The sequence below is a fragment of the Homo sapiens genome, chromosome 4 (assembly GCF_000001405.40).
Source record: "Homo sapiens chromosome 4, GRCh38.p14 Primary Assembly".
Lineage (NCBI taxonomy): Eukaryota > Metazoa > Chordata > Mammalia > Primates > Hominidae > Homo > Homo sapiens.
Window position 1 is genome coordinate 73,950,006 of NC_000004.12, and position 70,866 is coordinate 74,020,871.

Genomic DNA, 70,866 nt, shown 5'->3' on the forward strand with positions numbered 1-70,866 from the left:
GAGTTGGCACAGATCTCACCACGTCTGAGGGCAGTTTCTGACACGGACATCTTTTCCCTGTGGTTTTTGACAATCTCCTGGTGAAACACAAGCATATCCTCTTTCCCACATTAAGTAGAATCAGAGACAATATTTAAAGGTTTGGGGAAATCCTCTAAGGCAGTAATTACAGCAATTAACTCTGCCTTTTGAGCAGAGGTATAAGAGGTAGAAATAAGCTTGTCTGTAGGACCTACATAACCAGCATTGCCATTACTGGAGCCATCAGTGAACACTGTAACAGCCTCAGGAATAGGCTGATCTATGGTTAATCGAGGGACCACCCAATACGTCATTTTTATAAAATCAAACAATTTGTTCTTTGGATAATGATTGTCAATAACACCAATGAAATCAGCCAAGTGAATTTGCCACAGTACGGAATGTTGAAAGGCGGCTTGAACTTCGAGCCAATTTAAAGGAACTACAATTAAATTCCATTCAAATCTGGAAATTTTAAGTATTATACACCATGCCTGTCCAATTAGAGTAGCCTTTTGGTCCAGATAAACAGACAAAGTTTTTGACACAGAATGAGGAAGAAAACACCACTCCACTAAGTCATTATGTTGAACTATTCGTCCTGTAGGGGAGTGTAATGAAGCGAAAACCAGAAGCTGAAAAGGCTGAAACGGCTGTACTCTAGATAACTGGGTGGTCTGGATTCTTTCCTCTACGAATTTCAGTTCTAGTGAAGCCTCAGGGGTCAATGTCCTGAGACGGCAGAGATTGGAATCTCCCCACAGTATAGAAAACAAGTTAGACAGCTCACAGGTTGGAATGCCTGAAGTAGGTCTTAAATAATTAATGTTACCCAAAATTTTTTGGGAGTCATTTAAAGTTTTTAAAGATTCTCTCCTACTTTGAACTTTATGAGGTTTAGTACATTGTTTATTGACCACCATTCCTAAATATTGAACAGGAGTGATCTGTTGAATTTTATCCTGAGGGATGTGTAATCCAGCTTCTGTAACATGGCAGCTCAAAATTTGATAACAGTCAATTAATTTTTTATCAGTGGGGGCAGCAATTAAAATATTATCAATATAATGAAGAATATAGGCCTGGGGAAATTGGGCTCGAACTGGTGAGAGCACTTGTCCAACATAAAGCTGGTAGATTGTAGGGCTATTCAGCATTCCCTGAGGAAGTATTTTACATTGATAATTAACTGCAGGCTCCTGATTATTGATAGATGGTACAGTAAAAGCAAATTTTTCACAATCTGATTTACATAAAGCAATATGAAAAGCAATCTTTAAGATCAATAACTGTGAGAGACCAATTTTTAGGTATTAAAGCGGGGGCAGGCATGCTGGGTTGGATGGCCCCCATAGGTTTAATTACAGCATTAATGGCCCTTAAATCGGTTACCATCTGCCACTTGCCTGATTTCTTTTTTACTAGAAACACAGGAGAATTTCAAGGGGGAAGAGAAGGGTCCACATTTTAAAGTTGTAACTGTTCAGAAACCAAGTGAGTTAAATCTTCCAGTTTTTCTTTAGAAAGCGGCAACTGCTGAATCCAAACAGGTGTGTCAGATTTCCATTGTAAAGGGATAGGATCAGGAGGCATGGCAGCGGCTGCCACTAAAAAGGATAACCTAAACCTGCCCTGTTTTCTTTTACAGTAACTGGAAGGGATTTAGTAATCCCTTCATGCTTTGGACTGAGACCAAGCCCAGGAACAAACCCCATGTTTTCCATCGTATGCTGACTGGGAGCACTATAAGAGTTATGTGGAATATTAATTTCAGCCCCAGTATCAACTAGGCCCTCAAACTTTTTTACTTGAATGTGTATGGTGTAGGTGGGCCATTGTTTAGAAATTACATTAATCCAATAAGCGGCTTTTTCACCATCAGAGCCCATCCTAGGGCCACGTGTCTTACCTCCTTTGTTTAAAATGATATTAGGTAATAAAAGCAATTGAGCTTGTTTAACAGTAGTAAAAGAAGCAGAAGGTTGGCCTGGGGCACGTAATTTATTGTAAGCTCTCATACACAACTTTGTTGCTTGTTTTGTGGTAAGAGCATCAAAGCCTAATTGGGCATAAGTATTAGAGAAACTATCGGAGCCTGTGAGTTGAGCCTGAGTAATTAGAATGCCATTAGTCCGATTTAGCTGAGCCTGCAAATGGGCCTCTTCTGACCACCAGGCTGAGATGGGGTTAGAATAGCTTTTGCCAAAAGGTCTGAGTCTAAAGGAAGTAAAACGACCTCAGTACAAAAAGTTTGTACCATTTTAACATAAGAAGAAGTAGGGCCATACTGAGTACCAGCATCCTTAAATTATTTTAAAAAGGTAAGATTGAGAGGTACATAATGATGCAGACTGGTTGAGGAACCGAAACAACAGTAGGTTGAGGGGCTGCAGTGGATGGGGAGGGCCTGGAGAATTATAGGTAAATTGTAGTTTGGTTCTGGAGCCATTAGCTGATGTGGGAGGTTTGAAGAGAGAAGAATTAGCATATCTATGGTTCCAGGCTGTGTGAGTCGCAGCCGCAGGAGCTTCAAGTACCAGCTCTTCCTGAAAAGAAAATAAGTAAGGGGTAATGTTAAGCCAAAGTCACCAGAGTTAGACATTGAATTGTCAGCATCATTAGGTAGGGGAGGAGTAGTTGAAGGGAGAGGCTGATCAGATGATGAAGGCTGTGCAGGAGAGGAAGGTTGAGAAGGTATTAGGATGGCACTTACCAAGGCCCTATCACCCCAAACAGTGACAGGAACATAATTCCCTGTCGAGACCAGTTCTCAGAATGTTGAACCAACATGATCCCATAGTTTTACATATACAGTTCCTTTTTCAGGAAACCAAGGACAGTATTTTCCCACTGCCCTGAATAGAGTGACCATATTTTCCATGGGCACTCAAACCCTTTTCTGTTTTAACTGGAGTGTAATATAGAAGAGATAAGTATAATTTTTATACTCTGTGTGACCCATAGTTAAACTGGACCATACACAGACTACTCACCAGTCGTCAGGGAGTCAAACAAGCATCTCTGTGGACCAAACCAATGACATTTCTCCACACCTGCCAAAGGGAATCGGGTTCCCACATGCATTTAGGAAAAAAGAAAGACCATGTTGGGTGTCAGATATCAGGGGAACCTGCCCCTGATAATTCAATGTGAGTCCTTTTCTATTTTCCTTAGGTGTTGGCCAGTCTGAGAAATGAAGGGAAAGAATACAAAAGAGAGAAATTTTAAAGCTGGGTGTCTGGGGGAGACACCACATGTCTGCAGGTTCCATGATGCCCCCCAAGCCGCATAACCAGCAAGTTTTTATTAGTGATTTTCAAAAGGGGAGGGAGTGTATGAATAGGGTGTGGGTCACAGAGATCACATGCTTCACAAGGTAATAAAATATCACAAGGCAAATGGAGGCAGGGCGAGATCGCAGGACCAGGGCAAAATTAAAATTGCTAATGAAGTTTTGGGCATGCATTGTCATTGATAACATCTTATCAGGAGACAGGGTTAGAGAGCAGACAACCGGTCTGACCAAAATTTATTAGGTGTGAATTTCCTAGTCTTAATAAGCCTAGGAGTGCTATGGGAGATTGGGACTTATTTCATCCCTTATTTACAACTGTAAAAGACAAACGTCCCTGCAGTGACCATTTTAGAGGCCTACCCCTAGGAACGCATTCTCTTTCTCAGTGCTGTTCCTTGCTGAGAAAAAGAATTCAGTGATATTTCTCCTATTTGCTTTTGAAAGAAAAGAAATATGTCTCTGTTCCACCTGGCTCTCAGGCAGCCAGACCTAACGGTTATCTCCCTTGTTCCCTGAACATCACTGTTACCCTGTTCTTAAGGTGCCCAGATTTCATATTGTTCAAACACACATGCTCTGCAAACAATTTGTGCAGTTAACGCAATCATCACAGGGTCCTGAGGTGACATACATCCTCAGCTTATGAAGATGATGGGATTAAGAGATTAAAGTAAAAACAGGCATAGGAAATTATAAGAGTATTGATTGGAGAAGTAATAAATGTCCATGAAGTCTTCACAATTTATGTTCAGAGATTGCAGTAAAGACAGGTGTAAGAAATTATAAAAGTATTAATTTGGGGAACTAATAAATGTCCATGAAATCTTCACAATTTATTTTCTGCCATGGGTTCAGCCAGTCCCTCTGTTTGGGGTCCCTGACTTCCCACAAGAGTTACACTGGTATTTTGATAGGGGCTGCATTGAATCTTTAGATTTATTTAAGCAGTATGGTCATTTTAACAATATTAAGTTCTCTGATTCATGTGCATGTCTTTCCATTTGTTTGTGTCATCTTCAATATCTTTCATCAGCATTTTGCAGTTTTCCTTGTAGAGATCTTTCACTTCCTTGTTAAATTTATTAGAGGGTAGTTTAATTTTTTGTAGGTATTGTAAATGGGATTGCCTTCTTGATTTCATTCTTGGTTAGATAAATATTGGTGTATAGAAAGGCTACTGATTTTTGTATTTGATCTTGTATCTTGAAAGTTTACTGAGTTCATTTATCAAATCTAAGGTTTTGTTGATAGAGTCATTAGGTTTTTCTCCATATAACATATCATTAGCAAAGTGGGACAATTTGCCTTCCTCTTTTCCAATTTTTTTGGCTTTTGTTTCTCTTACCTGATTGCCTCTGGCTAGGACTTGTATTACTATGTTGCAAAGAAGTGGTGAAAGTGGGCATCTTTGTCTTGCTTTAAATCATAGAGAAAAGGCTTTCCATTTTTTCCCATTCAGTATGATGTTAGCTGTAGGTTTACTATATATGGCCTTTATTATTTTGATGTATGTTTCCTTTATTCCTGTTTGTTGAGAGTTTTTATTATGACGAGATAGTGCATTTTATCAAATGATTTTTTTCTACATTTATTGAGGCAATCATATGGTTTTTGTACTTCAGACTGTTGATGTAATATATCACATTTATTGATTTGCATATATTGAACCATCCTTGCATCCATGATACCAATCGAACCTGATTATGATGTATTATCTTTTTGATATAATGTTTTATTTGGTTTGCTAGTATTTTGTTGAGGATTTGATGTCTACATTCTTTAGGGATATTGGCCTGTAGTTTTCTTTTGTTGTTGTATCCTTGTCTAGTTTTTTTTTTTTTTTTTTTGAGACGGAGTCTCGCTCTGTCCCCCAGGCTGGAGTGCAGTGGCGCAATCTCGGCTCACTGCAACTCCACCTCCCGGGTTCACGCCATTCTTCTGCCTCAGCCTCCCGAGTAGCTGGGACTACAGGCGCCTGCCACCATGCCCGGCTAATTTTTTGTATTTTTAGTAGAGACGGGGTTTCACCATGTTAGCCAGGATGGTCTCGATCTCCTGACCTCGTGATCCACCCGTCTCGGCCTCCCAAAGTGCTGGGATTACAGGCATGAGCCACCGCGCCCGGCCCCTTGTCTAGTTTTGACCTTAGGGTAATGCTGGCAGCTTAGAATGAGTTGGGGAGAATGCCCTCCCCTTCAAATTTTTGGAATAGTTTCAGGAGAACTGGTGTTAGTTCTTTGTACATTTGGTAGAATTTTTTTTTTTTTTTAGATGGAGTCTCGCTTTGTCACCCAGGCTGGAGTGCAGTGGCATGATCTTGGCTCACTGCAAGCTCTGCCTCCTGGGTTCATGCCATTCTCCTGCCTCAGCCTCCTGAGTAGCTGGGACTACAGTCACCCGCCACCACGCCTGGCTAATTTTTTTGTATTTTTAGTGGAGACAAGGTTTCACCATGTTAGCCAGGATGGTCTCAATCTCCTGACCTTGTGATCTGCCCGCCTCAGCCTCCCAAAGTGCTGGGATTACAGGCATGAGCCACCATGCCCGGCTGGTAGAATGTTTTTATGATTTTATCTGGTTCTGGGCTTTTCTTTGTTGGAAGACTTTTTGTTACAGATTCAATCTAGCTACTCATTATTGGTCTGTTCATATTTTCTATTTCTCCCTAATTCAATCTTTGTACATTGTATATTTTCAGTAATTTTGCCATTTCCTATAGGTTTTCCAGTTTGTTAATGTATAGTGGTTCATAATGATCTTTTGTATTTCTGTGGTATCACCTGTAATGTCTCTTTATTTGCTTATTATTTTGTTTATTCTGATTTTGTCTTCTCTCTTCTTGGATAATCAAGCTAGTGGTTCATAAATTTTGTTTATCTTTTTGAATAACCAACATTTTTGTTGATCCTTTGCACTTTTGTCTCTATTTCATTTAGTTCTTTTCTGATATTTATTATTTACTTTCCTATGTTAATTTTGGGGTTGGTTTATTCTTGCTTCTCTAGTTCCTTGAGGCAAGTTGTTAAATTGTTAGTTTGTAATCTTTCTCCTTTTTTATTTTTTTTATTTTAACTTTTATTTTAAGTTCAGGGGTACATGTGCAGGTTTGTTATATAGGTAAACTTGTGTCATGGGAGTTTGTTGTAGAGATTACTCCATCAACCAGATATTAAGCCTAGTAACCATTAGTTACTTTTTCTGATCTTTTTCTCCTCCCACCCTAACTCCATCTTCCAATAGGCCATAGTGTGTCTTAGTTCCTTATATGTGTCCATGCGTTCTTATCATTTAGCTCCCACTTGTAAGTGAGAACATGCGGTTTTTGATTTTCTTTTATGTATATATATATATACTTTTTAGTATACTTTAAGTTCTAGGGTACATGTGCACAACTTGCAGGTTTGTTACATATGTATACCTGTGCCATGTTGGTGTGCTGCACCCATTAACTCATCATTTACATTACGTATATCTCCTAATGCTATCCCTCCCCCCTCCCCCCACCCCACAACGGGCCCCAGAGTGTGATGTTCCCCTTCCTGTGTCCAACTGTTCTCATTGTTCAATTCCCACCTATGAGTGAGAACATGCAGTGTTTGGTTTTTTTGTCCTTGCAATAGTTTGCTGAGAATGATGGTTTCCAGCTTCATCCATGTCCCTACAAAGGACATGAACTCATCATTTTTTATGGCTGCATAGTATTCCATGGTGTATATTTGCCACATTTTCTTAATCCAGTCTATCATTGTTGCACATTTGGGTTGGTTCCAACTCTTTGCTATTGTGAATAGTGCCGCAATAAACATAGGTGTGCATGTGTCTTTATAGCAGCATGATTTAAAATCCTTTGGGTATATACCCAGTAATGGGATGGTTGGGTCAAATGGTATTTCTAGTTCTAGATCCCTGAGGAATTGCCACACTGACTTCCACAATGGTTGAACTAGTTTACATTCCCACCAACAGTGTAAAAGTGTTCCTATTTCTCCACATCCTCTCCAGCACCTGTTGTTTCCTGACTTTTTAATGATTGCCATACTAACTGGTGTGAGATGCTATCTTATTGTGGTTTTGATTTGCATTTCTCTGACGGCCAGTGATGATGAGAATTTTTTCATGTGTCTTTTGGCTGCATAAATGTCTTCTTTTGAGAAGTGTCTGTTCGTATCCTTCGCCCACTTTTTGATGGGGTTGTTTTTTTCTTGTAAATTTGTTTGAGTTCATTGTAGATTCTGGATATTAGCCCTTTGTCAGATGAATAGACTGTAAACATTTTCTCCCATTCTGTATGTTGCCTGTTCACTCTGATGGTAGTTTCTTTTACTATGCAGGAACTCTTTAGTTTAGTTAGATCCCATTTGTCTACTTTGGCTTTTGTTGCCATTGCTTTTGGTGTTTTAGACATGAAGTCCTTGGCCATGCCTATGTCCTGAATGGTACTGCCTAGGTTTTCTTCTAGGGTTTTTATGGTTTTAGGTCTGGCAGAGACACAACAAAAAAGAGAATTTTAGACCAATATCCCTGATGAACATCGATGCAAAAATCCTCAATAAAATACTGGCAAACCAAACCCAGCAGCACATCAAAAAGCTTATCCACCATGATCAAGTGGGCTTCATCCCTGGGATGCAAGGCTGGTTCAACATATGCAAATCAGTATACATAATCCATCACATAAACAGAACCAAAGACAAAAACCGCATGATTATCTCAATAGATGCAGAAAAGGCCTTTGACGAAATTCAACAGCCCTTCATGCTAAAAACTCTCAATACATTAGGTATTGATCGAAGTATCTCAAAATAATAAGAGGTATTTTTGACAAACCCACGGCCTATATCATACTGAATGGGCAAAAACTGGAAGCATTCCCTTTGAAAACTGGCACAAGACAGGGATGCCCTCTCTCACCACTCCTATTCAACATAATGTTGGAAGTTCTGGCCAGGGCAATCAGGCAGGAGAAAGAAATAAAGGGTATTCAATTAGGAAAAGAGGAAGTCAAATTGTCCCTGTTGGCAGATGACATGATTGTATATCTAGAAAACCCCATTGTCTCAGCCCAAAATCTCCTTAAGCCGATAAGCAACTTCAGCAAAGTCTCAGGATACAAAATCAATGTGCAAAAATCACAAGCATTCTTATATACCAATAACAGACAGACAGCCAAATCATGAGTGGACTCCCATTCACAATTGCTTCAAAGAGAATAAAATACCCAGGAATCCAACTTACAAGGGATGTGAAGGACCTCTTCAAGGAGAACCACAAACCGGTGCTCAACAAAATAAAAAGGACACAAACAAATGGAAGAACATTCCATGCTCATGGATAGGAAGAATCAATATCGTGAAAATGGTCATACTGCCCAAGGTCATTTATAGATTCAATGCCATCCCCATGAAACTACCAATGACTTTCTTCACAGAATTGGAAAAAACTACTTTAAAGTTCATATGGAACCAAAAAAGAGCCCACTTTGCCAAGTCAATCCTAAGCCAAAAGAACAAAGCTGGAGGCATCATGCTACCTGACTTCAAACTATACTACAAGGCTACAGTAACCAAAACAGCATGGTACTGGTACCAAAACAGAGATACAGACCAATGGAACAGAACAGAGCCCTTAGAAATAATACCACACATCTACAACTATCTGATCTTTGACAAACCTAACAAAAACAAGAAATGGGGAAAGGATTCCCTATTTAACAAATGGTGCTGGGAAAACTGGCTAGCCTTATGTAGGAAGCTGAAACTGGATCCCTTCTTTACACCTTATACAAAAATTAATTCAAGATGGATTAAAGACTTAAATGTTAGACCTAAAACCATAAAAACCCTAGAAGCGGTTTTTGATTTTCTGTTCCTGCATTGGTTTGCCAAGGATAATGGCCTTCAGTTCCATCCATACTTCTGCAAAGTACATAAGCTTGTTCTTTATTATGGCTGCATAGTATTCCATAGTGTATATGTACAATATTTTCTTTATCCAGTCTACCATTGATGGTCATTTAGGTTGATTCCATGTCTTTGCTATTGTGAATAGCACTGCAATGAACATATGTGTGCATGTGTCTTTTTAATAGAATGATTTACCTTCCCTTGAGTATATACCCAGTAATGTGATTGCTGGGTTACATGGCATTTTTTCTAATACTCTGTTGAACAGGTGTAGTGAGAGAGGGCATCCTCATCTTGTGCCGATTTAGAAGGGGAATGCTTCCAGCTTTTGCCCATTCAATGTGACATTGGCTGTGGGTTTGTCATATATGGCTCTTATTATTTTGAGGTATGCTCCTTCAGTACCTAGTTTATTAAGGGTTTTTAATATGAATGGGTATTGAATTTTATCAAATGCCTTTTCTGCATCTATTGAGAAAATCACGTGGTGTTTGTCTTTAGTTCAGTTTATGTGATGAATCATTTTTATTGATTTGCATATGTTGAACCAACCTTGCATCCCAGGGATAAAGCCTACTTAATTGTGGTGGATAAACTTTTTGATGTGCTGCTGGATTTGGTTTGCCAGTATTTTGTTGAGAATTTTTGCATTGATATTCATCAAGGATATTGACCTGAAATTTTCTTTTTTTGTTGTATGTCTGCCAGGTTTTGGTATCAGAATGATGCTGGTCTCATAAAATGGATTAAAGAGAAGTCTCTCCTCCTCAGTTTTTTGGAATTGTTTCAGTAGGAATGGTACCAGCTCTTGTTTGTACATCTGATATAATCAGTTGTGAATATGTCTGGCTCTGGGCTTTTTTTGGTTGATAGGCTATTTATTACTGCCTCGATTTCAGAGCCTATTAATTGATCTATTCAGGGATTCAATTTCTTTCTGGTTCATACCAGGGAGGGTGTATGTGTCCAGTGATTTATCTATTTTTTCTAGATTTTCTAGTTTACCTACATAAAGGTGTTCATAATATTATCTGATGGTTGTTTGTCTTTCTGGGGGTCAGCGGTAAAATCCCCCTTGTTGTTTCTAGATGTGTTTATTTTAATCTTCTCTTCTTTCTTCTTGATTGGTTTAGCTAGTCTTCTATCTATATGATTAATTTTTTCAAAAACCAGTTCCTGAATTTGTTGATACTCTGAATGGTTTTTCATGTCTCAACCCCCTTCAGTTCAGCTCTGATTTTGGTTAATTTCTTATCTTTTGCCAACTTTGGGATTGATTTGCTTTTGATTCTCTAGTTCTTTTAGTTGTGATGTTACATTTTTAAATGGATATTTTTCTAACTTTTTGATGTAGACATTTAGTACTATAAATTTCCCTCTTAGCACTGCTTTGGCTGTGTCTCAGAAATTTTGGTATGTTGTATCTTTGTTCTTATTAGCTTCAATAAATGTTTCCTTTCTGCTTTAATTTTATAACTTACCTGAGAGTCATTCAGGAGCAGATTATTGCATTTTCATGTAAAAGTATAATTTTGAGTGAATTTCTTAGTCTTCAGTTCTAATTGGATTGCATTGTTTATATGGTTTGGCTATGTTGTCACCCAATTCTCATCTTGAACTGTAGTCCTTGTAATCCCCACGTGTCATGGAGGGACTCAATGGGAGATAATTGAATCATGGGGGTGGGCTTTTCCTATACTGTTCTCGTAATAGTGAATAAACCTCATGACATCTGATGGTTTTATAAAGGGCAGTTCCCCTGCACACAAGCTCTTGCCTGCTGCCATGTAAGATGTGCCTGTGCTCCTCCTTTGCATTCTGCTATGATTGTGAGGCCTCTCCAGCCATGTGGAACTGTGAGTCCATTAAACCTCTTTTTCTTTATAGCCAGTCTTGGGTACATCTTTTTTTTTTTTTTTTTTTTTTTTTTTTTTTTTTTTTTTTTTTTTTGAGACGGAGTCTTGCTCTGTCACCCAGGCTTTAGTGCAGTGGCATGATCTTGGCTCAATATAACCTCCACCTCCTGGGTTCAAGCAATTCTCCTGCCTCAGCCTCCTGAGTAGCTGGGATTACAAGCATGCACCACCACACCTGGCAAATTTTTTTATTTTTAGAAGAGATGGGGTTTTCTCATGTTGGCCAGGCTGGTCTTGAACTCCTGACCTCAAGTGATATGCCCACCTTGGCCTCCCAAAGTGCTGGGATTACAAGTGTAAGCCACTGCGCCTGGCCTGGTATGTCTTTATTAGCAGAGTGAGAATAGACTAATACTGTAAATTATAACTGTGAGTGGGGCACTGCTGTAAAGATACCTGAAAATGTGGAAGCAACTTTGGAACTGGGTAACAGGCAGAGGTTGGAACAGTTTTGAGGACTCAGAAGAAGACAGGAAAATGTGGGAAAGTTTGGAAATTCCTACAGACTTGGCTCAGAATACAGGAAGATGTGGGAAAGTTTGGAACTTCCAAGAGACTTGTTGAATGGCTTTGACCAAAATGCTGGTAGTGATATGGACAATAAAGTCCAGGCTGAGGTGGTCTCAGATGGAGATAAGGAACTAGGGAAGTATGACAAAGGAGACTATTGTTGTACAAAGAGACTGGCGACATTTTGCTCCTATCCTAGAGATTTGTGGAATTTTGAATTTGAGAGAGATGATTTAAGATATCTAGTAGAAGAAATTTCTAAGTGGCAAAGTGTTCAAGAGGAAGCAGAGCATAAAAGTTTGAAAAATTTGCAGCCTGACAATGCAATAGAAATGAAAGACCCGTTTTCTGAGGAGAAATTCAAGCCAGCTGCAGAAATTTGCATAAGTAACGATAAGCCAAATGCTAATCACCAAAACAATGGGGAAAGTGTCTCCAGGGCGTGGCAGAGACCTTCACAGCAGCCCCTTCCATCACAGGCCTGGAGATCTAGGAGGGGAAAATGGTTTCTTGAGCCACGTCTGGGTGCCCCCCACCCTGTGCTGTGTGAAGCCTAGGGATTTGGTTCCCTGTGACAGCCAATCTAGCTGTGGCTAAAAGGGGCCAAGGTATAGTTTGGGCCATGGCTTCAGAGGGTGCAAGCCCCAAGCCTTGGCAACTTTCATGTGGTGTTAGGCCTCTGGTGTACAGAAGTCAAGAATTGAGGTTCGGGAACCTCTACCTAGATTTCAGAGGATGTATGGAAATGTCTGGATGTTCAGGCAGAAATTTGCTGCAGGGGCAGGGCCTGCATGAAGAACCTGTGCTATGGCAGTATGGAAGGGAAGTGTGGGGTTGGAGCAACCACACAGAATCCCCACTGGGGCACTACCTATGGGAGCTGTCAGAAGAAGGCCACTGTCCTCTAGACCCCAGAATGGTAGATCCACTGACAGCATGTGCTGTGTGCCTGGAAAAGCCACAGAAACTCAACACCAGCCCATGAAATCAGTGGGAGGGGAGCTGTACCCTGCAAAGCCACAGGGTCAGAGCTGTCCAAGACCATGGGAAGCCACCTCTTGCATCAGTATGACCTAGATGTGAGACTTGGAGTCAAGGAGATTATTTTGGAACTTCAAGGTGTAATGACTGCCCTATTGGATTTCAAACTTGTGTGGAGCCTGCAGCTCCTTTATTATGGCCAATTTATCTCATTTCTTGTGATAGTAAATAAGTCTCATGAGATCTGATAGTTTCATAAAGGGAAGTTCACCTGCATACACACTCTTACCTGCTGCCATGTAAGACGTGCCTTTGCTCCTCCTTTGCACTCAATCATGATTGTGTGGCCTCTCCAGCCACGTGGAACTGTGAATCCATTAAACCTCTTTTTCTTTATAAATTACCCAGTCTTGGGTATGTCTTTATTAGCAGCATGAGAACAGACTAATACAGCAGTGGTCCAAGAGATAGTTTGTTTTGATTCCAGTTCTTTTGCATTTGCTAGGGAGTGATTTACTTCCAATTATGTGACTGATTTTAGAGTATGTGCCATGTGGCAATAAGAAGAATGCATATTCTGTTATTTTGAGGTGGAGAATTCTGTAGATGTCTACTAGGTCCGTTTGATCCAGTACTGAGTTTAGGTCCTGAATATCTTTGTTAATTTTCTGTCTCTAATACTGTCAGTGGAGTGTTGAAGTCTCACACTATTATTTTGTGGGAGTCTATGTTTCTTTGTAGATCTCTAAGAATTGCTTTATGAGTCTGGGTCCTCTTGTGTTGGGTGCATATTTATTTAGGACAGTTATATCTTCTTGTTGAATTTAACCCTTTACTATTATGTAATGCACTTCTTTGTCTTTTTTGATCTTTGTTGGTCTGTTTTGTCAGAAATTAGGATTTCTATCCCTGCTTTTTTCTGTTTTCTGTTTGCTTGGTAGATTTTTCTCCATTTCTTGATTTTGTGACTCTCTGTGTCACTGCATGTGAGATGGTTTTCTTGAAGACAGTATACCAACGGGTCTTGGTTCTTTATCCAGCTCACCACTGTGCACCTTTTAGTTGGGGAATTTAACTCATTTACATTCAAGTTTAGTGTTGATATGTGTGGATTTGATCATGTCATCATGTTTTCAGCTTGTTATTTTTCAGACTTGTTTATGCTCAGCACAGTTCTTGATGTGGCTGCTTTATAGTGTCACCGGTTTGTGTACTCCAGTGTGTTTTTGTAATGGCTAGTAATGGTCTTTTCTTTCCACATTTAGTGCTTCCTTCACATGCTCTTGTAAGGGGGGTCTGGTGGTAATGAATTCCCTCAGAATTTGCTTGTCTGAAAAGAATTTTATTTCTCCTTCACTTACGAAGCTCAGTTTAGCCAGGTATAAAATTCTGGGTTAAAATTTCTTTTCTTTGAAAATGTTGAATATTGACCCTCAGTCTCTTTTGGCTTGTATGGTTTCTGCTGACATGTCCACTGTTAGTCTGATGGACTTCCCTTTGTAGGTGATCTGACCTTTCTCTCTAGCTGCTTTGAACATTTTTTGTTTCATTTTGACTTTGAAGAATCTGATGACTATGTGTCTTGGGGATCATCTTTTTGTGAAGTATCTTACTGAGGTTCTTTGCACTTCATGAATTTGACTGTTGTCTTCTCTAGCTATGTTGGGGATGTTCTTATGGATTATATCCAGAAATATATTTTTCAAGTTGGTTCTATTCTCTCCATCTCTTTAAGGGACACCAATGAGTTCACAGATTGGGTCTCTTTACATAATCCCATATTTCTCAGAGATTTTGTTTGTTCCTTTTCATTATTTTTTCTCTATTCTTTTCTGACTATCTTATTTCAGAAAGTGAGCCTTCAAGCCATGAGATTCTTTCCTCTCCTTGGTCTATTATGCTATTAATACTTATGCTTGCATTATGAAATTCTTGTAGTGAGTTTTCAGCTCTATCAGATTGGTTACATTCTTTTCTGTACTGGCCATTTGGTTTGTCAGCTTCTCCATTGCTTTATCATGATTTGTAGCTTTCTTGAATTGTGTTTCAGCATATTCCTATAACTCAGTGATCTTTCTTCTTAACCATATTCTGAGTTCTATTTCTGTTGTTTAAGCCATTTCAGCCCTGTTCAGAACCCTTGCTGGAGAGGTGATATGGTTGCTTAGAGGAAGGAAGGCACTCTGGCTTTTTGAATTTTCAGAGTTCTTGCACTGATTCTTTCTCATATTTGTGGGCTTATCTTCCGGTGATGTTGGCTTAAGTGCAGGGCACTGGCGAGCACAGTTCTGTGTGCCTTCTCTATGCCCTGCAAGCAGGAGTGATTTCTCAGGGCAGAGAAGGATCTATTGTTCTCTGCGTGGTGTTAGTGCAAGAACAGGCAACTGGTGGGGCTGGGACTGGCTGTCTCTGTCCCCGGCAAGACTCAGTCTGTGATGGTGGTTACCATTGGGAGGGGTGAGGACCGCATGTATTCCTGTGCGCTGGCAGGACAAGGAAAGCAAAATCTGCCACCTGCAGGCAGACACCAGCAAAGCAATGTGGGGAGTAGCAATGGATGTGGGGGAAGCTTCAGTATGGGGAGGGAGAATGCAGGCTGGTGTGTGGCTGTAGGGGCTGCTCTGCTGGATCTCTTCACCAGTCAGGCATGAGTCTGCCAGTGCAGAAGCTATGGGGTGGGCCTCCAGGGTATGCAAGGTTTCCCTGCAAGCAGCTATGGTCAGTCAGGGCCCTGGGAGAGGTCAGCAGACCAAGAGGTGCTCAGATTGGACCAGCCCTATCTGATGGGCAAGACTGCCCCATAGAGTTCAGGACTTGACAGTTCCACTAGGGCTAAAGTCTCCTATAGGAGCAAGTCAAGCCTAGGGATGGTCATCACTGGCTGTACTCTGCTACAGATGCTCCCGCACCAAACCTTCTGGGCTCCACATCAGCTGGCTTGCTGCCCCTACCACTTCCCTAAGCAGCTCTCCCTGCCAACTCAAGTGTCTGTGATGGTAAAGAGGTCTCCTCCTACTGGTTTCCAGACACCTGTGGGGAAAGCAGGTTGCTCCTTACCAGTTCAACTCACCCATTCTCCTGGAGCCATTGGGAGCTAGGAAGGAGTCTGGGTGTGCTGTAGCCCCATGTAGGGTTCCCCGCTTTCTCCCCCTTCAGCTCAGCTTCTGTGTCTTCTATCCACCCATACTCTGTGCCTTCTCTCTGCAGATTTGTTAGGAGCATGCTAGTCATCTCAGTTCCTCAGTTGGAGCTGCTTGACCCAGCTGCATCTAGTCAGCCCTCTTGCCCTCCCAAATTCTCCTTTTTAATATAGGCATTTATTGCTATAATCTTGCTTCTTAGCACTGCTTTTTCTATATACCACAGGTTTTGGTATGTTGTGTTTCCATCTTCACTTTTTTCATGGAATTTTTAAATTTTCAAATTTTCATTTTAACTCTTTTCTTTACCCTGTGGTCATTTAGGAGCATGTTGTTTAATTTCCATGTGTTTGTATTATTTCCAGTGTTCTTCTTGGTATTGATTTTTAATTCTATTCCATTTCCATCTATGAAGATATTTGATATGATTTTGACTTTTAACAATTTGCTGAGACGTATTTTGTGACCTAATGTATGCTCTATTCTGGAGAATGTTCCATTGCTGATAAAAAGAATGTATTTTGCTGCTATTGTAAAGGTCTCTTAGGGTCAGTTGACCTAAATACAGTTTAAGTCCAACATTTATTTTTTGATTCTCCATCTAGATGATCCATCTAATGCCGATATGAGGTGGTAAAGACCCCACTATTATGTTTCCGTCCTCTCTTTAGGCCTAGTAGTATTTGAATCTGGGTGCTCTAGTGTTGGGTGTATATATATTTAGAATTGTTATATTCTTTCACTGGATTAATTCCTTTGTCATATAATGATTTTCTTCATCTTTTTTTTCTGTTCTCGACTAAAACTCCATGTTACATAAACATAGCTACTTCTGCTCACTTTTTGTTTCCACTTGTGTGGAATATGCTTTTTCATCTCTTCATTTTAGTCTGTATGTGTCTTTACCAGTAAGGACAGTTTCTTGTAAGTAGCATATAGTTGGATCATGCTTTTAATTTCATTCAGCCATTCTATATCTTTTAAGAGAAAAATTTAATCCACTTATGTTCAAGGTTATTATTGATATGTGAGGACCTGTCATATTGTTAATTGTTTTCTCATTGTTTATACATTCTTTGATCCTTTATTTATCTCTTATACATTGTTGTTGATGATTTGTTTGGGAAGCATAGGAGACCCAGGGTCACACCATTTTAAAATCAACTCCACCTTAAAATTAGCAAGGCAAATTCTTTGTCGGACATGACCAATGGTCATAAGATGTTTATGACTGATGAAGGAGGTTAATAATGCTGTAAGGACAAACTTCTACAACAAGAAAATGTCCAGGTGCCCTGATACTAGCAAGGCACATTCTTTGCCAGTCATGACCCATGGTCATAAGATGTTTATAACTGATGAAATAGCTTAATAATTTATGTGAGGACAAACCCCTACACCAACAAAATGTCCACATGCCCTGACACATAAAAATATAATGCTTTTAACTTGCTGTTGTAAATGTTTTGTGACTGAATATTGTCCTGCAACCATATTCATATTCCATCATATCTTTCTTTTATTGTTCGTAAATGAAGATTGAGTCATCATTTCAACACTCAGAATGAAGAATAAGTATAATACATAGAGTTTAGAAGTGCAGTAATTGAAATAATCCACAGTATTACTGTGAGATGTCAGGTCTCCATGAGTCTTGTTTACTTTCTTTTTTCTCTCTAATTTTAAAGGGATCTAAAAAACCACAGATGTACTTAGGTGAATGGATATAGAATTCACATCTATGACAGTATTGCCTGTCAAGGAGATCAAATCCATTCAGTTAATCTGCCATTTCTCAATGTTAAGAGGGAGCGAAAATATTTTTAAAAAGTTTTAGTTTACATGATGGCCAAAATGGCTGACTGGAAGCAGTTAGTGTGCACTACTTTCACAAAGAGAAGAAAAAGTGGTGAATAAATACTACATCTTCAATTGAAACACCCAGGTGGGCACAAACCCAGGGATTCATCAAACAAACAACTCAACCCAAGGAGAACACAGAGGAGCAAGAATAGATTAATGCCTACCTGACAGTGGCATGGAGCCAGAGGAGGCTCCCCGACCACTGGGAAATGGTGAGAGAATGAGAAACCCTGGGACACACACTTGGTCCATAGATCTTTGCAAGCCCTGGTCTCAGGAGATGCCCTTGTGAGCTCATCCCACAAAAACCTTCAGACTGATATGCAAAGCTATGGGAGTCTCAGCAGAGCCACTGCTGAGGCATAGCCAAAGTCCCAAAAGCCTTTGATCCCCAGGCATTCCAGCATTAGTGGCTTCAGCTCTGGCAAAGGGGGAAGTTAGTCTCCTTTACACACATCCAGGAAAGGAGCCAAATCCAGGGGGTTGAGCAGCAACTGTCTACAGGCTTCACTTACACTGCACCTCACAGGATGAGACCCATTGGTCTAGGACTCCAGCCTCCCACCACTGGGGTTATGAGGCTAGTAGCAGCTCTGCACTTCCCCAGGACAGATCTCCAGGGCAAGGGGGCAGCAACTTTCCTGCCTTGCAGCCCTCACTGTTGTTGCCTTCAGGCTCTGGAGAGCCTACAGTGACTAGGGACTGGCACAAACCCCCAGCACAGCACAGCTGTCCCACAGAAAAATGGCCAGACTCTTTTTTTTATGTGGATCCCACATTTCTCCTCAGTGGATGGGAGCTCCCAACCTGGGACTCCAACCACTTCCCATCAGGGCTCTCAGGTTGGTAGCAGCTCTGCATTTCCATGACACAGAGCCCCTAAAGGGAGTGGTAGGCTGCCATCTTTGCTTTCTCACAGCCCTCACTATTGTTGCCTTCAGGCTCTGGAGAGTATGTGGTGACGAGGGACTAACATGTAACCCTAGCACAGTGCAGCTGCTTCATCAAAAAGTGGCCAGACTGTTTTACATGCAGGTTCTCATCCCAACTTCTCCTTAGTTGGTGAGGCCTCCTAACCTTGGACTCCAGCACAACCACCCTGCCCCCACTTGAACACTTCAGTTGGGGGCAGCTCAGCATTTCTCTGAGGAGGAAATCTCAGAGTCAACCCACAACCTCTTGGCCATTGCAGCTGCAGTAGTACTGCCCTAACCACCTTTCGGCTGAGGAAGGAACAAAGGGCCTAGTCACTTCACTGGCACCCAAGCACTCCACAGCCACCATACAGAGAGGAGTTCAGTCTACCTTCCCTGTGAGCCCCCAGCACCCACTCTTCAGCAGGCAGGGCCCCTGCTCAGGTCCACAGTTTAGATGCCCCACAAACAGCTGAGAATACCCACTGGTAGTGGCTCTGAATTTCCTGGGAAGGGGCTCCAAGAGGCAATCAATGTTCCTTTCTGCCACTGTCACAACAATGTTCTGTCTCTTCTGTTCACAGGCTGGGGAAGAAACTGAGCCTGAGGGCTTCACCCAAGCTTACAGCACACCATAGTCACTATACAGAGAGGAAGCCAGTCTCTCCTCCCTGTAAACCCTCAACCCCCAAGTCCCCAACTAGGAGGGGTCCTCAGCTCAGGCTACCAGTGCAGCCACCTCAACCCCTGGCTGAACATTCCCAGGAACTGTGGCTATATGGTTCTCAGAGGTAGAGTTCCCAGAGGCTACTGAAAACCCCTCTACCACTGCCACTGCAGTGGTACTGCCCTTTCTGCCCTTGCCCTGGGGAATGAGCAAAGACCCTTAGTGCTTCAACTGCACCTTGAGCAAGCATTAATTGCCCTATGGAGAGGTTACTGGTCTGTCTGCCCTCTTTCCCCGCCACTCACTTGTCACAAGGTATGCCTCCCTGGCTTGGGCTCACAGGACAGCTGCCGCAACCCAAGTTGATCACACTGACTGATAGCAGCTCCACACCTCTCAAGATGGAGCCCCAAAAGATAAGTGAAAGACTCTCTATCACAACCACTGCAAAGTTCCTTTCCCCTGTTACCTCTAAGCTTGGGAGGGAACATAAAGCCTGACATTGCCCCAGAGCTGAGATACACAGCCCAGCAGTGTTAAATTGACATCTTCAGCCAGCACTGAAGTGAGAGAGGAACTCTTACTTTCAGAGTGCTGAGAAGGAGCATGGCTATAGTCATGAAGAAATACAGAGAAGCCATGTGACTGAGCAAAAGCTTGCCTACTGGCCATTACACTTAAGTACCACCTACTGGATTGCAGCCCAAAATTTCAACACCAAAAATAATTTGTTAATATACCCTTCTGTGATATCAATGACAAGAATTCAGCTAAAAATAAGGACCCTGCAAAAAGCTTTGGCCCTCTGAAAGCATCTAAAAAAGAAGTCTACTGGTGGTCTTCAATTTATACCACAGTTAAAGGTAAACCCATCCACACAGATGAGAAAGAACAAATAAAAGAACTCTAGCAAATCACAAAGCCAGAGTGTCTTATTCCCTGAAAATGGCTATACTAGTTTCTGAGCAAGGATTCTTAACTGGGCTGAAATAGCTGAAATGACAAAAATAGAATTCAGATTATGGATAGGAATGAAGATCATCGAGATTTGGGAGACCATTAAATAATTCAATACAAAAAATCTAACAATCACAATAAAATAATACAGGAGCTAATAGATTAAATCATATTTTTAAAAAACATCTGATAGAGCTGAAAAATACACTACAAGAATTTTGTAATACAGTCACAAGTATTAGCAGCAGAATAGATCAAGTGGAGGAAAAAAATCTCAGAGCTTGCAGGTTGACTCTGAAATAACTCAGTCAGCCAGAAATAAAGCAAAAACAATAAAAAAGAATGAACAAAATATCAGAGCAACATAGAATAATATGAAGAGACCAAATCTATGACTTATTGGTGTCCCTGAAAGAGCCAGAGAGAAAGCAAGCAACTTGGAAAACACATAATCTTGAGATTCTCTAGTATCAAAATAAAAGAAAAAAATGTCAAAGGCAGATAGAGAGAAAGGTACGGTCACCTACAAAGAGAACTCCATCAGGCTAACAGTGGACCTTTCAGCAGAAACTCTACAAGCCAGAAGAGATTGGGAACCTATATTCAACATTCTTAAAGAAAAAATTTCCAACCAAGAATTTCATATCCAACTAAAATAATCTTCATAAGTGAAGGAGAAATAGAATCCTTTTCAGAGAAGCAATGTTGAGGAAATTCATTACCACCAGGCCTGCCTTAGAAGAGGTCCTGAAAGATGCTCTAAATATGGAAAGAAAATACTCTTACTAGCCACTACAAAAACACACTTAAGTACACAGACCAGTGACACTATAAAGCAAGCACACAAGTCTGCAAAATAACCAGCTGAAAACATGGTGACAGGATCAAATCCATACATATTAACACTAACTTTGAATGTAAATGAGCTAAATGCCCCAATTAAAAGGCCCAGAATGGCAAACTGGTTAAAAAACCAAGATGTATTGGTATGCTGTCTTCAAGAGACACATCTCACATGCAGTGACACACATAGGTGCAAAATAAAGGCATGAAGAAAAATCTACCAAGCAAATTGAAAACAGAAAAAAGCAGGGATAGTAATCCTAATTTCAGACAAAATAGAATTTCAACCAACAAGAATTAAAAAGACAAAGAAGGGTATACATAATGGTAAAAGATTCAATTCAACAAGAACATGTAACTGTCCTAAATACGTATGCACCCAACACAAGACCACCCAGATTGATAAAGTTCTTGGAGACCCAAAAGGTGACCTATATTGTCACACAATAATAGTGGGAGACTTCAACAATCCACTTACAGTTTTAGAACATTGAGGAAGAAAATCGACAAACATATTTAGGAGCTGAACTCAATTCTTGACCAAAGAGACTAAATAGACATCTATAAAACTCTTCACCCAAAACAACAGAATATATATTCTTTTCATTGCCACATGGCACATACTCTAAAATCAACTACACAATCAGACATAAAACAATCCTCAAATATTTTAAAAAATTGAAATAATACCAACCACATTTCTCAGCCAATGGCACAGTAAAAATAGAAATCAATACAAAGAAAGTCACTCTAAATCAGAAAATTACATGGAAATTAAACAATCTGCTCCTGAATGACTTTGGAGTAAATAATGAAACTGAAGCAGAAATCAAGAAGTTCTTTAATAGTAATGAAAACAAAAATAAAACATACCAGAATATCTGGGGCACAGCTAAGGCAGTATTAAGAGGGAAATTTATAGCAGTAAATGCCTACATCAAAAAGTTAGAAAGATCTCAAATTAGCAACCTAACATTGCAGCTAGAAGAAATACAGAGGCGAGAGCAAATCAACCCCAGAGCTAGCAGAAGACAAGAAATAACCAAAATTAAAGCTGACCTGAAAGAAACTGAGACACAGAAAACCATACAATAGATCAAGAAATCTAGAAGTTGTTTTTTTGAAAACTAATAAAATAGATACACCACTAGGTAGAGTAATAAAGAAGAAAAGATAGGAGACCCAAATAAACACAATTAGAGTTAACAAAGGGTACATTACCACTGACCCTGCAGAAATACAGAAAGAAAAATCAAACACTGCTATGAACACCTCTATGCATACAAACTAGAAAATCTAGAAGAAATGGATAAATTCCTGGACACATACACCCTCCCAAGACTAAACCAGGAAAGATTTTAATCCCTAAACAGGCCAATAATAAGTTTCAAAATCAAATCAGTAATAAAAAGTCAACCAATCAAAAAAAGTCAGGACCCAACAGACTCACAGCAGAATTCTACCATGTGTATAAAGAAGAGCTGTTACCATTTCTACCAAAATTATTCGAAAAATACTGAGGGAGGAGCTCCTCTCTAGCTCATTCTATGAGGCCAGCATCATTTGGATACCAAAACCTGACAGAGACACAACAAAAAAAGAAACTTCAGGCCAATATCCTTGATGAACATTGATACAGAAATCCTCAACAAAATACTGGCAAACCAAATCCAGCACACATCAAAAAGCTTATACACCATGATCAAGTAGGCTTTATCCTTGGGATAAAGGATGGGTCAACATATGAAAATCAATAAATGTGATTCATCACATGAACAGAACTAAAGATAAAACCCACATGATTATTCCAATAGATGCAAAAACAGCTTTTGATAAAATTCAATATCTTTTCATGCTAAAAACCCTCAATAAAATAGACATTGAAGGAATATACTTTAAAATAATAATAGCCATCTGTGACAAACCCACAGTCAGCATCACACTGAATGAGCAAAAGCTGGAAGCATTCTCCTTTAAAACAAACACAAGGATGCCCTGTCTTACCACATGTAGTTAACATAGTATTGACCAGAGCAATCAGGCAACAGAAAGAATAAAAGGCATCCAAATAGGAAGAAAGAAAGTTAAACTATCCCTGTTTGTAGATGCCATGAGTCTATATCTAAAAAACTTCATCATCTCGGCACAAAAGCTCCTTCAGCTGATAAACAACTTCAGTAAAATCTCAGGATACAAAATCAATTGCACAAATTATTAACATTCCTGTACATCAACAACAGTCAAACTGAGAGCCAAATCAGGAGTGCAATCCCATTCACAATTGCCACAAAAGAATAAAATACCTAGGAATACTATTAGATCTCTACACTTAGAATTATAAAACTCTGCTCAAAGAAATCAGAGATGGCACAAATGGAAAAAGTTTCCATGCTTATTGTTAGAAAGAATCAATATTGTTAAAATGGCTGAACTGCTCAAAGCAATGTGCAGATTCAATGTTATTTCTATCAAACTACAGATGACTTACTTCATAGAACTAGGAAAAAATATTTTAAAATTTATATGAAAGCTACAAAGAGTCTGGATAGCCAAGGTAGCCCTAAGCAAAAATAATAAAGCTGGAGGTATCTTGTTGCCTGACTTTAAATTATACTACAAGTCTATGTTAACCAAGACAGTCTGGTACTGGTTTAAAAAACAAAACAAAACATATAGACCAATGGAGCAGAATAGAGAGCCAGAAATAGTGCTGCACATCTAAAATCATTGGATCATTGACAAACCTGATAAAACCAAGCAATGGTGAAATGACTTCCTATTCAATAAGTTGTACTGCAATAATTGGCAAACCATATGCAGAAGATCAAAACTGAACTCCTTCCTTACACCAGATACAAAAATCAACTCAAGATGGGTTAAAGACTTAAATATAAAACCTAAAACTATATAAACCCTGGAAGATAAAAGTCAATACCATTCAGGAAATAGGAATGGGCAAAGATTTTGTGACAAAGACACCAAAAACAATTGCAATAAAAGCAAAAATTCACAAATGGGATCTAATTAAAGAGCTTCCACACAGCGAGAAACTATCAACAGAGTAAACAGACATCATACAGAGTAGGAGAAAATATTTGCAAACTCTGCATCTGGCAAAGGTCTAATATCCAGAATCTATAAGGAACTTAAAGAAATTTACTAGCAAAAACCAAACAACTCCCTTTAAAAGTGGGTAAATGACATAAACAGACACTTTTCAAAAGAAGACATGTATTTGGCTAAAAAGCATATGAAAAAATGCTCAACATCACTAAACATTAGAGAAATGAAAATCAAACCAACAATATGACACCATCTCACACCAGTTTGAATGGCTGTAATTAAAAAGTAAAAAAAAACAAAAAACAAAACAACAAAAAAAACTTTGACTTTAGACAGCCATAGGGAATACCTTTTTGCATTGTATTACCTGGCTTCTTTCAGCCACCTACATCTAAATGTTGAAATCTCTTGCTACACTTTGGAAATTTTCATCTATTATTTCATTAAATAGGTTTTCTAATCTTTGTTTCTTCACCCTTAGTAATACTGACAATTTGTTTATCTTGTCATGTTATGTTGTCCCAAATGTCACAAAGGCTTTGCTCTTTCTTTTTTATTATTTTTTGTTTACTTTTGTCTGACTGGATTATTTCAAAAGACCTATCTTCAAGTTCTAAGATTCTTTCTTCTGCTTGGTCTAGTCTACTGTTGACCCTTTCAAATGTATTTTATATTTCCTTTAATGGATTCTTCAATTCTAAACTTTTATTTGGTTCTTATTGAAAATATCTGTTGCTTTGGTAAATTTCTCATTCATATTCTGAATTTTTTAAGTATTTTTGTGTTATTTTTCAGAATTCTCTTGAATATCACTGAGATCCCTTAAAATCAATGTTTTTGGCCAGGCATTGTGGCTCACACCTCAGTACTTTGGGAGGCTGAGGTGAGTGGATCTCTCAAACTCAGGAATTTGAGACCAGCATAGGAGACATGGTGAAACCCTACCTCTAAAAAAAAAATTAGCCAAGCATGATGGCACATGCATGTAGTCCCAGATACTTGGGAGGCTGAGGTGAGAGGATTACTTGAATCCAGGAGGTGGAGGTTGCAGTGAGCTGAGATCACACTTCTGTACTCCAGCCCTGGGCAACACAGTGAGATCCTGTCTCAAAAAAAAAATCAATATTTTGAAAAAAACAATATTTTGAATTCTTTATTGGGAAATTAAATTTTCTTTTTGATTAACATCTATTGGCCAGGCATGGTGGCTCACGCCTGTAATCCCAACACTTTGGGAGGCCTAGGCTTGCAGATCACCTGACGTCAGGAGTTCAAGACCAGCCTGGCCAACATGGTGAAACCCCATCTCTACTAAAAATAAAAAAATTAGCTAGGCACAGTGGCACATGCCTGTAGTCCCAGCTGCTGGGGAGGCTGAGGCAGGAGAATTGCTTGAACTCAAGAGGCAGAGCTGCAGTGAGCTGAGATTGTGCCACTGCATTCCAGCCTGGGCAACAGAGCCAGACTCCATCTCAGGAAAAAAAAGAAAAGATCTATTGCTGGATAATTAATGTGTTCCTCTGGAGGTGTCATATTTTCTTGCTTTTTGTGTTTCCAGCGTGCCTACATTGATGTCCACACATGTAGTATAACAGTTGCTTCTTCCATTTTGACATTTACTTTTAGTAGAGGAGGACTGTTTTCTGGAGATGTATCTATGGTATTCAGTGGGTAGGGCACTTTGGCTGTGATTCTGGGTACACAGTAGCATAGTCTCTGGGTGATTTATTTGGCTGTAAACAACATTAGTAGTATTTGTGATTTCCTTGGTGAGTTAGGGTGCAGTCATTAATGGAGATTGGTGAAATTTTGCTGTGGACTAGTATGTTTTGTGGGCCAGTCTTTAGGCCACAGCGGTGGTAGCAGTTGGCTGAGTATGCCTATCTTTATGCCCTAGGGAAGTGCACACTGCTACATGTCTTGGTTTTTACCAGTGTGTTAATTCTTGGGCCTCTAGGCAGCATGCTTGGAGGCCAGTAGTGGCAATGGTAGATCAATAGGTGGGCAGGTTCTCAGGCCTCTAGACAGTTGACATGACATGGGCATTCATAGTAGCACTGGAGAGAAAATTCTCTGGGTCCCTAGCAGTGTGTGTTGATGTTGGCAGTGGCTACAGTGGGCTGGGTGCACTGGTATCCAGGCCCACAGCATATCCATTTGAGAGGTAGGTGCCACCTGAAGGGGTAGCAGCTAGGAGTTTAGACCACACCCCAGGCCCCTGAAAGAGTTACTTAAGTTCCCAGGGTGGTGGATTGGGTTGGACAGTCTCCAGGACCCCAGGCTATGTGCTTTGTTGAAGAGGTGGTGGTGCGGCTAGGTTGGATAGCTTGTGCTCAGGCACCCTGGTGGTGAGAGTAGGCACTAGCCATGGGGGGCAACAGGAGAGCAATTCTCAGGTCCCAGGCAGAGTGTATGGGGCACGGGTAGAAGCAGCTTTGTTGAGGGCTTGCCACTGAAGAGGGTGAGGCATCCCTCTGGTCACATCCTTGTGCTGGCAGATGGGGAACATGCAAGCCCTTCAAACCCTAGTCCTTATGGGATTTGCCTCCCCTACCCTGGCTTCAAGAGCCCTCACTCAGCTTGCAACCAAGTCCCAGCAGCAACTTTCCCTCACCTCGTGACCCCACCTCAGATCACTCACTTCCTGGCACTAGTTGCTGCCTCTCAGGCCTAGCTCATTTCCTAGCCCTGGCAATGAGAGTGATCCCTACTTGCTCTCCTGTCCCAGCAGTGACAACCCAAGTTTTCATAACGCCCCAGTCCCAGCACTGCTGGGCCCCAGGATAGCATGAAGTTGGCAGAAGCTAGTTGCTGTAGCCACTTATCTCTCAGAAAGAATGTGGAACCTAGTGTGAGCTCCCTCGCTGGAGCAGTTCCATCCCACAGTCTCCTGGCTGGTCGTCATGTTAGTTTCAGGGTTTGGGAGGGTCAGAGGGCTCTTTCATGGCGAGGATTATACTATTTCACAGTGGGGATATGAACTGCTAGAAGTCTATTACTTGCCCCTTCTTTGCATTAGGAAGTCACTCCCAGCTCCTAGCCTAACCTGGGAAAGGAGGCTGCCTCTTCTCCTCCTTCCTCTCAGATTTTAGTTTCTCCTGTTACTTCTCTGTTGAATTCCAACATCATCTCTTGGATAATGTACTCATACTGTCACTGTCTATATACTGCTCTGGTTTTTCTAAGTGGAGGAGGCAGGCATAAAGTGGTTTTAGTTAGCCACGATAAACTCCCCATCAACATTGTGGTTTTGGTATTTGATTTTCTTTTATTTGTTACTGTAAGTGGAAAACACCACCTTGGTCTATCATGTTAAAATCTTCTTAACTTGTTGTCTTCTTTTGATTGTGGTTCTGTGCAGGAGAAGTTCTTGTTGGTTGTGTTCTCAACAGGTTGCTTGCTAGCTCACAGATTGTGGCTGTCACTACTGGAAATGTTATACGCTCTGGTGGTGAAACTCCAAGGAAAGAGAATAAAAGTCCTATTTACTTATTAGGTTCCAATTCTGAGTCAGAATCCATGCTGTGTCCTATTATAAGTGTGATGTATTCCTTTCAAGAGCCCTATGAAGTGGACATTATTGTCCTTATTTTGCAGATAAGGAAACTGAGGAGACTTGGGGTCACACAGAATCAAAGTTGAGATATAACCCAAACTTACACAAAAGCTCACTAGGCTAGTGCCAGCATCTATAGGACTAAGAGGGAAAAGAGCCGTATGAGAAGAGGAAATAGGTATAAAACAGCTACTTAAGTCCATTAATTGTGAACATGCTTGCTTTTTATCTAAGTCTTCCTAGAAATCAATGTATTTTTAGTCCTCTATTAAGTTGTGCATTAGGAACCAACTAGAATGTACATGACTGAAGTAGATGGGTAATGAATATAAATTGTAGCCCCAGCTAAAAAGGACTTAGAATCCCAGCAGTCCAGACAATATCCTGTTTGGAGTGACATCTTTACCACAGAAGCTATTTTTCATGGGTTTCCCAGACTCCAACCCTAGATCAGGGATGGAGATTGAAATTGAAGGAAGACTACAGACCAGGAGATTTAACTATCCAGTTGGTCCTCAGCATCCTGTTCTTACTGACTCCCCCATGCATCTTGCTTGAAGTGTGGACTCCAATATGGACCATCAGAACCTAACCTTTTAATCAATGAACTAGATTAGTGCTTTTAAACTACACATCATGACACATCAGTGGATTATAAAATAATTTTATAGAGTTGTGGCCAACATCTTCTAAAAAGTGGAATATGGTAGGATAGGATAGGATAGAAAATAAAATATCAGGATGCATAGTACAAAACAGGTATAAGTATTGTATTGTAAACTCATTTTATGTGTGTGTGAGTTTATATGTATGTAAAGGTGTAGAAAAACATGCATACATTCATACACACATAGATACAGTGAATATAAATATACACAGGACTATATATGTATAAGTGAATGCAATATCACATGAGTTAGCTATTTGTTCTCCAGCCAAGGAAAACATTTTATATTACCCTGTAACATGCTTTCATACTCTGAAAATTTGGACAGGAATGCTCCCAAACTAATAGCAATATAATTAAGTAAATTACTAAGTGTTTTCTTTATGGTGTGTACAAATAAATACTTTATTAGAAGTTAGCAGTTCAACTTGTAAGGATATCAAATGACTAATATTTTCAAAAATAAAAAAATTGAGTGGAGAAAATACAGTTTATGAAAAATATTTTTATTTCTTCTATATTTTCTGCTCTTTGTAATAAATAAGAATTGTCTTTTATAAAGAGAAAATAGGGATACATATTTAAAACCAACTAAACCTTCAATGTTCTATACATTACAGAAGAAGCTATTTTTACCACAGTCCTTAGAAGAAAAAAATGAAAAATTACAAAAATGCAGAACAGCTTCCAAGAACAAAATATCCTTTGGTGGTTTGGTTTTATTGATAGAGCCCATGACTAAGCAGTAAGTGTCTAGTTTGTGAACATTTTCTGATGACTGCTTACAACTCACAGGGAGTTTAAGTAAATTTAAACTTTATCACTCCATGACTGTTGAAACAACAACAGGGAGTTTCTGTGTGACTTGAGCTTTTCCCAGGAGGAAAGGCTTCTTCCCATGCCCTTGCTGATAAAGGTGGCAACTTGAAAGTGTTCTCAGTATAGTTAGATCAAGGTAATTCTTAAGCAGTAACTTATGAGGCACCAGCATTCCAGCACTGATTGACTTTGGTCCTCATGATCATCTATAAAGTAGCCACTCATAATATCCCTGTTTCACAGATGAGGAAACTAAGGCACAGAGGGAAAGTGAGTGTGACACAGTGTAGAGTGTCATGCTAAGGACTTTGGATCTGGAATGATTTATGCAGGGGAGTGAAATATTTCTATCTGTGTTTGGAAAAATAATATGGGTAGCAGTGCATAAGTTGTATTATAGGTGAAAAATACCAAGGGGGTGAAAACTAGTTGAGAGACCATGCTTCACTCTCTCTCTCCATTCCAGCCCTGCAGAACTATGAACTGTTGTCCAAACATGCAAATGACTGAATTATCTAGTGTCTTTTTACATATTATTCTTCTGGTGACAGTTCCTGTCTTCCCTTTGTCCCCCTGGCAAATTCCTCCGCCCCCTTCAAGAGCTAGTTCATGGAACAATTCCTGTCTGCAGAATCAGCTAACATGCCACTTGCCTGTGTGAAAGGCAGCACAATGTGAAAGCAAGAGGAGGGAGTTGAGAGTCAGACTTATCCGCTCAGCCTCTCCCAAGCTGTGTCCTCCCCGAGACTGTCAGCTCACCTCTATATTGGGAATAATACTCTCTAACTTGCAATGTGGGTGTGGGAATTTTAGATGATATTCTGGCATTTCCTAAGCATCTATAAGTTATGTTTTTCTTAATTAGTTTGTCATCCTAAAAACCCACCCTTTCCACCACCACCAAAGAGATTGAATGGCACCATGTTCTATTTTCTCTTAGGATTTTTATCCTATGTCTACACAAACATTGTCACCTTGGGTAAAAATTACATTAGCTCATGAAAAATGACTGCAGCTTTCTCATTCCACAGCTAGATTCTGCCTTCTGACCCATTGTGGTAGGGTGAATAATGCCCCCCACCCTTGAGATCCCCATGCCCTACTCTCTGCAACCTATGAATATGTCATTTAGTATGGCAAAAAAGTCTCCACAGATGTTTTAATGTCCAGAGATGGAAATGGTTTCTGGATTATCCAAGCAGGTCCAACGTATTCACAAGGCTCCTTATGAGAGGTAGGTAGAGTTAGAGGCAGAAAGGTCAGAGGAGAGAGGGGAGATGTGACAATGGAAGCAGAGGTTGGAGTGATGCAGTTTGAAAATCAATGGAGGGCCCATAAGCTAAAGAACGTAGATGCCTCTATAAGCTGAGGAAGGAAAGGAAATAGATTCTCTTTTAGAGCCTTCAGAAGAAACACAGCTATGATCATACTTTGAGTTCAGCATGTTCAACCCACTTGGGACTTGTGACCCCCCAAATTGCAAGATAATACATTTGTATTGTTTAAGCCACTGAGTTTGTGTTGATTTGTTACAGAAGCCATAGGTAACTAATATACCAACACTGCAACAACTTCCTTTCTCCCCAGAGTAGAGCAGTGCCTTCCTGAGGGATGAATAAAAACATCATCTAGTACGTCTCCTTGTTTCCAGAATTTGTGGGCATAAAAACAGTCTTATTTATTTACTTAATTTTTTAAAAGCCATCTGTGTTACTGATATTTATTGGCAAAGGTAATAATAATGGTCAAGGTAAATATGTAGCTATAAAGTACTGCAATCATGTAAATGCATGAATATGTATCAGCCAACATGTAACACCAAGCATAACCAGTATTCACACCTTCCTTCAAAATACTTTTTGCTTAAAATACCGGAATTTTTTTCTTCCATGAAATTGTTATGTGTCAACACAATTTTTGCACTATTATTAAGAAGTATTTTGACTATACTACAACTTGATTTATTTTGTTTATTTAAAATCATAAGGATAACACAAATATCAGAAGTTCTTTCACAGTTAGATTGAAACTGGAAAAAAGAAGTATGCTATATAGCAAATGCACACACGTAGGCAGCTAGTAGCTAACTCTCCAAAAGTTTCTTAATTATTTTCTTGTACAGCGGGGCTTGCAGGTCCAAGCAAATTTTCCTTCCATTCTTCAGCGTGGCTCTGGCAGGGAAAAGAGAAGAGATGTGACTTTCAGTCCTTGGGTTTGCAAATGGCATTAGAAGGGGGAGGGTTGGGCAGAGGAGGCACGGAGCGGGAGCACTGACAGATGCAGTGCAAGGACTCACATCAGTTGGGCAGTGGGGCAGTGGGGTCCGGCCTTGATCACCTCCAGGCTGGTGATGTGCCTGGGACGGACCTGGGAGGTGGTCTTCACACACAGGCACTGCAGGTCCCCATCTTCTTCAGCTTCAGCTGAGGGGGAAATGGAGAGGGTAAGAGAGGAGGAGGGGAGGGAGTGGTGACTCCATGAGTAGCCAGAGGTACTTTAGGGACTTTTTCCACTACCTTCAGCCTTCTTTTCCTTACCATAAATCACACCTCCCCCAGACAGAAGTTGTTCTAACCAGGTGGGAGGTGCAGGTGCAGCGCCTGGCACTGTGGCCAGACACTCAGCAGGCTCTCCGTTAAGTGTGGCTGTGATCATGATCCTAGAGGATTCCTCCCCAGCCCCAGGGCTTCCCGGACTCCCCCTCGCCGCTGCCAGCCCTCACAGCCTGGCTTCTGCTCTCACCGCTGGCGAAGGCGACCACAAGTGGCAGGAGCAGCAACCCCAGGAACAGCAGCCCGGGGCGTGAGGCGCAGAACCCGGCTGCGGAGCTCATGCTGCGGCAGAGCTTCCAGCAGGATCTCAGTGCTCAGTGCGATGGGAAACTCGGGCTGGGTCTCTGTGGCCAATGACTCCTGAGCCTCGCCGGCACGTTTTATTCCCGGCTGTCCTTCCAGTCCGGAAGCCTGAAGTGGACACCGAGGAACTGCGGTGCGGAAACTAAGATAGTACTGGGAAGACTTGGGTTCTGGCCAGCCAAGATTACCAAAAAAAAAAAAAAAAAAAAAAAAAAAAAAAAAAAAAAAAAAAAAGAAAAGAAAAGAAAGAAAGAAAGAAAGAAAGAAAAGGCTCTGGGCAGCTGCCTTGGCTGGGACCTCCAACCTCAACTTACATACAAGCACGTTTGTAGAGTTAGAAACAGAACTTGAGTCAGAAAAGGAATGTTTTTTGTGTTGTATTAACAGTAGAGTTCTCTGCTGTCATCATGCAACTTACACAGTAGGTGCTTTCAGGACCCTGACAGTTCCTGTTTCCTTTCCAACCTCCCAGCTGCAACTACCAATTATTACTACTGAGTTTGGTGGCTTTGTGTGTGAAGCATGTGTTATTCGCAATTATTTTCTGCTACTAATAAGTTTAATTTGGTCTCTAGGCGATGACTCTTTTGAATTTCACCTGAATGTGGAAAACTTCCCTAGTCTCTGGATGGTATTTACCAGGCTCCACCAACAATCACCCAGTATGCTGTAGGACGCAAGGTCTATTTTCCCATTACTCGTACTCTTGGAAAAATTGCAGAAGTAATATTTGAATGCATTCTTTTTGTAAAAGCTTAGTGCCTGGCTGTTTCTTCATTGTTTCCATCCTGAATAACAGTCCAGAAGAGAGGACAAGAAGAGTTTGCCAGGCCATGTCTCCCAGTGCCTGCTGTGTCTTCAGCCAGTGCTAGTGACAGGGTGAGATGAGCTGCACTGTTGGTGGGGAGCAGTGATGCTCTCTGCAGGAGGATTCAAGGCATCTGGGAGTTGAATGTGAGAATGATGGGAGGTGACGGTGGAGGGGATGCAATAGAATCCCACATAGGAAAGGGGAAGAGATCCATATGGACAGTCTTCCCTTCTCTGAGAAAGAATGACTTTGGCTCTTGATTAGGGCAAGGTACACCCTTAACCCAAAGCCAGAGGTTCTCTATCACACTTATTAACAGTGGTAAAGGGTGTCAGGAGCCCACTGCATGGAAAGCTGATATTCTAATATGTGGTAGGACTGGACTTCTATAGAAATATGCAATTTAATTGTTGAGCTGAGTAATTTCTTCCTCCTACTCTCCCACTACCTGCCTTTTCACCTGACTAAGACTTATTTATACTTCCGGAGTCAGCTTAAGTGTCAGTTCCTCAGAGGGCCCTTCCCTGACAACTATATGTAATTGTGTTCTCTTGCCTTTCTATCTTGCAGAACTCTGTCTTTCCTGTTTCTCACAGGTAACACACACACACACACACACACACACATATATATATATTACACAGAGATACGTATGTGTGTGTGTGTATGTGTGTATTTCATAGTGTTAAAAATGGTTTTGTTTCCTAAACTGGAAAACACTATGAAATCAGAGATTATAACATTTATCACTGTTTCAGTGTACTGGTAGAGACTCAATTCAAAGTGCCACATTAGCGAAGATGATGTGTTGAAAATGATGATGATGAAGTTTTAACATATCCATGTATTTGCTCCTTCAAGCAATTGAAGTATACCTCTATATTAACATGTGTAATATATAGTTGCAATTATTTGCCTACTTATCTGCCTCTCCCACCACATAGTGATCTTTTCAAGTGCAATTCTCTGTGACTTACATACAGTAGTGCAGCACATAACATTTAGGTCAACAATAGACTGCATATATGACAATGGTCCCATAAGATTATAATGGAGCTGATAAATTCCTGTTGCCTAGTGATGTGATTCGCATTGCCTCATGGTTGTAAAGTCATAGGAAGCAGTGTATTACTGACATGTTTGTGGGGATGCTGGTGTAAACAAACCCATTCACTGCCAGTTCTATAAAAGTATAGCACATAAAATTATGTATAGTACACAATACTTGATAAGAATAACAAACAACTATGTTACTGGTTTATGTATTTACTATACTATACTTTTTATTATTATTTTAGAATATACTCTTTCTACTAGTTATAGAAAAAACATTAACCGTGAAACAGTCTCAGATAGATCCTTCAGGAAGTATGAGTTGTTATCATCTGTCTGTTGTCATAGGAGATGGCAGCTCCATGCATATTATTGCCCATGAAGAGCTTCTAGTGGGACAAAACAAGGAGCTGGAAGATAGTGATACTGATGATCCTGACTCCGTGTAGGCCTAGGCTGATATGTGTTTTTGCATCTTAATTTTTAACAGAAAAGTGTGAAAAATAAAAAATACAAAACAAAACAAAAAACAATTAGCCAGGCTCTATGGCTCATGAGTGTAATCCCAGCCTGAGAGGCTGGGGCAGGAGGATCGCTTGAGACCAGGAGTTCGAGAGCATCCTGGGTACCTAATCAGTTCCCTTCTCAATAACAATTTTCAAAAATTAGCTGGGCATGATGGTGCACATCTTTAGTGAAGATCAAGGAAGATCACTTGATCCCAAGAGTTTGAAGCTGCAGAGAGCTATGATCATGTCACTGCACTACAGTGTGGGTGACAGAGAAAGACCTCTTCTCTAAAATAAATAAATAACTAGATAAAAAAGAAAACGAGCTTATAAAATGACGATATAAAGAAAAAACGTTTTTGTACAGTTGTACAATGCGTTTAAAGTGTTATTACGAAAGTCAAAAAGTTTAAAAATTAAGAAGTTTATAAATAAAAAACACAGTAATCTAAGGTTAATTTATTGTTGAGGAAAAAATATTTTTTATAAATTTAGTGTAGCCTAAGTGTGTACAGTGTTTACAAAGCCTAAAGAAGTGTACAGTCATGTCCTAGGCCTTCACATTCACTCACCACTCACACTCCGACTCATCCAGAGCCACTTCCAGTCCTACAAGCTCCATTTGTGGTAACTGCCCTACAGAGGTGTACCATTTTACTCTTTTATACCATAATTTTACTATATCTTTCTACATTTACAGATGTTTAGATACTCAGATATTCACCATTGTGTTACAACTTCCTATGGTATTCAGCACTGTAACATGCTGTACAGGCTTATAGCCTAGGAGCAATAGGCTGTACTATATAGCCTAGGTTTGTAGTAGGCTATACCATTTAGGTTTGTGTAAGCACACCCTGTGATGTTCACACAATGACAAAATCACCTAATGATGCATTTCTCGGAATGTATCCCAATTGTTAAGCAAAACATGACTGTATTTTTGAATATCCTGTATCCAACACAATGGCTGTTGCAGAATGTTTTGTAATTCATATGTGTTTATGAACCTGAAACTTGAAGCCCCTTCTGAGTTAACAGCAGAGAGAATGAAGGGGAGGGATGATTTTGCATATGGATGGGCAACACGCTGGGTTTTTACAGTCTTACACCCAGATTTTAATGTTTGCAGTGTAAAGGAATCCAGGTGGTCCTGAGTGGCAACTGAATCATTCTTTCTCTGCATGTAAACAGAGTAACTCAATACATGCACTCAAAAACAGAAGACATCTGCATCTCGGGAGGTATAAGCATGGTGTCAACACTGTGCCATGTCTCAGGAGCTGGTCTTGTCAAGTTTCAGTGGGAAACCACTAAACATAATGAGTGAGATGCCTGATACCCTATAATTATTATAGTATATACAGTATGCTATTTATGTATCAAGTTGTATTACATGTGTGAATAATACTATGTTATATGTAATGTAATCTCTTCATTAGAGAAAGAAGAGTTGAGGAAAGCACTGTGGTGTGGTGGTTAAGAGCACAATTTGAAATTCCCACTCTGTTACCTACTTAGTTATCTGAAAGTGGGCAAGTATTTTAAACTCTATAAACTTGATTTTTCTCTTCTGTAACACTGGGGAGGATAATAATAATCATAAGAAATAATTACTAACATTTATGTGTGGCTTATTTATGACACACATTATTTTAAATACCTTAAATTTATTAACTTTTTTAATCCTTCCATAAACTCTATGAGGGAGGCAATATTATCCCCATTTTAGGGATGAAGAACCTAAGGTACAGAGAAATTAAGCAACATGACCTGATATACACAGCTAACAAGTGGCAGAGCCAGGTTACCTCATTATTCAAACTCCAGAGGATGTTCTTTTAACCAGATCATATCTATCTTTTAAAAAATTGTTTAGTTCATGCATGGAAAACACTTAGTATTCCTGGCATATTAAAATGATTAATAAATTGGAACTGTTATCATACTACATTAAGAATGACACCGATCATCAATTTAGTAACTTTTGTTGTTCAAACTGTGAAATACCAAGTATACAAAAAAGAGAGGAAAATTAAAGCTTTTTTTCCCCAACAATCCTGTTAAAATTAATAATAGATGACAACAAGTCAATAGCAAATTTTTATTTCATGTGAATATTTTTGTAAGAATAGTGTGGGTATAAGTTTTAGGGTTTAAAAAATGAATGAAAGTTCTGTTGATGAAAAAAGTAGAATTTAGAATTAGGAGTCTAGTAAGGTTGAAGTCCTATATTGTACTTATTTATAAGGCTCATTCTAATGATAGAATTATAACTATGTAGATATGTTAATTCATTTTCATCATCTATTTTTGTTCTACTAGTGGCAAATATATTCACTTTAAACCAGCTAACCACAGTTTATAAGATTCATATTCACCAATTTATTATTTTAGTGTTTGATGGCTAAAATAAACATCAGAATAAACTTTCAGGGAGTATTTTAAATAAGACATCCTAGGACTAAGACACTGAGAGACTCCATTAAGTTCCTAAATATATTAACAAAAATGTATTGAGCAAATATTCTCTGTTGGGCTCCATGTAATTCCTATTATCATTGACCATTATGAAATCTAATAATACCCATGAGTATGTCTAATAACCATAAAGTAGACCAGGAAAAATCAACCAAGTTGTGTTAGAATAGAAATTTTTAAAGAAAAAAATGCAAAGTACAGTCCAATGTTTAGGCAAGAATTAGAGGGTTGAAACCAGGCTTATTTATTTTCATCTTCTTTCTGCCATCTTTTAACCAACCTTCTCAGAATAAAATGTGATTTTTGAGACAGAATGAAACACATATCCAAATTTTAATACAGTAAGAATAGGTATCCTGAATAAATGAGAACTCTAGAAAATCAAGGTTTCAAAATTCTACCCTTCCTGGGAGTTAAAGAAGTTTGGCAGAAACAGAACAAATTAATCAGCAGATTCATCACCTGCCAATTTTTTCTGTACAATTTTCTTGATTCTGGGAGCATCTGGGTCCAGGCAGATTTTCCTCCCATCCTTCAGTGTGGCTCTGCAAAAGAGAACAGGGTTATCTGTGGGTGTCCTGATCTGAATATCAGAACTAATCCATGAGACTGGAGGAAACGAGTGCATATGTGGATGGAGGTAGAGGGTTTCTCTGATAAGGCAATAGCACAGAAACAGCAACTTACATCACTTCGACTTGGTTGCAATGGGTTCCTTTCCCGATCACTTCCAAACTTTGGATGTTTTTGGGATGAATTCCAGAGGTTGTCTTTATACACATGCAGCGGAGTTCAGCATACAAGTCACTGTCTAGACTTTCCTCTAGGGTAGAAAATGTGACCTATTGGTGGTCATGAATATTTTCCTCAGGTCTCTTATTTGCAGATTGAGGGCAATTGTACCTCTCTCATAAAGCCATTGTGAATATGATCTGTAACGCTTTAGTAAAGTGCCCAGAAGATTGCCCAGCACACAAGAAGTGAGAAGTGACCCCCCTGTGTGTCTCCTCCAATTGGAGTTATTGGTATAATGGCCCTCTCCAGCCCCAAAGGCACCAAGCTAGTCTTTACCCCAGAGACAGGTGTAGCAGAAGCAGCAACAAGTGCAGAGAAGCAGGGCCTCTACCTTTGCCTTTCGCCAAGTTTCTCTTAGTTTGTCCTTTGGTGGAGGAAGCCAGAGCAGTCAGCAGCAATGACAGAAGCAGCAGCACCTGCAAGGCATGAAGTGGTCTCGCACTGTTACAGGAAGGGGTGGTATCAAGTCTGAGGCTCATGGTGGAGAAGGCTGAGCTAGAGTTGTTTCCAGAACCAGAAGACCTCTGAGTGAGGGTGAGTTGCTGCCTACAAGTCTGCAGATAAGTGGCTTCTCATGCCCTGAAGATGTCATTTATATGCTCTTTCTCAAAGCCAGTAAGAAGGAAGAGGTAGGAAAGGAGGAAGTGAGGGTATGTGGTGATACACACATAAGCATTTGAAGCTGTGCCCAACCCAGAGAAAGACCAGACAGGTCAAATTCCTACTAACTTGCTTAATGTGCATCACTTCACATTCCCACTCTCCCTTTCTCAATACTTATCTTCCTTACACCTGTGTAAGAACTCCGTTCAGGAAGGTAAGAACTAGACTGAAATACTACATGCATTTTCTTTGTATGATTTATAACAATACGCCCTGCCTTTTCTATACTGCAGTTTTTAGGCTTAATAGAAACTTTAGGAGCACCTGAAGGCACAAACATGTGGCCCTTGAAAGAGAAAGTTATCTTTGCTTGCCAAAGAAAGCAAATGTTCTTTTCATGAATGTTGATAAATATTGGGATTGGTTTGGAGCATGTAAGTAAAATAAGAGCCAATTACCGTCAAAGGTTGTCTTTGGATTTTAGCTTATTGGATTCTTTCTGCCTTCAATCTATATTATCTTTTGTAATTTCATCTAGAAACTACAAATGAAACTCATCCTCCTTTATATTACAAAAGAAGCTACTTGTTTCTACCACCTAAGAATACCTAAAAAGTAGGACCCAGCATATTTATTTTTCTTTTTATTTTTAATTTAACAGAAAAATTATATAATTTATTGCAAAAGATTCGTATGCTGCAGATGTCTTTGAAATAAAACACAAATTTCTCTTCATCATTTCTCCACATTCCTACTATTCAGTGGTAAACACTGGTAACAATTTTGCATTAGTTTTCAATTCTGTCTGCACTTATATGCACACATGTATATGTATACAATGAGACACGTTTAAGACATAGAGGTACACATATACATAGAAGTATTGTATATGGATCACTATACAGCTGACTTTTATCCTTCAAAAAATATGTGTTCCTTATCTTTTCAGGTCATCTTAATGTAGTTTTCCCCCATTCTTCTTAATGACCATGTGACGTCCTGTGATAAGAACAATAGTTACTCAACCTTGCCTTGTTGGTGCCCTTCACGGTGTTTCCAATTTTGCACTATTAGAAATTGTGCAAGAAATGTCCTTACCAAGGAAAATATTTGTTCCTGAATTCTCAGACCCAAATTAAAGGTTTTGGTCTGAAATGCTATATCCCTACAAAGATAGAGAGGTGGACCTACACATTACATGTTGGCTTTATGTTATTTTCTGGTTCTCTGTCCCATCTGTAAGACTTCCTTCCTCAATTGAACCATGCACTTTTGTAGGGAGTGGCATGTCCTGTGTTTGTTTGAATGTCTCATGTATCCTATAACATGTAGGATACTTCAATATAAAGTAGGTCTTAAATAATTAATAAATCAATGAATACGTATCACATGAAAGCTTCCCTATCCTTTCTAATCACCTACAATTCCAGGCCAAACTCGACAGGACCCAAAGCAACTATGCTATTTAAATTTATTTGGAAGATTGTCAATAAAGAAGAGGCAGATGTAAGTGGCACTGGCAACAAGTTTTCTTCCTTTTACAACTATGTATAAGTCTCACAGAATATTATTTAAATTTTCCATATTCTTTTCTTACTTTTCATATCCTTAAATTTTAGAAGAAATGCTTAAAATACTAAATGTTCAAAATTACTCTCTATCAAAAAGATGAATATAGTAATTTTTTAAATCATGTTTTTGTTTTCAAGCCAATTTTCCCTATTGTTTAATAGTTATCTACTATGTCTACTCAAGTTCTCAGGTCCTGTTTTTAAATGCGATAACCTACAGACCACATTTGACAGTTTACTTTAGAAGTAAGCAGACTTCCAAATTAACTCGCCCTGGAAAGGTTTCGTGACTTGATGGTGACATTCTATCTCTGAGTAAAGTATTTTATTACGAGTTCCTCAAATGATTGATGTACTAATTACTGTAGAACCTACTGACACTAAATAGGACAATGATTTATTTCTAAGTTTAGCTGAAACAAAAAGTTTTATTGATTGTTTTGTATGTAGACATTTAGCCTGTATGCTGTAATCTGTAGCTAATGATTTTAACTTCGGTATTGTACCCTCCAATGAAAAAGAAGACAACTCTGGTATGAGGAGTTTTTCTGCCTTATTTTAAGCTTTTCTATTATATAAAGCCCTTGTAACTTGTGAAAGACTCTAGAACACCCCCAACTTTGTGGATGTGTCTTCCCAGGTCTGTCTTCCCAGTTGGCTTTCAATAAACATGTATAAAATTATTTCTGCCTCACTAGCCTTAGTTTCAGTTGATGAATGTATTTCTTATTTTTCTCCACCTCATTTATTGTTTTCTTTAAATTAGAGTTTAGCAGTAGAGCATATTTAATTGGAATGATTTTTCTCCCTGTCACAACATAGAAATTTCTAGTCTTAAGCAAGCTTAAAGGAAGGGTGTAAGCTGAGAGTTCGGAGTCTTCTGAGAGTTGAGATGTGGAGTTAATTGCAGAGATAAGCTCAGCAGGACACAAAATGAGGGGAGCAGACTTCTTTCTCTTTCCTCCTGTGGGGTGACTTTATAGCTTTTCTTCATTATTGAGATTGAGATATTGTGAATTCGCAAGTCATATACATTTTCAAACATAAGATCAAAGCCATTTCCAGAACAAGATATAAAGGTTTTTTTTTTAACACTATTCATAGTATATTTCATTTTCTGTTCAACACCAAAATACATTGCTGAAAATGTTTATTGGCTTCACTGGACACCTTTTTTCCCCCTACTTAACGTTATCCAGATTTCTTTCCTCGTTCATTAGTAAGATTTCCTAAAAGTTCCTAATCGTTTTAAGAAAACTGTATGAAAAGTTTTCTGAAGTAATGATGCTTTTGAGTGAGTTGATACCAGGAAAAAGGTAGGCTCTTTCCTACCAGGAAACCAACTGGTGGGTTAATACCAGGAAAGAGGTGACTCCAGTATCATGGAGTCATTGTCTTAATCAACAAATGTGGCTTGTCACGAAAGACACATCGTCGGCAAAATTCGTGAGGAAGTAGTAACAGATTTCTTGAGTCATCAAAATTTCTTAAGGATATCAGTCAGCATTTGATATAAAACAATATTTTGCTAGTTTTTATTAACTCAAAAAATATTGATTAAGCATCAGTTGATTAAGCCTGAACTTCCTAACAGGTTTTACGAAGTTCTCTTTGCATGACTTGGTCATTTAATTATTTATTTTTTAAAAGTCAGGCCTAAAATATTTGTGGAAAGCAATGGGATATGAAAAATACTCTACTCTTGCTGCTATGATGACAACTGCTGCTGTTAATTGCTGTTACTGTCATTTGCATCATTCCCTTCCATTTCCACGTTGAGAAACACAGTAAAGATGATGATAAACTGAGTGTACAAAACTGGTTAAAAGATGTTTTTAAAAACTTATTCAGTTAAAAGCATACTGTTATGCAAAATTATTGTTTAAATAAATGCTAGAATTAGAGAAGAGTTATTTTGTTCCTTGTTTTTAAAATAACTTGACAGCCTTTTTATTAATCTTACATTGTCATTGTGGGTTTGTATATGTGTGTGTTGGGGGGTGCTAAGTTATTTTAGCTCTTTTTTCTTTAAGTCATCTTATAAATAGCAGAGTCATGAAGGAAGCAAGCAAATTATCTAAGACTCAAAGCACATTTTATGTTAGCTATTTTAAAAGAAAATATCTAGAGACATTGGAGGACCACTATCTATAAAATTAAGGCATAAATGACTTCTCTGCCTCACACAGAACATTTTTAACGCACATTTCCCAAATCCTTCTTTCAAGTATGAAGGAAATAGACTAGCACAAGCAAATCAATCATAAAAGCAATTAGTACCAAAAATGCTAAGGATAGTACAATGTTGAGTCTGTTCATTAAAGTATCTTAATCAATAAATTTAAAATACTAGCCATCAAAAGTTTTTCTGTAAGGGCTGAAACCAAATGTGCTTACTGTATAACTATGAGTTGACAAGAATTGTTCAGATGTGAATTGAGGTTTTACTGTCTACTGCCCAGAGGTGAAGCATGGGGTGAAAATGGGAGGACAGTGGGGAGGGTGAAGAAGTTGAGGGGAAGTATCTTTCTGGGCGCTATTATATACAATACTTCAAAGTTTTGCCAGACTCAGAATTTGTGTTTTAAATTATGTTGATTAATATCATTTGTTAAATCTCAAATATATGAAAGTTACCTAGTTTCCTTACATGCTCATTCATTAAGGAAATTCTAACATAATGTTCTAGAGCATTGTTAACAAGTACCATTAATCCTCTTTTGTTGTGTAATAAGTCGACCTCATTGTTAGTGGCTTAAAATATTAATTTATTGTTTCTGATAATTCTGTATGTTAGCGTGAGTTTCTTCTGCTAAGCTCACTTGAGTGCAGTCAAGAGCAGCTGAAATGGCTGAAATAAAGAGTGGGACAATAGGGTGACAATAGTCAATAATAACTTAATTGTACATTTTAAAATAACTCATAAAGAATGTAACTGGATTGTTCGTAACCCAAAGGATAAATGCTTGAGGGGATGGATACCTAATTCTCAATATGCTTATTTCACATTGCATGCCTGTATCAAAACAGCTCATGTACCCCATACATATATACAGCTACTATGTACCCACAACATTTTCTTAAGAATAAGAAAAATAATAAAATAATTTAAAACAACATTTTAATGGCTTAATTCACATGAGAGGTTGTTGGTGTTGGCTGCTGGTTGTGATTTCTACTGGGGCACCTGCGTTCTTCTCCTACTCTTTTAAATATAATTATTTAACTTCTCACTAATAAGCAGAAATGAGGAATGGCGGGAGAGAAGGAGAGTAGGCAAGGGAAGGGGAGGGAAGAGAAGAAGAAGGAAAAGGAGAGAAGGAAGAAAATAGAAAGGAAAAAACAGGCAAGTCATAGTCCCTTCCAACACCCTCCTCCTCTCATCCTTGTCTCCTCTAGTCTTCTCTTTTCTAGTTCTTCCCCTCACCTCTTCTCCCCTTTCTTCCACTCTTCTTACTGGAAAATATTTGTTCTGTGGGAAAACTGAGTATATTTGCAGCAGAAAACCTTAACTTAGACTGAAAGTTCCTCATCTTTATAATTTCCAGATCATAAGGATCCTACAAAGATAATAGGCATGTAACAGGATTATCGATTAATATCAATAAATTAATATTTGATTGATGAATACTTATACAAAGGAAAATACATCATATATTTTGATAGGTACTATGTAATTGACAGAAAATATACAGAGAGTATATTGTTTCCAGAGCTTCTTTAAAAGACTCTGGTGGCTTATGCCTGTAATCCCAGCACTTTGGGAGGATGAGGCGGGCAGATCATGAGGTCAAGAGATCAAGACCATCCTGGCCAACATGGTGAAACCCCATCTCTGCTAAAACTACAAAAATATTAGCTGGGCAGGGTGGCACGCACCTGTAGTCCCTGCTACTCTGGAGGCCGAGGCAAGAGAATCACTTGATCCTGGGAGGCAGAGGTTGCAGTGAGCCAAGATCATGCCACTGCACTCCAGCCTGGGCGACAGTGAGACTTGGTCTCAAAAAAAAAAAAAAAAAAAAAAAAAGACTCATAGCCTATTCTAATATATACAAGTACATGCCAATATAAACATGTATAATGTAATCCAACTGGAGTGTGAATGTATGTACATACATACTAATATGATTAATCTTCTTTCTTTCCTTTTCTTGTGTTTCATAAAAGAGCAATTTCATATAAATACCTATTCTTAGGTATTTATATAGTAAATTTGAGGGACAAGGGAAGTTGAAGTACTGATCAAGATTGGGATGAGACAGAACCTCATTTGTCATTTAGATAGGGAAATGTTAAGTATAACCTAAGAATATGTATTTAAATGAAATTGCTCTTTTAATTTTAGAGTGACAAGGGGACTTGTTTAGCCAAAATCACTTGCTTTTTGAATACCTAGTATGTGCTAGGCACTGTCCTAGGAACTGAGATGAAGTTGATAAGCATTGTCCCCGCCCTCATGAGGCTTACATGAAGCTAGAACAGAGAGACCTTAAACGGATGACAATAAACACACAGGCTCAATAAACTCTACAGTAACTTCGGTGAGAAAACTTCATGAAGGAAAAGTACAGAATGCTATGAGAGGGTATAAAAGGGTCCTCCTCAAAGGTAGGAGTAAGGGTTGGAGAGGTTTCCTCAAGAAAGTAAAAGGCAAGCTATTCCAGAAGGAAGGATGGTAGCTACCCTGGTAAAAGTGAGGGGAGGTATTATAGATTGAGAGGATTGTGCATGCCAAACTCCTTGTTGGACTACTGCTAGACAAGGAGAAAAGAGGGTAAACAAGTTATAATTTAATTAAAACCGAGCAGGGTGGCTCATGCCTGTAATCCCAACACTTTGGAGGCTGAGGCGGGCTGATGACCTGAGATCAGGATTTCAAGACCACCCTGGCCAACATGGTGAAATCCCATCTCTACAAAAATACAAAAACTAGCTGGGCATGCTGGTAGGTGCCTGTACTCCCAGGTACTCGGGAGGCTGAGGCGGGAGAGTCGCTTGAAACTGGGAGGCAGAGGTTGCAGTGAGCTGAGGTCATGTCATTGGAGTCCAGCCTGGGCAACAGAGCAAGACTCGGTCTCAAAAAAAAAAAAAATGACATCTACCATGAACCAGGTTATTGAATTTAGAACAGTATCTGACAGCCTGAAGATCAGGATAACTTGTTAATTCATTAATTCATGCATTAATGCTACATTGGGGATGCAGCGGTAGATATAATATGGTTAATGTTCTGGGAGAGCTAGAGTGGATGAAGAAACCTATAAACAAATAAGAGCAATGCAGTTTTTTTGTTGTAATTCAGATAATGAGATGTCATGAGAATATCAAATCGGAAGCCATGAGCTCTGCCAAGGAGCTGGTATTACTTGAGCTGAGTTCTTAAGGATGAATAAGCCTCTTCTTATATGCAGGTAGTGGCCCTAGCAAATCCAAAGTCATGGGCCTAGGAAAGAACATGCCCAGTTAGGGAACTGAACACCTGACTATAGTGAATTTGAGGGACAAGGGAAGTTAAAGTGCTGATCAGGAATGGGATGAGACAGAAAGAAGGTCATCTGTCATGCTTAGAAACCTTTATTTTATGTTTAGGAAACAATTTAGATAGGGAAGAATTTAGATAGGGAAATATTTGTGTTTTCTAAAGACCCCAGAAGCCATTGGTGCTGTGAAGGGATAACTAGAAGGGAACTGAACTTGGAGAAAGGTTGAGCCAAGGAAATGGTATTGGGGAATGAGGGCCTTCTCTGCCAGTCAGAGAGGAGCAGAGTTAGTGTTTTAAATTACATAGAATTAAAGATAAGTAAAATGTATTGTAACAGTATAGGAAGGAGAAACAATATGAGTGAAGTTTAGAAATCTTTTAATGTTTATTCAAAGGACAAAATAAAGACTATGAACCAATGAGACACATAGTAAAAAAGTACAATTTTAATATAGTGAATGTAATATATATGTAATTACTCATAACAAAATGGTCAAAACCTTTAAAAGATACACAATAGGCATCTAAAAAGCTCAGCAATGCTAAATATATAATATATATTATATATAAATATATAATATATAAATACATACGTTTTTACCAAGAAATGTTTTATTTTTCTTGCAGTAGCTTTGTTAATTGCACAAAATTATGTTTTGTTTTTGCCATTTAAATATTATCACAGAATCCTATTCTGAAAGACAAATGTTCATTAAAAACAAAGCAAAAATAGAAATTCACAACCATTAATTACCTAGGTTTGTCATTTAAAGGTTTAAAGAAAAAAAGGGAGGAGCTTTCCTACAAGCCTTTTCACAAGTGTCACATTTTCTCTTTAAAAGGGAAGGATTTCCAAACAAAGGTGAAATAGCTTAAACAGAAATATTTGTAAAAATAAACTTTACAGCATTATCAAGGATATTAAGACAACACTGACTAACCGGTTTCATTACCGCATCTTCCCCCACCCCCAACCCCAGTGTGTCCCACCAGGACTAGAACAGGCTTTACATTCAGACAGAAATGCTTCAAAATCCCAGTGAAATGAACTGTGCTAAAAACCCGACAGGCATCTTCCCTGCCCTCCCCGCTCCCGCTCGTCTTCTGCAATCCTCTAACCCAGGTTCTACTCTGTGAAAGGGGCCAAAGCTGTGAGTGGGGAGGGAACTTGCCCCAGCGTGGCCACCTTATATATAATTATATATTCTACCATAAATGCTGGCCTTCTTCAAATTATGATTTTGGAAAATCTAACCCATACAGAGGGATAAAAAATTGACATCCCTTGGACAACTTCTCCTTGTTTTTTTTTGTTTTGTTTTGTTTTTAACATTCCAAGCTCTCTCTGGTCCCCTATCCAAGGAGAAATGCTAGGGCCTCGAGGATGTCGCTATATATTTTTATAACTAAATGATAAATTTATATTCAAATTGTTTGAATACGTTTCCAAAACTTTCAGAGTACAAGTCATTGTTAAGTTTGCCTTTACTTTAAAAACTAAAAGAATACATTTCTATATAAACTAGCAGTCAGGAATTTGCCTGTTTTCTAGCTTCTTCATCTATCTAAAATATATATTTAGCTACCAGAATTATGGTACTCCTAATAAAATACTTAATAAATAGCATATAAAATCAAAGTTTAAAAGTAAATGATGGCAGTTTGCCATACTAAAAAGATAAAGAATGTCTAAAATTATAGGAAGATAAGATATTAGCCCTCATAGAACTTAAACTTTTAGAAATTCTGAATAAGGAAATATATTCTACATAGATAAGGTGTGAAACACTCAGCTTTCTAAAGTGAAATAATTAAATAGTATCCCACAATCAAGAGTAAGGAAATTCTCTAACATATTCCCCAAGAAACATTAAAATATTTCCTATTTCTTATAAAAGTGAAGATAACAGTGTATTTCCATCAACAGAATTCTTATGAAACATCATTTCCACATTAAATCCACAGCCTTCTCAGTTAATATCTTAAGGAATATTTCTTGGAAATATAATAGTCACCTACAATTCAAGACACTTTGAAAGATTAACAGCCAGTGATTCCTGGCTCACACTATAGTCAATTGCCAAAACTTCAATAGCATAGCAGATAAAATAACAGCAAATAGCAGAGGTACTATGCTAAACACTTCATTAGCTGAGCTGAAAGCTTAAGCGGCAAACATAGGTTTTCCTCACACTCTTCAAAGTGAGGAATCCAGGAAGAAAGCTAACTACTGGAAAAACAAATAAACAAACAACAACAAAATCTTTCCTTCTTGTCTTCCCTGGGTTCAGAGACCTCCAGAAAACTTCTCTGCTGAAGACTGGGAAACTTTTCCATGCGTGCTCATTTCTCTTAATCAGTTTTCCTTGTTTCCACTGTTGAGAAAAATGTTATATTAGTTTAACCATTTTTCACACTCCTTTCTACTCCACCCTTGTCAAAACTCAGCGTTTATGATGTTTGGTAAAAAAGGAGAATACAAAAATCAATAAAAGCAATGGGTAAACAAAAAACATAACTTAGTGACAAGCTGTGTGTAATTGCTCAAGTAATTACATGTAAGATTGGTATATTTTCCCAGGACAATCCAGAAAAACTTTCCCAATTCAACAACCTTTTAATTCTAAACATGAAAAGTGTTACTTAAATCGTACAGAGAATAAAGACCTTGTGAAGTCTATGGTCTCCCTAGATCAGATTTAGAAACCACAAAGATCAAAGTGACAAGTACCCGTCCAAAATTTTCTGGATGACTTTCTTTAGAAAAGGGGCTTCTGGATCAAGACAAATTTCCTTCCCGTTCTTCAGGGAGGCTCTGAAGGAAAGAAAAAGAAGATACACTCATGAGATACCAAGGTTGAAGACCCAGGCTGCGGGATTTCTCTCTTGCCAAGGTCACAGCGGACACAGCAGCACAGAACTTACACCACTTCCACCTTGGAGCACTGTGGGCCTATGGCGAACACTTGCAGATTACTGATCATTTTGGGATGAACTCCTTGCGTGGTCTGTAAACAAACGCAACGCAGCTCTCTCAACACAGCAGCGGCAGGACCAGCTGGGGAAGAAAGAGAGACACCCTTTATAGGGCAGGTTGCTGGGAGAGTTCCCTGGAACGCAGCGACCCCGCAGAGGCTGGGATGCACCTCTGTGCCCGAGTGCGAGTGCGTCCCGCGCGCCATGCGCTCTCACCGCTGGCGATGGGCCCTGGCTGCGTCAGCAGCAGCAGCAGCACCAACAGCGCGCACAAGGAGCTCGAAGGACCGGGGACACGGGCCGCGCGGCTGGACAGGAGGCTCATAGTGGTCAAGAGAGCGCTGCGAGCGGTCGCGGGTTCCTGAACTGGGTGGAGGAGCGGAGATTGGAGGAGCGAAGATTGGAGGATCCGGAGCACTGTGGCTTCCTCGTGCCTTCTGCACTCCTTTTATCTACACTCATCTCTCCCCACTGACAGGAAACTCAAGCTTTGGGATGCTGGGGAAATTCCCTGAACTCATGGGGCAGTGTGGAAAGAAGAGGTTGGGGGAGGGGGGCCAGACAATGGGAACTGGTGGGGAGGGTGGCCAGGAGGAGCTGCGTGCACCTCTACCGAGAGGGACGTTGTAACCCTGCTCCGCGGTGGAGGGAGCTGTGGCTCCAGCTAGAAGGGAGTAGCTATTCAGCAGGATTCAGCAGGGCCTCATGGCCTGTGCCAGAGCGGGCTAGGGATGCCGGCTTTTCTGAGGCACGCAGCCCTCTGGGAGATGCTCCTCCTCTCCTTCTAGAGAGAAAAGGTGGAACCAAAGTAACAGGAGCCTTGATTTGAGAAAAATTTCTGAAAGTCAATCCTTTCTAATTATTATTACTATTAATCAGGAAATGTTATTCATGTTTGAATTGCTATAAACTGAAAGTCCTTCCTGTCTTCCTTGCAGGCAGGTCATTCTAGGTTTCTTGAATGACTTTATGAATCTCTGGACTTCAACCAGCTTTGGAAGCCAAGATAACATGATAACAAGAGACCCTTGTCTCTTGCCACTTGAAGTCAGTGGCCTGAAAGGACCACTGAATTTTGTTAACTCCCCTACAGATCACCTACTTTGGTAAGTCCGCTTACTGAGAATTCTGTACTTGTAGTATATAGCAAGTATACGTGTGTCCAGGTAGTTAAACAAAAATCTTCCAAAATCACCCAGCAAATTGCCATGGAAGATACCTTGCTATTGGCAGTTGCTATGCTATTGAATTGGAAGAGGTTTTGGTCTTGTTGGGGGTGAGGTGTAGTATGGTGAGCGCAGGCTAAAGCTTGCCAGGGATCCCAGGCCTGCCCCAGCTCTGTTCCCAGCCCCAGATATGTATTTGACACCATTTGGAGATGCTGTGGGAGGCTGATGAGTTTGAAGGGCTCATGTGAAAGCTTCTTGTAGGGGTTTGTATCAATTTGGCAGCACAACAGCACCCAGTCTGTTTTCCCTCAAACAACTTCACGGAGGGAGGAATGCTCCCCACAGGTTTCTGGAACCATCGAGTTTCATGATTACTGGTGACCAACGCTGTTTCCACAGGCCTACTCTAGTCCCCAGTGAGCCCTGCACTGCTGCCTGAAATTGAAGGGTGAAGTAGTTTCCAGCTTCCTCTCCCTCTCTCCTTCTGTTATCTGTGGAGGAGTTAAAGCACTGAAGGTTTAAGGGTTTTCCACTGTCTTGCTCCATGGCAGGAATGGGTTATTGTATTGGAATGACACATAGGCTTTCTTTCATGGAAATCTAACTAGATCCTCTTCTGGCTGGTTCTGAAGACCCTTGCCCTCACAGCAGACCAGCAAAGGTAATCAGTAAACATGATGGCAATGAGAAACCAGTCATGAAACACAACTCTTTTCCTTGTCTCCTATGATACTGGGAATTTTATTAACTCCCCCATCCATCACCTCCATTGGTGAGCAAGAAAGAGATGTCATAGACCTTAACAACTTTTATTTTGGAAGGAAACTTCAGAAATTCACTGGCTGAGTAAGGTTTGGTGGTATGGGCCTTACTCTGTGGGAAACTAAATGAGAAGTCTTCACAGCTTCTTGACATCACCAGCATCATACCTGACTCAGAAAATGTAATTCTTCATCTTTCTGGGGAGTGGTAATCTGTAGAAAACAGCCTGCAGATTTAGTATGTTGACGTTTTAGAGATTAGAGTGTATCGAAAGACAAAAGTTAAGCCTAGGTGAAGTGATAACACTTCAAAAAATCTTGGGCAATTAAATTCAACGTAACCACAGGGAGTAAACCATAGGATAAGACTTTGTTCTTTTAAAAGAAGTTTAATTACATAGGTTATTGACTTTTAAACTGTGTGTGTGTGTGTGTGTTTACGTTAGTTCTAAATAAGCTATTTTAAACATAAGTGAACACACGAATTTGTTTTTGGCGCCAAATGGTGAAATCTGAGATGGATCATGAGAAAAGATTGCCAGTTCCTCCTGACGGTCTTATAAATGTATATATCTCACCTGGTTTGCACTCTGAATCAATTCACTGTAGCTTGTTTATGGAATGCAAGAAGAAAAAAAACACTTCTTTAGCTGACAAGCACATGATAGAAAGTCCCCACTAGAAATGGGCTGTTGGGTTGCCCAACCTAATCAGGAAGCAATATGTCACTTAAACTGGCTTCCCATGGAAATCACTCTGGCCCACTGCCCATGTCTGGTTCCTATATAGGCATCTTGGATGTTGGCTTTGTACAAACGTGGATGGTCCAAAAGTCCTCTAAGGTTGAGTATGACAGCACCAAGAACCACTGAAGACACAGCACTTTAACAGTAGTTGCTTCTTTATCATCAGTTTAAACAAAAGCCATTTGTCTTACCTGCACTGTATCCAGGTGGTAGAGAAAAACTCTGTTATTTTTGTTCCCAACTAAAATAGAATAATTCATCCAATGGTATCAGCATCCTGACAGCCTGAAGGCTTAACTGTCTGTCTAAAGCAATCCTATTTTAGTCATTATACCACAGTATAATGTAATATAAACTAATACAGTATAAATGATTTTTGCCTTCCAAAACACTTAATGTTCATTATTTCTTGAGCCTCACATTGATTCTTGGATAAGAGAAATTTTCTCCCCCATTTTGCAGCTAGGCAAAGTAAGTAGAGCATGAGTTAAGTAGTAGAAAATCCAGCACTGGCAGTCAAGCACCAGAGAATCTGCCCCAGTAATTTTTAATGGTTTCCAGATTACAAACCACTTTCTTCACAATTGCTGGCAAACACCCCCTAGCAGCTCTCCCCAATCTGGCTAACCACTTTATTGTGTTTCCCAACAACCATATTTTAAGCTATTGATATCCTCAGTCCTTCCACTCTTGCCTTTGAGATTGCAGTAATATCAAGGGTCCTAGAGGCTTCCAAGGTATTCCACCTGAAACTGTCCTCTGCTTTCTATTTATTTTTTTATTTTATTTATTTATTTATTATATTTTTTATTATACTTTAAGTTCTAGGGTACATGTGCAAAACATGCAGGTATGTTACATATGTATACATGTGCCATGTTGGTGTGCTGCACCCATTAACTCGTCTTTTACATTAGGTATATCTCCTAATGCTATCCCCCCACCCTTCCCCCACCCCACAACAGGCCCTGGTGTCTGATGTTCCCCTTCTTGTGTCCAAGTGCTCTCATTGTTCATTTCCCACCTATGAGTGAGAACATGTGGTGTTTGGTTTTTTGTCCTTGTGATAGTTTGCTGAGAATGATGGTTTCCAGCTTCATCCATGTCCCTAAAAAGGACATGAACTCATCATTTTTTATGGCTGCATAGTATTGCATGGTGTATTTGTGCCACATTTTCTTAATCCAGTCTATCATTGTTGGACATTTGGCTTGGTTCCAAGTCTTTGCTATTGTGAGTAGTGCCACAATAAACATACGTGTGCATGTGTCTTTATAGCAGCATGATTGATATTCCTTTGGGTATATACCCAGTAATGGGATGGCTGGGTCAAATGGTATTTCTAGTTCTAGATCCCTGAGGAATTGCCACACTGTCTTCCACAATGGTTGAACTAGTTTACAGTTCCACCAACAGTGTAAAAGTGTTCCCATTTCTCCACATCCTCTCCAGCACCTGTTGTTTCCTGACTTTTTAATGATTGCCATTCTATCTGGTGTGAGATGATATCTCATTGTGGTTTTGATTTGCATTTCTCTGATGGCCAGTGATGATGAGCATTTTTTCATGTGTCTGTTGGCTGCATAAATGTCTTCTTTTGAGAAGTGTCTGTTCATATCCTTTGCCCACTTTTTGATGGGGTTGTTTGTTTTTTTCTTGTAAATTTGTTTGAGTTCTTTGTAGATTCTGGATATTAGCCTTTTGTCAGATGAGTAGATTGCAAAAATTTTCTCCCATTCTGTAGTTGCCTGTTCACTCTGATGGTAGTTTCTTTTGCTGTGCAGAAGCTCTTGAGTTTAATTAGAGCCCATTTGTCAATTTTGGCTTTTGTTGCCATTGCTTTTGGTGTTTTAGACATGAAGTCCTTGCCCATGCCTATGTCCTGAATGGTATTGCCCTAGGTTTTCTTCTAGGGTTTTTATGGTTTTAGGTCTAACATTTAAGTCTTTAATCCATCTTGAATTAATTTTTGTATAAGGTGTAAGGAAGGGATCCAGTTTCAGCTTTCTACATATGGCTAGCCAGTTTTCCCAGCACCATTTGTTAAATAGGGAATCCTTTCCCCATTTCTTGTTTTTGTCAGGTTTGTCAAAGATCAGATAGTTGTAGATGTGTGGTATTATTTCTGACAGACAAACAGAGAACCAAATCATGAGTGAACTCCCATTCACAATTGCTTAAAAGAGAATAAAATACCTAGGAATCCAACTTACAAGGGATGTGAAGGACCTCTTCAAGGAGAACTACAAACCAGTGATCAATAAAATAAAAAGGACACAAACAAATGGAAGAACATTCCATGCTCATGGATAGGAAGAATCAATATCGTGAAAATGGCCATACTGCATAAGATAATTTATAGATTCGATGCCATCCCCATCAAGCTACCATGACTTTCTTCACTGAATTGGAAAAACCTACTTTAAAGTTCATATGGAACCAAAAAAGAGCCCGCATTGCCAAGTCAATCCTAAGCTAAAAGAACATAGCTGGAGACATCACGCTACCTGACTTCAAACTATACTACAAGGCTACAGTAACCAAAACATCATGGTACTGGTACCAAAACAGAGATATAGACCAATGGAACATAACAGAGCCCTCAGAAATAATACCATACGTCATCCTCTGCATTCTAAATCCCTCACTTTCTTCCAGACAGATTCAAAGTCCTTTCTTCTTTGAAAAGGCTTATTCTGACAAAGTCATTTGTAGGGTATTCCGTCCACCTTTGCTCTTTGAACATCTAGTATACTTGTAATAACTACCTCATGAGGCAGAGTTTAATTATTCCTTAATTTTGCCTTTGTCTTCCTCAAGTCAACTATAAACTCCTTAAAATCAGTGATGATGTCCTGCATTTCTCACATAACCTCCCATAATTTCTTAGTGTAGCAGTGAGCAGTCTGTGAATACTTGCTGATTAATAATGATAATTTTTTTTTAATTTTACAGTGTTATTTACCTTACAAGTAGATCTTAAAGAGAAAAGGATGGGGCTGTTTACTGTTATTAACTCCTCTATTTTTCTAACCTTTACAATTTTGAATTGGCTGCCTCCTATATGGGAAATTATTTCTTGGTTATTCTTAGAGAAAGTTAGAATGATATTAATATTTTCATTCTTTGGAATCCAAACTGTTCAGAAGAATGTTCAGAACACAGAAAGACATTTTATATTAAATGAAATAAAATTATACAACTAAAGTATTGACCAAATAACACAGACCAAATAGTTTCTGTGACATTGAGATTGTAGGATGTAAATGACAAGGGGAAATTCTGATTATGTTATACTGTGTTGAATGTTAACAGTGTGGGTATGTCATTCTAAATTGATCTTTTCCAACAAACCATAGAAGCCTTTAACTCTGTGATTTAGTATTTGGCATAGGCCTTTTCAAATGTTTTTTTAAGGTTCTTTTTTTTTAATATCCAATATTCTTTGTATTACCTTTAAGAAATGCTATACAATTGCAATAACTAAGGATGTGAGCACATTGTTATCAGGTTAAGCATATCGAGGTTATCAGTATAAGGAAGGCAATAAGAGTTTAAGTGGAGGATAGAGTTGCTTGTATGCAAAAGAAAAGAAAAAAGGTAGTAACTCTTGGGTTTATGTTGCAATGTAAATGCAGTTTGTCTGTTTCCTTCTAAATTGGTCTGGCAGTCCAATGAAGAAGCAGCATCATCCAGGGAATAACTTTGCTTCAAAGTCATTTCACTTTTTCTATAAAATGTCAGGAATATTTTCTTTCCTTTGGCCAGTTATCTAATTTTCCTTGCTGCCCGTTTCAGGTAATATCTGTTGGAGGAGCAAATCAGTGAGCCCTGATTGGGTCTATACCGAGCTAAACTCCAAATAATCATAGCTGGGCTTTTCTTTCCCACCTTCTGTGTGGATGGGGCAGCTAGTTATCTACTGTATGACTGTGCAAACCTCAGAAAAGTTTTTGTTGACAGAAAGAGTTGATACATGGAGAAAATAAGATCAGAATGTACGTTTTAAATATTTCTGAAAGCCTTGAGCATCTCAGAAACAGGAAGTCTTCGTTGCTTTCTTCAGAAATTTGTTCTGGGCTAAGTGAGCAAAGCACTTTTTAATGTCAGATATTTTAAATAACTTGGAGAAGGCATTTCTATGATACTACAAAAGTCCTTTATGTAAACTAGATTTCTAATACTGTGCTTAATAATGCTCGTTTGAAATATTATTTCTGATCACTATTACCTTCACAACTTGTATTTGTTTTAGCAGAATATTATCTTTTGCATAACTTCACAATATATTCAATTCTTATTTACTATATAGTAGAACCTCATCATTGCTGTTTGAATAGTAATAATTGTAATATATTTGTATATGTGTGATTTATGTAGTTCCTAGACAGTCAAAACCATCTGTTTTCCTTCCTTGTCGCTGCTTGGAAAACCTTTGAAGAGTTTCTGATGCACATTTAAAAGTATTATCTCAGATGAAAGAGAATTCATTATGTCAGACCTACCTCAAAAGTTTTAAGTTTGTTCTTAAGTCACTTTCAGAGAAATGAACAATCCAGGAATAAATCTTTTAATTTACTCTACCTATTGTGGTTACTAGAACAAGGCACCTTTTTGATAACGAAACAGGAATCCTTTCATTCCTGGAATTTCCTGTTGGGAGTGTAGAGTTTTCTGAGCAATATGTAACGTTGGTTAGTTAAGCAATATGTTGTATTTTACTGCCCGCTTTGTTTAAAAAGGGTGTGAGAGGCTTTGATCAACAGGAATGTGAAGTCAAAGTTAAGTATGGCATCATCTTACCACCTGTCACATGAATAAACCTGGATTCATAAGCAAAAAAAGAAAAAAAAAGAAAAACTAGCAAAGACCTAACATCTGATAAGTATGCAAAACAATGGTCATGAACTTAAAGGACAAACACACAGGCACACCACCACCACCACAAGCCTCATCACCACATCACCAAAACAAAGATTTTAAAAAACTGAGAATAGAACATGTCTTATAGTTTATATTTTCCCATCAAATTTTCATTAAGTCTGATTATGAATTCCCAGTGAATAACTGCTTTCATGCACATTTAAATATTCTTTTTACAAGAATTGGGAATTAGAAAATTGCTCACACTGGCAAAAAAAGATGTCGCAATGCCAAGCCAAAAGTCACAAAATCCTAGAAATTCTGGCTAATGTTCGACCATGAGTTTCTTACTAGCCACTTGGGATTTTAAAGCATGACTTCCTCTGGAGGGTAAATTGACCAAATTGCTTTAACAAAATATTTTATTTTGAATCATTTCAGTTTCCAAAGCATTCAGTATTAGTAAATCAGACTGGGAGTAATTTCATTTGGAACATAATGTCCCTTGGAAAGAGTTCTGTGGTTTTTCTCTAATTTAAATTTGAGGCCAGACTGATGAATGCTATGACCAGGGATTATGTCATAGAACAGAGAAATACAGTAATGGCTCACATATTAGAAATAGACCACAAGCTAGTATCTGTCACAGTGTTGCTAGGTACTAGATAGTTCTTTGTAATAAATGAAAGTTGTGGAAGTTTCATATCGAACTATATCTAGTCAGCTTTCTGCGATGGTTTGAAATTAAAATAATTACTTTAATTGAGGCAATACTCAGAAAAAAATGGTTCCTTCAGCCACCCATGAATACTTCTCTTATCCGAATTTAAGTCATTCTTCTGCCACAAACTTTCTGTATGATCTCAAACAATTTACTATTTATTTAAATGAAAATACTAATATCAGCTTTCTTCTCCATAAAACTATTCAGAAGAACAAAAAGGATAGCTGTGAAAACTTTTAAAAATATTTTTTCTTCTTTTATGTTTTACATTGATGTAAAATTTTCACAGTGAGATGTACATATCTTAAGTGTACAGTTCAATGAGTTTTGAAAATGTAAATAGCTAATCAAGAGAACATTTTCATTTTTTTTCAGAAAATCCATGCTTTTTCCATTCATTCTCTTCTCCAGAGGAAATTGCTGTTCTGATTTTTAGTTTTGCCTACTCTTGAACTTTTTAAAAACGGAATCATCCAATGTGTACTCTTTTATGCCTGGCTTTTTTTTGCTCAACTTAATGTCTGTGAGATTCACACATGTTATTGTGAATATTAGTAGTATACTTTGTATTCAATTAAATATTCATTGAATAATTCAAATTAAGCATTCAATTGTAGAAATATATGCAGGTTTATTTATTCATTCATCTGTTGTTGGACAGTTGGGTCATTTTCAATAGTTTGACTATTATGAAGTGGCTGTAAACATTATTATATAAGTCTTTTTGCACATCATAGGAAAAGATTGCCATAAAATTATTGTCACTCTTCCTATTGAGATGTGGCACCTATGTTTCATACCCGTGAATCTGAACTGGCCCTGTGGCTGGTTTTGATCAATATAATTTGGCAGAACTGATGCTGTGTAACTTGTGCAAGGATATCTACAGCTTCCACCTTGGTCTTTTGGAATGATTCTTCTTGGAACCCAACCCCTGTGCTTTGAGAAGCCTGAGCTATGTGTAGAGGCCGTATGGAAGAGAACCAAGGCACTCCAGCTGATGGGCCTCACTGGGCTCCCAGCTGAGAGCCAGCACCAACCTGCAACCGTGTAAGCAATCGTCTTGTACTTTCCAACCTAGTCAAATTTCAGATGTCTGCAACTCCAGCCACATGGAGCAAAAGATTCACAGAGATGAGTCCAGTCCCCTATCAACCCAGATAATCCTGAGACAATAAATAGCTATTGTTTTAACCCACTAAGTTTTGAGATAATTTTTTACACAGAAACAATCAAATTATTTATTTTCACTTCTTCAGGATAAGTATTAGGAATAGAACTGCTGGACCATATAATACGTGTGTATTAATCTTTATAGAAAATTACCAAATTATTACCAGAGGTAGTTTTACCTTTTCATACTCCTACTAGCAAAGTAAGAGTGCCCTGGTTTCTCCATATCCTCGTCATAACTGTTTTTAAATTTTTAGCTACTGGCAGTTATTCATGCTATCCCATTGGGTTTTTAATTTTTATTTCATGATTACTAATAATGTTGAAAACTTTTCCTTGTGTTTAATTATCATTTGTAAATTTTCCTTTGTGAAATCTATTTACAAATCTTTTGTCTATTTTGTTGTAAATTGAGTTTTTGCCATTTTATATTTGTCGGAGTTAATTGTATATTGTAGATACAAGTTCTTTGATTGATAGATAAATGTATTGTGCTTTTTTTTTTTTTTTTTTTTTTTTTTTGAGACGGAGTCTAGCTCTGTCGCCCAGGCTGGAGTGCAGTGGCGCAGTCTCGGCTCACTTCAAGCTCCGCCTCCCGGGTTCACACCATTCTCCTGCCTCAGCCTCCTGATTAGCTGGGACTACAGGCCTCCGCCACCACGCCCAGCTAATTGTTTGTATTTTTAGTAGAGACAGGGTTTCACCGTGTTAGCCAGGATGGTCTCCATCTCCTGACCTCGTGATCCGCCCGCCTCAGCCGCCCAAAGTGCTGGGATTACAGGCGTGAGCCACTGCCCCCAGCCCTTGTGATTTTTTAGTCTATAGCTTGACTTTTTATTTTCTTAAGAATGTCTTTGAGGAGGAGAAAGTTTGAATTCTGATAAAGTCAAACTTACCAATTTTTAAATGATTAATCCTATTTTATGTTTGTCCTCTCTGAGAAATTATTGTCTACCTCCATGGTTGAAAGATATTCTTTTGTAAGTTTTCAAAAGTTTTTGTTTACCTTTTATATTCATATATATAAGCCATATTGAATTAATTTTTATAAATGATCCAAAATAGTAATTGAGATACATTGTTTCACTTTTTAATATAACTGTCAAATTATTATAACAAGATTTTTGAAAACTTTTCTCATTAAATTTACTCAGAACCATTACCAGAATTCAATGATGGCATACATGTGCATCTATTTCTAGACTTTATTTGATTTCATGGTCTATGTGTCTCTTCTTACACCAAATGTCCTTATAAATCTAGCTTTATAGTAAGCCTTGAAATCAGATAGTGCATCAGCTAAAGGCTGTAGCATTGGTCAATTTGAATGCTTCCTTTCTATCTTTAGCTTTTAAAATGGCTTCCTTCCTTTAGCATCATATCATATTGAATGGAGCATCTGGGATCTCCATTTTGAAGCATATGTCTGTAGGCAGCCATAGCCCCTCCAACAAATCTTAAAGAAAAAAGCAAGCATCAAAGCCAAGCCAATCACAGCATTATAGCATTATTACAGGCATTGCAAGTATAACAGGTTAGCATATATGTGCTTGTAGAAATGAAGTGTTACCATTCTTGTAGTTTAAAATGGTCAGGGAGAACTCCAGTTAGTTTCTATTTAGTACCACCAAGTACATGTTCGGCATTTCTTTTTATAATTACTATTGTCCCCATAAGACTATACTTTTTATTTTGAGGAAATTGTACAGGCAAACCTTCTTTATTGTGCTTAGCTTTATTGCACTTCACAGGCGTTGCATTTTGTACATGTTGAAGGTCTGTGGCAACCCTGCATTGAGCAAGTTTATTGAGAACATTTTTCCAACAGCATTTGCTCACTTTGTCTCTGTGTCACATTTTGGTAAATCTTGCAGTATTTCAAAATTTTTTATTGCAATTATTTCTGTTGTGGTTCTCTGTGACCAGTGGTCATTGTTGTTACATTGTAAATGTTTTGAGATGCCACAAACTGTGTTCATAAACAAGGGTGAACTTAATCGATGAATGTGTGTGTGTGTTTTGAATGCTCCACTGACTGGTCATTCTTTTATCTGCCTCCTTCTCTTTGGGCCTCCCTATTCTCTGAGATATAATAATATTGAAATTAGGCCAATTAATAACCCTACAATGGCCTCAAAGTGTTCAAATGAGAGGAAGGGTCACATGTCTCTTATGCTAAATCTAAAGTTTGAGGGTGAGAGAGGTCAGAAGCTATGTCTCTTGCACCAAACAGTTAACCAAGTTGTGAATGCAAAAATAAAATAAAATTTAAAAAGTTCTGGAAGCAACCAGAAGCGCTATTCTAGTGAATACACAAGTGATAAGAAGGTAAAACAGGCTTATGGCTGGTACCGAGAAAGTTTTAGTGGTCTGGATAGATCAACTCAGTCACAGTATTGTCTTACCAAAGCCTAATCCAGAACCAAACTCTAATTCTCTTTGAAGAGTTGATTCAGTGAATGCTGAGACGAAGCTAAAGAAGAAAAGTTGGAAGATAGTAGAGGGTGGTTTATGAGGTTTAGGGAAAGAAGCCTTCTCCATAACATAAAAGTCCAAGATGAAACAGCAAGTGCTGATGTAGAAGCTGCAATAAGTTATCAAGAAAATCTAAAATAATTGATAAACATGGTTACACTAAACAACACATTTCAATATAGACAAAAAAGCCTTCTGTTGAAAGAAGATGTCATCTAGGACTTTCGTAGCTAAAGAGAATCTATGCCTGGCTTCAAAGGTTCAAAACTAGGCTAATTCTTTTATTAGGGCTAATGCAGCTGGTGACTTTAAGCTAAAGCCAATGCTCACCATTTAAGAAAATCCTAAGGACCTTAAAAAGAATGCTAAATCTACTCTGCTTGTGTTTTATAAATGGAATAATGAAGTCTGGGCAACAGCATATCTGTTTATAGCATAGATTACTGAATATTTTAAGCCCACTATTGAGATCTACTGCCAGAAAAAGCATGTTTTCTTTCAAAATATTATTGCTAAGTGGCAATGCAAATAGTCACTGAAGAGTTTTGATGGAGATATACAAGAAGATTAATATTGTTTTCATGCCTGCTAACACCATATTCATTCTGAAGTCCATGGTTTAAGTAGTAATTTCAACTTTCAAGTCTTACATAAAAAATACATATTGCAAGGCTATAGCTGCCATGGTGATCCTCTGATAGATGTGAATAAAGTAAGTTAAAATCCTTCTGGAGAAGATTCACAATCTAGATGCCACAGAGCATTTGTGATTCATGGGAAGAGGTCAAAATCAACATTAACAGGAATAGTATGAAGGAAGTTGATTCCATCCCTCATGGATGACTTTGAAAGGTTCAAGATTTCACCAGAGGAAGTAACTGCAGATGTGGTAGAAACAGCAAGAGAACTAGAATTAGAAGTGGAACCTGAATATGTGACTTAATCCTGAAATCTCATGATAAAAGTTGAATGAATTAGGAGTTGCTTCTCACAGGCGAGTAAAGAAAGTGGTTTCTTGAGTGGAATCTACCCCTAGTGGAGATGCTGTGAAAGTTGATAAAATGACAACAAATGATTTAGAATATTACATAACTGAGTTGATAAAGCAGTGGCAGGGTTTGAGAGGGTTGACTCCAATTTTGAAAGAAGCTCCACCGTAAGTAAAATGCTATCAAACAGTATGACATGCTAAAGAAAAAATTTTTATGTAAAGAAGTCAATAAATGTGGCACTTCATCATCTTATTTCAAGAAACTGCCACAGCCACCTTAACCACCTCCCTGCTCAATCAGCAACCATCAACATCCAGGTAAGACTCCCTACCAGCAAAAAGATTGTGATTCTGGAATCTCAGATGATCCTTTACATTTTTTTTTTTTAGCAATAAAGTATTTTTAAATTAAGATATGTGTTTGGCATGGTAGCACGTTCCTATAGTCCCAGCTACTCAGTAGGCTGAGGAAGGAAGATCACTTGAGTCCAGGAGTTCTGGGCTGTAGTGCACTATGCCAGTTGGGCATCCACACTAAGTTTGGCATCAATATGGTCACCTCCTGGGAGTGGGGGACCACCAGGTTGCCTAAGGAGGGGTGAACTGACCCAGGTCAGAAACAGAGCAGGTTGAAACTCCCATGCTGATTAGTAGTGAGATCATGCCTGTGAATAGCCACTGCACTCCATCTTGGAAAACATAGTGAGACCTGGTCTTTCTTAAAAAAATAAATAAAGGTATGTACATTGTTTTCCATAGAATGCTACTACACACTTATGAGACTACAGCATAGTGTAAATATAACATTTATATGCACTCAGAAACCCAAACATTTGGATGACAGCCTTTATTGCAATAATCATTTTACTGCAGTTGTCTGGAACTGAACCTGCAATGTCTTTGTGGTATGCCTGCATATACATGGGGCTTTGAAAAAGATGTTGCCCACAGGTTATACTTTGGAAGGAAGCTGACAAAATTTAGATGAATATGCAGTCACAATTACTTCTCAATACTCAATGGGTAAAATGCTGAATGCTGCTCAGCATTATTGGTGGCAATAAGAAGAAAGCATATAATTTCTCAGCAAAGGTGACACATAGTGCTCATTTAAGTCAATAGAGATGATTAATAGGTTTTAGGTTAGGCACCATGTGGCACTGTAGGAGTGACGAGTTGAGTAGAATATGCTGACTCTGCTGCTGTGGATGCCGAGGAGGAAAACACATTAGTTAGTATTTCAAAATATTATCCTGTTACATTCCTGTTACATAAGTCTGCCCCCAAATTACAATAGCTGATTCTAATCATCCGTCAACTTTGATTCCGGTGTTGACAACACATTTTACAAGATGTGATTATTTTCCTTTTGTATTCAATGGGCAATCTAACATCCGCATTTGCTGTCTTCTGCTCTTTTGGGTCTATCAATGAATCAACCAGTCAATCAAACTTGGGCCCATACTAGTTTTAAATTCCCTTCCTGGATTATAAATTTGTTACATCAATATTAACTAATGTATTATTCATTGTGCTTAGGCAAATACAAATCAAAATTACAATGAAATATATACCTACAAGGATGGCTATAATCAAAAGGCCAGATGATATGAAGTGTTTCAAGGATGTGGAGAAATTGGAACCCTCATACATTGCCGGTGAAAATATAAATAATGCAACAGTTTTGGAAAACAGTTAACAGTCCTTTAAAATGTTAAAGATAGAGTTTCTATATGATCCCACAATCTCACTCTTTGATATATAACCAAGAGAATTGCAAATATATGTCCACACAAAAACTTGTTTACAAATGCTCTTAGTAGCATTATTTGTAATAACCCCAAAGTAGAAACAGCCTAAATGTTCATCAACTGATGAATGGGTAAACAAGCTGGGTTATATTCATGTAATGGAATATTATCTAGCATAAAAAGTACTGATTTGTGCTACAATATGGATGAACCTATACTAATTTTATTATGCATAGGGAAAAAATTATGCTAAGTAAAAGAAACTAGACATTATGCTAAGTAAAAAAAATTATGTCTTGAATGATTTCCTTTATGTGAAGTGTTCAGAATAGGCAAGCAATGGGACTGAAAAATTAGTTGTTTCCAGGACCTTGGCAAGGGGAGAATAGGGAGTGACTGCTAATAGGTGTGAGTTTGGGGAATGATTAAAATGGCTTTCTATTGAAAATAAATAAGACATAAATGCTTCATGTTGGCCCAGAAATTTCTGTATGACCTGGTCCCTACCAACCTCTCTGACCTCACTCATGCCATGTTCCCCTTTTCTAAGATCCAGCCATCAGCAGCTACTCTTAGTTATGAAAACACAGCACACTCTTTCCTGCTTCTGACTTTTACCCTCCTGTGCGTTCTGCCTGGAACCCACCTCTCTAGGCTCTTTCAGGCTTGTGTCGTTTTTATCCTTCCAGTGTCAGCTTACAATGTCACCTTCTCAGTGACCATTGTTCTAAGGTAAGCATTCCCAGCCAAGTTCCGTTTTGATCAAGTCATGAAGTTACTCTGCCTCTTTCTTAGAATCTACCACAGTCTCCACCAAAGTGGCAGGGGAGAAAGATACATTATATCTTTGCTTGTTTTATTTTTACCTCTCTCACTAAAATATGAGGAGACTTCCAGGAGAAGTTCTTGTACTGCCCTGTTCGTCATGTATCTTGATCAGTTAGCACAATGAAGGTTTTCAGTAAATAGAAATTGAGTATTTGAATGAATAAAATGAAAATAGAGAAAGCCAGGTGCAAATGAAGAGTCTGAAGACAGCAAAACATGAATTGAGAAAGTTTCTACCAGAGAGTGAGAAAGAGAGAGGAAAAAGGAGATAGAGAAGGAGAGGGAGAGGGATGGGAAGAGGCAATACCTGAAGAGATCAGACTAGGAAAGGTTCAAGTTATTGCTGGAGGGAACAAAAGAAAGAGCTAACCAAGACCAAATAAAAAGCTTTACACAGCAGTGAATGACCTAGTAAGATCTTGTCAACAGATTTTCATCAATCTCCTTTTCTTTCAACCTTTCTGCTCCACTTCTCCAGGATGATTTATCCTCCTCCCAGAAGGGTGTAGTCCTTCAATGACAGCTTAGTTTTTGATACATCAAGGATTTTATCATGAACATTGAGACCTATCCAATCACCAGTTCCACAGCTACAGGCCAACCTTCAGAGAAGTCTTCCTGGAATGCTAAGAAAAGGCTAGAGTTTTTTAGATAAAAGTTCCTCTTTTTGGTTTGTTTTTAAAATTGGTGACAATAGGTGCTGTCTTACAGATTAATTCCAAGGTATTGTCCTCCTTTGCCACCTTGGACAGTTCCCACAAAACGTTCTAGGCCTTACTCTCTTTCAAAAATTATGCATTCATCTGAGTGCTCTGTGCAGGAAGAAAGGTGATGTAACAGTTGTCCCATATCTGTAAGAGGTATTGTCAAGGCCAGCTGATACAGGAGGGACCAATATGGACCCTTTAGTCTTCTTAGTTTGTAAAACACCTTAGTTCACATTTGACAGTCATGGGAAGGATTGCCACCACTGATTCTATCTGGGAATAGTGATGTCTGAGATGGAGATATGTTTGGCTCTTCTCTCCTCCTCTGTGCCTAAAATATCATTATGAGCCCAAAATACACAAAATCTTAAACCTAGCACATTTTAGAGACTGTAAGAAGCTAGGTGGACATTTGGTATGTGACATGTTATTAAGTTAAAAAGTCAGTTATTTCCTAGAAATGACACATGAATTTATATTCTCATTGTTTTCTAATGCCTTAGTTTCCAGGTGGTTGAAACCAAGTTCCCCCAGTTATGTCTGATTCATCGGAACCCAGGAATGCACCACCTGGAGATCACCTGCTGCGGTAGTGTGTTTCGTCCTTGCCTCCATCCTGCCCTTTCATCACCATTCCTTGCCTCAGTGTCTAGGTCAACACTCCCTTGTGTTTAGGATTGAACAGCCCCAGAGGCTTGTCCTCCTCATTTATTCTCAAAGAAACCTCATTCATTTCATTCTTTCTCCTCTTTTTATCACCAAAAGGCCTATCCGGGGAGTGAATCCTCTCAGCTGCAAGTCTGGGACGGGACTTCATCCTACTAGAGCCCTAGCTGATTGCTTGATAGTTCTTTGGTTTACACCACAGTTGACATCCATAACAGGAAGTGAGGTTAGGCCTTTTTCTCTGTGGATGTACATACTTAGAGGGAGCCTTTCCAAGGTGTTCACTCCACCCTTCTTTTCTCTTTCTGAGCAAAATCTTTCCCTAGAGTCCCATATCAGATATGATGTAAACCTTGAATTTTACAGTGAAATGTTTGCTTCAAATTTAACCATGATACTGATCTGCTTCAGTGTCTGACTTAAAGATTCATTTGTTACTGGTCAATGCATCTAACATTGAGTTTTACGGAAAACCCCTGATACTTAATGACAGAGGTAAGAATGAGCTGCCTGTTGATTTGCAGTATGAGGTGTTAGAGTGCCAAATATGAGATCTCCAGTAAAAACAATATTAATGCCCAATTATGCATTTCCATGACTGAGATCAGCCATTTCTCAGAGAAGTTTTACTAATCTGGCTACTTTAGCTCTGTTGATACCTGTGATACAAATCATAGTATTTAACATTTTGGTAAATACTGAAATTGTGAATTCGCTCCAAATCCATTCAGGCATGTTTATGAATCATAGAAGCTCTCTAAACAGTATGATTGGATGTGAGCTAATATTTAGGAGATTTACCGACCTATTAAAAGTATGTAAGTATATTGGAGAAGTGGGGAAAAATAGAAACAAGAGAGAAAATGCATTACAATTTGTTCTAACAGAATTTTTGATCTCTTCACTCCAAGTATTGTGAGTGAATGTAAAAATATAATTCAATATCTACAAAATGCTATAATTCATCTGTTGTGTCTCCAAATGCCAGGGTTGTAAACAGATTTCTCACTTGTGCCTTTCTTTGTCATTTGATAGCCATGTTGACTAAAGTGAGTTGCTTCCCTCTGGCAATCATTGCTGATGTTGAATAAACTTGTTCTTAACCTTTGTTATGCTGCTGGGACACACAACACTGGATAATGGCATAAAAGACTAACAGGATGTGGTATAACTTGACGCACTAAATCCTCTGCTAAATCACACTTTTTGTTTTACTCAACTGTCTTCCTCTTTTCATTTGGCATTTCATCTGATTAATCTTACCTCTGTTCATGAAATATAAAGGTCTAGCTAGGTCAACACTAGAAAGATTATAGTTGTTGGTATTGTACTTGCCCTTTACTCTAAATAAGTATTTTAACAGACAAGAAAGCTCTTCCTTATCTAAACATTTGTGGCAGAATAAGCTCAATGTCTTGAGTTTTCTAAATCTCTTTTTTTCTTTTTCTCTCATAATTCCACACTAGCCCACTGCACCTTATCATATATAATAACAACTAATATTTCATGACAACTACTTTGTTCCAAGTGTGTTTTATGAATTATATTTACCTAATCCTCCCAACAGCTATTTTTGCCCATTTTTCTGGATAAGATTATAGAGTTTAAGAGAGGTTGAGTGACTTGGCTGAAGTCACGCAGGAAATTGATGGAGCTGGAATTCAAAACCAGGCCATCTGACAGCAGAGCCCATACAGGTAACCACTGCCTGCTATTCTTCATTGCTTCTCCTAAGGTTGGCTTTGCATGTCCACAGCTTCACCTACCAAGAAGAGGGATGGGAATTTGATCTTTTTCCAATGACAAGCAGACATGTCAGAGAAGCCACTGTGCACTTTCCAGCATCCTGCCACCCATCTGGTTCTCTGTGCCAAGCTCGTCCACCATCTCCTTTCTCTGTATACCATTCAATCATTCCTCAAAACTTTTTTTGAGTTTCTACTAATACCCAGCAATGCTAAAGACACTGAAGATATAGCTATAAGCCAAAGATTTTCTCTTGATGAGTAATTATTTTATTAGAGCTGACAATTGACAAATAAGAAAAAAAAGATTGTGTGTGTGGATGTATATAGGTTTACATATGTATTTTATATAGAGTGATCTGAGAAAGACTCTAACACAATGATATTTGAGCAAAACCCTTAAAGAAGTAAAGGAAAAATTATGCAGCTCTGGAAAAAAAATATTCCAGGCATAGAGAAAAACAGGTTCAAATATTCCAAGGCAGGAGTTTGCTTGGTATATTTAAGTAGCAATGTGGCTGAGCGGTATTAACAAGTAGTCAGGGACTGTAATATTGGAGGGTTGTGCCTTACAGGGTGTGATGAGAACTTTCGGTTTTCTTTAAGTGACATAAAATGCCATTTGGGGGATTTTTAACAAAAGAGTAAAATGATTTTTCTTTCTCTTTGAAAGTTTTTCATATGCTGTGTGAAAAAATAGAAAAAAGGAAAGCAGAGAAAGATAAAGAGAGGACAGAGTAGCCCGAGTGTAGTGGTGCACACCTGTAATTCCATCACTTTTGGAGACTGAGGCGGGCTGATCGCCTGAGGTCAGGAGTTCGAGACCAGCCTAGCAACATGGTGAAACCCCACATCTACTAAAAATACAAAAATTAGCTGGATGTGGTGGTGCATGCCTGTAGTCCCAGCTACTCAGGAGGCTGAGGCATGAGAATCACTTGAACCTGGGTGGCGAAGGTTGCAGTGGGCTGAGATCGCATCACTGCATTCCAGCCTGGGTGACAGAGAGAGACTCTGTCTCAAAAAGAAAAAAAAAGAGAGAGAGAGAGAGCAGAGAACTGTTAAAACAATTCAATTGCAAGATGATGTTGCCTCAGTCTAGAATGAAACCATAGGGCTGGTGAGAAGTTTTACAGTTGGGGGTGTCTTTGAACGGTATAGCTGACAGGACTTACTGGTGAATTGGGTGTGAAGCACAACATACATGCTTTGGTAAGGATGACTCTGAGATTAGCCTCAGTGGAAGCATGAATTTGCCATCACTGAGATAGGGAAACTCAAGGGAAAGAAGCTTAGATGAGAAATGGCTGGGAATTTAAATTTTATTTTGGACATGTTAATGTTAGACATTTCTATTAGATTACCCAATTAAAGATATAAACAGTTGGATATAGGAATGTGTAATTCAGCAGAGAAGTTTGGGCTTACATTATATAAACATGAGAGTCACTATCACATGGATAGTATTTAGAAAGAATTGGGTTAGGTCACTAGGGGAAATGAATATAGTAAAAAGGAAGGAGATCAGCCTCCTAATAGTTTCCTATTCCTTTTGCATATCAGAATCCCCATGGAGCTTTAAAATACATACATATACCAGAGCTCCACCACAGACCCATTGTATCAAACTCTTCAAGATCAGGGCCCAGGAATCAATTTCAATCAGCTTCCTTAGTTGATTGATTATGCAGAGACTGACATGTATTAGGTAATTGGTATTATAAGTCATTCTATTGGGTTATAATAGGAATTAATTTTTAATGTTGAGAATACAGTTCTTTTCATAACCACAGCCATATACTGAAACCCAGGGTATAGTTTTCCCTTTCCTGGATTAATTCAGTAACCTTCTAACTTTTCTGGCTGCAACTATTTTTACACCTATTTTTTGGCACAATTAACACACATAATCTTCAATGTTATCTCATTGTTCTCAGACAACTATTCTTAACATGTCTTGCCAGACCCTGCCTGGCTTTGGCCATCCTGTCTCTCATTCTCATCAGGTACCAGGCTCCTCCTAGCTGTCGGCACTGCTGCCACAAACTGGCCTTTCTTCAGTCTCAAGTACACATCTACTTCCTTCCGTGCCCAAGTTTTGCACTTGCTGTATCCTCTGTTTAGCTGTTCCTTCTTTCATCTAATTAACTCTTAGTCATTTTTTACCTCAACTCAATCATCGCTTCCTTAGAGAAGTATTCTCTGACTTTTCTGAGTGAGTCAAATACCACTATGGAAGTAGGTTATGAAATAGATTTAGAGAGTTATGAGCAGAACTTTTTTAAAAGGGAAATAGAATGGAATAGAAAATGTGAGTGGGTTACAGCTAACAAGGATAAGTATTATCTCGTAAACTTTTGTTTCTCTGTGTGCTAGTAGTACAACATACCCAACTTGTAACACTTTTACAGTGTTATATATATATATTTATATATATATTATATATATTTATATATATATTTATATATATTTATATATATATTATATATATTTATATATATATTTATATATATTTATATATATATTTTTATATATATTTATATATATATTTATATATATATTTATATATATATTTATATATATATTTATATATATATTTATATATATATTTTATATATATATTTTTATATATATATATTTTTATATATATATATATAGAGAGAGAGAGAGAGAGAGAGAGGGATTATTAGTTATTGTCTGACTCTCTCATTAGACTGGAAGCCCCATGAGGGCAGAGGAGTATGTCTGCTTGCTTTTCGTTTTATTCATAGTTTCTGATTAAATTGCTGGCTGTCATTTAAGCACTCAAAGCATTTTTTTGAGGGAAGGAGGAAAGAAAGAAGAAAGGTACGGGAATTGACATTTGGAGCAAGGTAATTTTATAATGTCACATTTTGTAGCATGACCACACCTAACTTTGCCCATGAAAATTCTGTAGGGTTGCTAACATTATATTTGAACACAGTGATGTTTTCCATGATGCTTATTCACTTTTAATAATTCTGTTAAATAAACAAATGCTTTTATTTATAAGTTTTAAGTGAAGTGCTAAGCTCAGGAAATCTGATATTATTCTAAATTCGATTATTTCTTGAAAAGAGCTTTAGAAGTCCAAGCCTTCCTGAGAACCATGGTAGAAAGAGCCTTATTTTTTTTTCTTCTGAAAATGTATGGGAAATTTAGAAATTATGTCAGAACTAACAAATTGGCATCTTATCTCTGATTGAGGATACTTTTTTCCCCTATGAAGCTCTTTTAATCACAGTTTCCAGGCTTTTTTACTCCATCAGTGATTAGTTTTCTGTTTCAAGTGTCAGAACCCTAACATAATACTAGTCTCATGAGAAAAGGTAATTAATTAGCTATTTAATTGACTAGTGCAGCTTTACAGTTTGTCTCATATGAAGCTGAACAAATTATAAAACCATAATAGTCAGTTAAATAGCTAATTAGCTTATTAGCTATTTAACTAGGAACCAAGCATTGTCAGTCACCAAACCCTGTTTTCTTGGCTTTACCTCTAGTGCTGGCTCCATTCTCAGGTTCCATGTAGCTGCAGGATGTGACTTCAGTCCCCATATTGTCTTGAATTCACTCTAGTGAATTTACCGGTAAAATGCTTCTTTTTTCCAATAAGCTCCCAATATATCCCTGAGTCAATCACTGTGATCAGGGGAATGTGATAGTCTGATTGGCTAGACCCAAGTCATGTGCCTGGAGCAAATTCAACTTTTCAGAAAGCACGTAGACTGAGAGCGGAAGAAAATGTTTTTCCTTAGAGGGAAAACAAGGTATGGCCACCAGAAGGAAAGTGCATCAAAGACAATAGTAACAGTACCTTCTCATATGCTATGCCTTTCTTAAATTATGTTTCTGCATCCATTTAGGATATTGGTATAGCTGTGTAAATCCTGCTTCCCACACTATGTTTTTATTATCTGATTTTACTAAAAGTTTTATGCATAGCCTCCCACTCCAAGTATACTGTAATTTCTTTGTAAGTGAGCATTAGGCTA

General features: G+C 38.6%; 3 protein-coding genes, 1 long non-coding RNA gene and 1 pseudogene across 5 annotated transcripts, besides 4 other annotated features; 2 read left to right on the forward strand and 3 right to left on the reverse strand.

The window, feature by feature from the left end:
* Positions 17,873-18,374: an enhancer, noted in NCBI's record as "H3K27ac hESC enhancer chr4:74833595-74834096 (GRCh37/hg19 assembly coordinates)". NCBI's record gives its function as "activates a minimal SCP1, AML or CMV promoter by ChIP-STARR-seq in naive H9 embryonic stem cells {active_cell/tissue: H9 hESC(naive)}" and the evidence as "EXISTENCE:reporter gene assay evidence [ECO:0000049][PMID:30033119]".
* On the reverse strand, positions 30,806-32,119 carry PF4 (platelet factor 4). 2 transcript variants are annotated; one of them, NM_002619.4, is made up of 3 exons: positions 31,858-32,022; positions 31,412-31,538; positions 30,806-31,286 (listed from the first exon to the last, which is right to left on the reverse strand). In NM_002619.4, the coding sequence occupies exons 1-3, from the start codon at positions 31,946-31,948 to the stop codon at positions 31,199-31,201; spliced, it is 306 nt and encodes a 101-aa protein (NP_002610.1). In that variant the 5' UTR covers positions 31,949-32,022; the 3' UTR covers positions 30,806-31,198. The 2 variants fall into 2 exon arrangements, with proteins under 2 accessions (NP_002610.1, NP_001350281.1); NM_001363352.1 differs by having other exon boundaries at positions 30,820-31,286; positions 31,653-32,119.
* Positions 30,974-31,715: an enhancer, noted in NCBI's record as "H3K27ac-H3K4me1 hESC enhancer chr4:74846696-74847437 (GRCh37/hg19 assembly coordinates)". NCBI's record gives its function as "activates a minimal SCP1, AML or CMV promoter by ChIP-STARR-seq in naive H9 embryonic stem cells {active_cell/tissue: H9 hESC(naive)}" and the evidence as "EXISTENCE:reporter gene assay evidence [ECO:0000049][PMID:30033119]".
* Positions 34,838-35,351: an enhancer, noted in NCBI's record as "OCT4-NANOG hESC enhancer chr4:74850560-74851073 (GRCh37/hg19 assembly coordinates)". NCBI's record gives its function as "activates a minimal SCP1, AML or CMV promoter by ChIP-STARR-seq in primed H9 embryonic stem cells {active_cell/tissue: H9 hESC(primed)}" and the evidence as "EXISTENCE:reporter gene assay evidence [ECO:0000049][PMID:30033119]".
* Positions 35,352-35,864: an enhancer, noted in NCBI's record as "OCT4-NANOG hESC enhancer chr4:74851074-74851586 (GRCh37/hg19 assembly coordinates)". NCBI's record gives its function as "activates a minimal SCP1, AML or CMV promoter by ChIP-STARR-seq in primed H9 embryonic stem cells {active_cell/tissue: H9 hESC(primed)}" and the evidence as "EXISTENCE:reporter gene assay evidence [ECO:0000049][PMID:30033119]".
* PPBP (pro-platelet basic protein) lies at positions 36,434-38,185 on the reverse strand. The gene is made up of 3 exons (NM_002704.3): positions 37,951-38,185; positions 37,512-37,647; positions 36,434-37,369 (listed from the first exon to the last, which is right to left on the reverse strand). Exons 1-3 carry the CDS (start codon positions 38,096-38,098, stop codon positions 37,267-37,269), a joined length of 387 nt encoding a protein of 128 aa, NP_002695.1. The 5' UTR covers positions 38,099-38,185; the 3' UTR covers positions 36,434-37,266.
* A 7,451-nt stretch (positions 38,186-45,636) lies between these two features.
* Positions 45,637-48,672, reverse strand: CXCL5 (C-X-C motif chemokine ligand 5). Its single transcript, NM_002994.5, has 4 exons — positions 48,468-48,672; positions 48,201-48,333; positions 48,007-48,090; positions 45,637-47,650 (listed from the first exon to the last, which is right to left on the reverse strand). The coding sequence occupies exons 1-4, from the start codon at positions 48,574-48,576 to the stop codon at positions 47,632-47,634; spliced, it is 345 nt and encodes a 114-aa protein (NP_002985.1). The 5' UTR covers positions 48,577-48,672; the 3' UTR covers positions 45,637-47,631.
* LOC124900715 (uncharacterized) lies at positions 48,223-57,712 on the forward strand. Its single transcript, XR_007058140.1, has 2 exons — positions 48,223-49,357; positions 56,890-57,712. It is a non-coding gene; the product is annotated as an uncharacterized LOC124900715 (long non-coding RNA).
* RN7SL218P (RNA, 7SL, cytoplasmic 218, pseudogene) lies at positions 61,577-61,869 on the forward strand (annotated as a pseudogene).

Coding starts and splice junctions, on each gene's coding strand:
- PF4 (NM_001363352.1), bottom strand. CDS start 31,770: ATGATCACAGCCACACTTAACGGAGAGCCTGCTGAGTGTCTGGCCACA. Junction 31,539..31,652: donor TGGGGGAGGTGTGATTTATG/GTAAGGAAAAGA, acceptor TTTCCCCCTCAG/CTGAAGCTGAAGAAGATGGG. Junction 31,287..31,411: donor TGCCCCACTGCCCAACTGAT/GTGAGTCCTTGC, acceptor TTTCCCTGCCAG/AGCCACGCTGAAGAATGGAA.
- PPBP (NM_002704.3), bottom strand. CDS start 38,098: ATGAGCCTCAGACTTGATACCACCCCTTCCTGTAACAGTGCGAGACCA. Junction 37,648..37,950: donor AAACTTGGCGAAAGGCAAAG/GTAGAGGCCCTG, acceptor TTTCTACCCTAG/AGGAAAGTCTAGACAGTGAC. Junction 37,370..37,511: donor TGCAACCAAGTCGAAGTGAT/GTAAGTTGCTGT, acceptor TCTCTTTTGCAG/AGCCACACTGAAGGATGGGA.
- CXCL5 (NM_002994.5), bottom strand. CDS start 48,576: ATGAGCCTCCTGTCCAGCCGCGCGGCCCGTGTCCCCGGTCCTTCGAGC. Junction 48,334..48,467: donor GCCAGGGCCCATCGCCAGCG/GTGAGAGCGCAT, acceptor TTTCTTCCCCAG/CTGGTCCTGCCGCTGCTGTG. Junction 48,091..48,200: donor TGCTCCAAGGTGGAAGTGGT/GTAAGTTCTGTG, acceptor TCTTTCCTTCAG/AGCCTCCCTGAAGAACGGGA.